Source organism: Drosophila mauritiana, chromosome 3L, assembly GCF_004382145.1.
Source record: "Drosophila mauritiana strain mau12 chromosome 3L, ASM438214v1, whole genome shotgun sequence".
NCBI lineage: Eukaryota > Metazoa > Arthropoda > Insecta > Diptera > Drosophilidae > Drosophila > Drosophila mauritiana.
The window spans coordinates 6,734,445-6,791,080 of NC_046669.1; the positions used below are offsets into that span (position 1 = coordinate 6,734,445).

The 56,636-nt window shown below is 44.1% G+C and overlaps 15 protein-coding genes across 26 annotated transcripts; 5 read left to right on the top strand and 10 right to left on the bottom strand.

The window, feature by feature from the left end:
• Positions 1 to 2,541: 2,541 nt before the first annotated feature.
• Positions 2,542 to 9,196, top strand: LOC117141316 (mediator of RNA polymerase II transcription subunit 15). 8 transcript variants are annotated; one of them, XM_033304703.1, is made up of 7 exons: positions 2,542 to 2,823; positions 4,076 to 4,416; positions 5,999 to 6,182; positions 6,236 to 6,293; positions 7,005 to 7,678; positions 7,730 to 7,868; positions 8,060 to 9,196. In XM_033304703.1, the coding sequence occupies exons 2-7, from the start codon at positions 4,338 to 4,340 to the stop codon at positions 8,285 to 8,287; spliced, it is 1,362 nt and encodes a 453-aa protein (XP_033160594.1). In that variant the 5' UTR covers positions 2,542 to 2,823; positions 4,076 to 4,337; the 3' UTR covers positions 8,288 to 9,196. The 8 variants fall into 8 exon arrangements, with proteins under 8 accessions (XP_033160594.1, XP_033160593.1, XP_033160600.1 ...); XM_033304702.1 differs by having other exon boundaries at positions 2,542 to 2,745; XM_033304709.1 differs by having other exon boundaries at positions 2,542 to 2,745; positions 6,251 to 6,293.
• A 43-nt stretch (positions 9,197 to 9,239) lies between these two features.
• Positions 9,240 to 15,548, bottom strand: LOC117141313 (ATP-dependent RNA helicase dbp2). Of its 2 annotated transcripts, none has more exons than XM_033304699.1 (5): positions 15,461 to 15,548; positions 15,096 to 15,211; positions 13,488 to 14,884; positions 11,010 to 11,188; positions 9,240 to 10,945 (listed from the first exon to the last, which is right to left on the bottom strand). In XM_033304699.1, the coding sequence occupies exons 2-5, from the start codon at positions 15,101 to 15,103 to the stop codon at positions 10,085 to 10,087; spliced, it is 2,445 nt and encodes an 814-aa protein (XP_033160590.1). In that variant the 5' UTR covers positions 15,104 to 15,211; positions 15,461 to 15,548; the 3' UTR covers positions 9,240 to 10,084. The 2 variants fall into 2 exon arrangements, with proteins under 2 accessions (XP_033160590.1, XP_033160591.1); XM_033304700.1 differs by lacking the exon at positions 15,461 to 15,548 and adding an exon at positions 15,430 to 15,445.
• Positions 15,549 to 15,793: 245 nt separating this feature from the next.
• LOC117141319 lies at positions 15,794 to 16,726 on the top strand. 2 transcript variants are annotated; one of them, XM_033304714.1, is made up of 3 exons: positions 15,794 to 15,858; positions 15,911 to 16,093; positions 16,151 to 16,726. In XM_033304714.1, exons 2-3 carry the CDS (start codon positions 15,931 to 15,933, stop codon positions 16,642 to 16,644), a joined length of 657 nt encoding a protein of 218 aa, XP_033160605.1. In that variant the 5' UTR covers positions 15,794 to 15,858; positions 15,911 to 15,930; the 3' UTR covers positions 16,645 to 16,726. The 2 variants fall into 2 exon arrangements, with proteins under 2 accessions (XP_033160605.1, XP_033160604.1); XM_033304713.1 differs by having other exon boundaries at positions 15,840 to 16,093.
• On the bottom strand, positions 16,646 to 17,807 carry LOC117141318 (ubiquinol-cytochrome-c reductase complex assembly factor 1). Its single transcript, XM_033304712.1, has 4 exons — positions 17,662 to 17,807; positions 17,360 to 17,548; positions 17,049 to 17,300; positions 16,646 to 16,981 (listed from the first exon to the last, which is right to left on the bottom strand). The coding sequence occupies exons 1-4, from the start codon at positions 17,716 to 17,718 to the stop codon at positions 16,700 to 16,702; spliced, it is 780 nt and encodes a 259-aa protein (XP_033160603.1). The 5' UTR covers positions 17,719 to 17,807; the 3' UTR covers positions 16,646 to 16,699.
• A 214-nt stretch (positions 17,808 to 18,021) lies between these two features.
• Positions 18,022 to 19,288, top strand: LOC117141317 (SURF1-like protein). Its single transcript, XM_033304711.1, has 4 exons — positions 18,022 to 18,332; positions 18,404 to 18,525; positions 18,586 to 18,780; positions 18,840 to 19,288. Exons 1-4 carry the CDS (start codon positions 18,129 to 18,131, stop codon positions 19,219 to 19,221), a joined length of 903 nt encoding a protein of 300 aa, XP_033160602.1. The 5' UTR covers positions 18,022 to 18,128; the 3' UTR covers positions 19,222 to 19,288.
• On the bottom strand, positions 19,254 to 24,436 carry LOC117141315 (UDP-glucose 6-dehydrogenase). The gene is made up of 3 exons (XM_033304701.1): positions 24,078 to 24,436; positions 21,487 to 21,625; positions 19,254 to 21,027 (listed from the first exon to the last, which is right to left on the bottom strand). Exons 1-3 carry the CDS (start codon positions 24,225 to 24,227, stop codon positions 19,886 to 19,888), a joined length of 1,431 nt encoding a protein of 476 aa, XP_033160592.1. The 5' UTR covers positions 24,228 to 24,436; the 3' UTR covers positions 19,254 to 19,885.
• Positions 24,437 to 24,913: 477 nt separating this feature from the next.
• LOC117140889 (cilia- and flagella-associated protein 52) lies at positions 24,914 to 27,642 on the bottom strand. The gene is made up of 5 exons (XM_033304041.1): positions 27,024 to 27,642; positions 26,259 to 26,963; positions 25,965 to 26,194; positions 25,690 to 25,906; positions 24,914 to 25,626 (listed from the first exon to the last, which is right to left on the bottom strand). The coding sequence occupies exons 1-5, from the start codon at positions 27,443 to 27,445 to the stop codon at positions 24,975 to 24,977; spliced, it is 2,226 nt and encodes a 741-aa protein (XP_033159932.1). The 5' UTR covers positions 27,446 to 27,642; the 3' UTR covers positions 24,914 to 24,974.
• Positions 27,643 to 27,665: 23 nt separating this feature from the next.
• LOC117140890 lies at positions 27,666 to 28,651 on the bottom strand. Its single transcript, XM_033304042.1, has 3 exons — positions 28,489 to 28,651; positions 28,133 to 28,425; positions 27,666 to 28,021 (listed from the first exon to the last, which is right to left on the bottom strand). The coding sequence occupies exons 1-3, from the start codon at positions 28,556 to 28,558 to the stop codon at positions 27,842 to 27,844; spliced, it is 543 nt and encodes a 180-aa protein (XP_033159933.1). The 5' UTR covers positions 28,559 to 28,651; the 3' UTR covers positions 27,666 to 27,841.
• A 603-nt stretch (positions 28,652 to 29,254) lies between these two features.
• Positions 29,255 to 31,284, top strand: LOC117140748 (putative serine protease K12H4.7). The gene is made up of 4 exons (XM_033303829.1): positions 29,255 to 30,240; positions 30,302 to 30,440; positions 30,502 to 30,973; positions 31,038 to 31,284. Exons 1-4 carry the CDS (start codon positions 29,453 to 29,455, stop codon positions 31,163 to 31,165), a joined length of 1,527 nt encoding a protein of 508 aa, XP_033159720.1. The 5' UTR covers positions 29,255 to 29,452; the 3' UTR covers positions 31,166 to 31,284.
• LOC117140749 lies at positions 31,189 to 32,103 on the bottom strand. The gene is made up of 2 exons (XM_033303830.1): positions 31,923 to 32,103; positions 31,189 to 31,847 (listed from the first exon to the last, which is right to left on the bottom strand). Exons 1-2 carry the CDS (start codon positions 31,987 to 31,989, stop codon positions 31,276 to 31,278), a joined length of 639 nt encoding a protein of 212 aa, XP_033159721.1. The 5' UTR covers positions 31,990 to 32,103; the 3' UTR covers positions 31,189 to 31,275.
• Positions 32,104 to 32,386: 283 nt separating this feature from the next.
• On the bottom strand, positions 32,387 to 39,739 carry LOC117139945 (G protein alpha i subunit). The gene is made up of 5 exons (XM_033302633.1): positions 39,197 to 39,739; positions 33,635 to 34,106; positions 33,476 to 33,570; positions 33,228 to 33,416; positions 32,387 to 33,171 (listed from the first exon to the last, which is right to left on the bottom strand). The coding sequence occupies exons 1-5, from the start codon at positions 39,315 to 39,317 to the stop codon at positions 32,981 to 32,983; spliced, it is 1,068 nt and encodes a 355-aa protein (XP_033158524.1). The 5' UTR covers positions 39,318 to 39,739; the 3' UTR covers positions 32,387 to 32,980.
• A 1,984-nt stretch (positions 39,740 to 41,723) lies between these two features.
• Positions 41,724 to 43,267, bottom strand: LOC117141719. 3 transcript variants are annotated; one of them, XM_033305337.1, is made up of 3 exons: positions 43,061 to 43,267; positions 42,941 to 42,990; positions 41,724 to 42,072 (listed from the first exon to the last, which is right to left on the bottom strand). In XM_033305337.1, the coding sequence occupies exons 1-3, from the start codon at positions 43,242 to 43,244 to the stop codon at positions 42,034 to 42,036; spliced, it is 273 nt and encodes a 90-aa protein (XP_033161228.1). In that variant the 5' UTR covers positions 43,245 to 43,267; the 3' UTR covers positions 41,724 to 42,033. The 3 variants fall into 3 exon arrangements, with proteins under 3 accessions (XP_033161228.1, XP_033161227.1, XP_033161226.1); XM_033305336.1 differs by having other exon boundaries at positions 42,937 to 42,990; XM_033305335.1 differs by having other exon boundaries at positions 42,775 to 42,990.
• LOC117141722 lies at positions 43,117 to 43,754 on the bottom strand. The gene is made up of 2 exons (XM_033305339.1): positions 43,558 to 43,754; positions 43,117 to 43,479 (listed from the first exon to the last, which is right to left on the bottom strand). Exon 1 carries the CDS (start codon positions 43,726 to 43,728, stop codon positions 43,558 to 43,560), a length of 171 nt encoding a protein of 56 aa, XP_033161230.1. The 5' UTR covers positions 43,729 to 43,754; the 3' UTR covers positions 43,117 to 43,479.
• A 53-nt stretch (positions 43,755 to 43,807) lies between these two features.
• Positions 43,808 to 44,239, bottom strand: LOC117141721. Its single transcript, XM_033305338.1, has 2 exons — positions 43,969 to 44,239; positions 43,808 to 43,906 (listed from the first exon to the last, which is right to left on the bottom strand). Exons 1-2 carry the CDS (start codon positions 44,126 to 44,128, stop codon positions 43,827 to 43,829), a joined length of 240 nt encoding a protein of 79 aa, XP_033161229.1. The 5' UTR covers positions 44,129 to 44,239; the 3' UTR covers positions 43,808 to 43,826.
• A 5,870-nt stretch (positions 44,240 to 50,109) lies between these two features.
• LOC117139981 (forkhead box protein biniou) lies at positions 50,110 to 53,812 on the top strand. Its single transcript, XM_033302684.1, has 4 exons — positions 50,110 to 51,321; positions 52,108 to 52,384; positions 52,457 to 52,844; positions 53,319 to 53,812. Exons 1-4 carry the CDS (start codon positions 50,279 to 50,281, stop codon positions 53,645 to 53,647), a joined length of 2,037 nt encoding a protein of 678 aa, XP_033158575.1. The 5' UTR covers positions 50,110 to 50,278; the 3' UTR covers positions 53,648 to 53,812.
• The last annotated feature ends 2,824 nt before the right edge of the window (positions 53,813 to 56,636 follow it).

Genomic DNA, 56,636 nt, shown 5'->3' on the forward strand with positions numbered 1-56,636 from the left:
CGGAAGTGATGAAGGACTTATTGGCTGCACGCGTCCTCCGTCGTTGTCCTTCGCCAGCGAAAAAAAAATGTTTAAAAAATATTTGGCTGGCTGACGGGCTGTGCGGGTCTATTGGCGCACCCCATTTGCATTGCACCCAAGTCTCCGGATCGGAACGACTACGTTCCGTGTTAAATTCAACACAACGCGTGCGGTCACGTGGCTAAAGGATACGCCCACTTTCATGATAGTCACAATCGACAGTCGAGATTTAAACAAAACGTTGCCCACCGCATCAAACGTCATTCAATGTGGCTCCCATTGAAAATCATCAACGCTGCCAAAAAAGACTGGGAAATCAGGAAAGAGCTGCGGAAAATCGCTGGAAATTATGTAAATTGTTTTCCCCGGCGAGGTCGCAGATCGAAAGGAGTGCGAAAATTTGCCTAAATGCTGGCAGGACACCCCAACAGGTTCAAACTGTTGCAGACAGCGGGAGAAATGCCAAACAATGTGAGAAATGCCAGAAACATATGTCGCCATTATCGGCAGTTAACCAACATGACAATCCTTTCATAGGGACTGATAATTTGGGAATGACTTTGGGGAGTAAAAGTCTAAGGATGGTTTGGGAAAATATTAAAAATATTTAATATACTGTTTTATTTATTCCTTTTTAATATTTTATGGAAGAAATTACAAAATTACATATTTAACAATAATAGCTTTCAGAATAAATGCGTAGAATTTTTTGATAAACCATCTTACCATTAGATTTAGTTGAATTTGACTTAAAAGGTTATATTAGAAATTGATTTAAGTAATTCACAATTTTTTGTTTTGTTTTTTTTTTTTGTTAACATTTCTCTACCCATCTTGTTTTAGTTACTTAGAGAAACCGTTACCAAACACCATTAATATAAGACTGAAAATGCCACCCTGCTTTGGCTCAATCCAATAGATCTAAATAGATCAATGGGAAGATATCATTTCGCATTTGTTGTATATTACTTCCTGTTCGGCATGGACAGATACATTTCATATTTTTCCCACCAGTCCGAAGTGTCCTAGATGTCCTAACTGTCCACCCCTTGAGAACGATATAGTCGCAATGCCAGCCCCCTGACGACGACACACGTCCGTGGCAATAAAAGCGCAAACGTTTCAATTCCGATGCGGCTGACAAATGCACGGAAAAAATGCCAGCGATTCTGCCCCAAAAATATATTATAATGATAAAAAAAAATCGAGTGAATGGAAACGGACTAAAGTTTATATCGATGCTGTCGAGTGTTTTGATTTGTAACGTTTCTCACTTCATTATTATGCAATAAATAATGCCATCTACATGTTCCATCTAATGTTATGCAGAAGGGCGAATCGCAGGGGTAGTTTATTTGTCCTGCCAGTTCTGTCCATCGGAAGTGGAGCGGAGCGATGGTCAGAAAATCATTGCTGTTGAAATTAATGAGGCCTAACATGACTGGGCGCTATTTTTTTTCATGCGAATATATTTTTGCGAAGTATAGGAAAAGTATTGAAATATTAAATATGCCGGAGTCCGTGGTGTCCCTATTGTCCGTGGTTTTTCGTGTTGTTCGAGCTGTCCGTGTGTCCGGTCTGTCCGCTGTTTCTGTGTTGTTTGCTGTTTTCATGGTCTATATAAGAGTAGCAAACAGTACAATATCCATAATATAAAAGTAAGACAAAATAGTTTAAATAAAAAATTCCAGCAATTACAATGAAATAGGGGTAAGTGTACCATTTCGAAACTTCAAGAATGGCAACAGACCTGACCTCTGCTGGAGCTTTTTGGCATTACTGGAGCAGTTGTCGCGTGGCCAACAATTTTCAAAAGTTCCTGGCACGAAGCTTAAAGCGTGCTCTACCAGCAAAAACAAAAAAAGACAAAATCCAAATTTTGCTTACTTCTTCTTCGCGGGTATTTTCCGATATCGATACCGATATCGATGTTTCGAAAAACAATGCATATGGTGCACCAACGCCAAATCAACGTGCCAAAATGGACTCGTGGCCTTCACGGAGGACCTGCTCATAACGAAACCGATCTACATAGAAATAGTGAGTACTACTAATTTTGGTTCCTCGATTAGGATTACTTTTTGTTTTAGATTCCTAAAAAAAGGGAATTTCCATGACATATGAAGGGTCTGTCGGCTGAACACATCAGGATCATTTTGAGAAGACTCCTGAGTCTTTTAAGGAACAAACACGTTTCTGATTTGATTTAAGCCCGGAAGAGCTTCCCGCTTCTGCGAGGCTGACCCTTCCTCTGTGTCTGTCGCTGATCCTGGACACGCCTCAACATCTTATGGCACCGCCTACGTCTACCCCATGCCGACGGAACCGACATGCGATCAGCTTCTGCAAACAAAAGCAGCAGCCACATCCCGTACCAGAACCGTTCGCCGAAAGCTCCAGCTCCGCGGTAGCATTGAACCCCTGTGCGAAAGCTCCGCCTGAAAACCCACCCCCATTGCAGTGGGCACTCACCTCCATCGTTGTGTGTGTGCTGGCATGCCGCTGAGAGCGGTTCTCGCTTTCTGTGACACAAAGAGGAGTGTCATGCAGCATAAATTTCATACGAATTCCGCACACTCGCAACGCGTCGCAGATACTTTTCGGCAAAGTTTTCCGCAGGAAAAAGCCAGTGTAAATAAATTGAAAAAAAAACCGAAAAATGGGCGACAGTTCCTCTTAGTTATTAACAAATCGGTGTAAATAAATGGGTGTGTTCGTTAAACGGTAAATGAAAGTGTATTTGGAACTGTGTTTTTATTTAACGGAATGAAATGGAATGGCCAAATGCGCCCAAGTGGTCAAGTGAGATAAATCAAACAAGTTTCTTTGGGGCGAAATAAAACGGCGGCCAGCCGAAAGTCACCATGGGAATGGAAATTAAATGAAAATCCGGCAATCATAAATAAAACATAAATTATGTTTCGCTGCCAGTTGGCGGCAACAAAAATAAAATAATCAAAAAACAAAAAAAGGGAAGATGTGAACCAAGCGGATATATTTTGATTTTTTTTTATAAATAGAAAAATCAATTTCTCTCTCTCCGAGGCGCGCTCTCTCTCTTTTTTGGCGCGCGCCTGTCTGTGTCCGTCTTCCCCCAAAACGGGCGCATGTGTGCGTGTGCTCCGTGTGCTTCGTGTGCGTGTGGTGGTGCGGTGTGTCTCCCGTGTCGGTGTCTATTATAATATCCAGTGAGCAAAAGCGAGTGGCCGAGTGCTCTCACACTCTCTCTCTCTGCGAATAATTGAATATAATTCAAGTGTTTTTGCTGCACACTATTTGTTGTGCTTATTATCGTTATTATTTGTTTAAATTACCAACGACAACATAAACAACAACAAGAGCACCACGCGCGCGATTAGCACAACGCAGTGGAGCCACCTTCGAAGGCATCGAAAACATCAACAACACACAAAAGGCTCTCAAGGAGAGCGATTTGCGTAGTGCTGCTGCAGCCCTGGTCAGAAAAACCCTTTTATGGGTTTGTCCTGTTTACAAATTGACGCTGCAAATTGAATTTATAGCACGGCTGAAACAAGTGGTTGAGTGCCAGCCAGGGACCCACTTAATTTCCGCTACGGTCCCCAAAATACAGAAGACAAATAAATGAGGAAAATGCCACTACAGTGAAGCATCGAGCAGTGGAAACTTGAAATTTTCATCAATTTCGAGCTGAAAGTTTAGTTCATGTCATATTTATACTGCTATTACCAAATCAAACTCGTTCTATAATTTTTAATTCAATACTAAACGAGCTCCAAAAGTATTACTAAAGAAATTTGTACTAATAACTTGGTTACAAGTTTTAAGTTTCCACTAACTTCACTTCACTTGAATTAGCCAAGTTGTCCTGTATTTGGTTTGAATTGGAAATAGGTGGCCGAGTGGCTGAGTGGGTGGCTTGGGTGGCATTTTCCCTGAGAAAAACTCACGCACAAATGTATTTCCCCCCGAGGAGCATTTGTTGCTGCTACCTCAATCTTTCGAAATTGACAACGGCGGCAGTCGCAGCAGCAACAACAACACCAAATCAAATAAATTAAATTTACACACATAGTTAAATTAGTGAAAATTGAATAAAACAGAAGAAAGAATAGACGACGAACGTAAATAAAAGACGTTGAGGTGACGGCGACGCGAAGAGTGAGGAGTGGCAGACAGAGCGAGAGAACAACGTGTCGAGCAACAAATTAATAATACAACAACAACAAAAAATCAGATAAATAAAAAAGCAACACAAATTGAAAACAAAAACAACAAGAGCAGCGGCAGCAGCAGCAGCGATTCTGGATTTCTAGAGGCAGCGGCACATTCAAAAGATGGGCTGTGGACAGAGCAAGATACATTTGTATCCCAGGAAATCGAAGAGTAAAGCGAACGGCAAGAAAGGAGGACATGGTGAGTAGGCGAAATGAGAGTAAATCCTTTGGGCAACTGACTCTATAAGTTGCACAAGACGAAAATGCGTTAAAGCTAGAAATCAATAGGTAATCTAAAGGGTTTTCCTACGCCCAAAATACACGGTTCAAATATTTTTAGTAGCCACTTATATACAGAGGTGGTCAAAAGTATTTACACAACGAGCTTTTTTTTCAATTAGTTGACAATTGAAAAAAAAGCTCGTTGTGTAAATACTTTTGACCACCTCTGTATATCATAAAGAATCAACAATACTTGATAAATTGATCTTCAAAAATTGGTCAGTTTCTCAGTCCATTTTACTTATAGATTTTATGTTTTATTTCTTTTTGCGTGCTAGAATTGATATTGTTTTGCCAATTTTGTATATGCCCGATCCATTTGGAATGATCCATCAAATCGTTTGGGCATTTTCCTCTGTGTAGAGCAAGGGAAATTGGGAAAACGGCGAGTAAAACGTATTGCCTCGCACAACAAAAGCTTACACGCATGACGACATCAATTTGCCTCCAGCTGTGTGTGCATGTGTGCGTCCGTGTTTCCCTGCATGTGTGTGTGTGTGTGTGTGAGCCACCTGTTTCCACACAATGAGGACATCATTGATTAATATGTCGCCAGCAGTGAAAAAAAGGGGAAGTTGAAAGGAGGAGCCCAGTTTTAAGGCCATGCATTCACCAAAGTAATAATAAAGGCCTACATTTTAAAGCCCACAGCATTGTCTATATATAAACACACACACACACACACACGCACACTAGCCTTAAGTTTATAAGAATGTAAAAACCTAGCCTACATGCCAAACTTTTGACTATGCCCAACCCCGCTCCTTTGTGGCTGTCAGTGTCTGTGTGTGCGTGTTTCTAGCTTTTTTTTATTCTATTTTGTGTGTGTATAATTAACTGCTAAAAAGGCAACTTGTTGTTGCAGTGGGCGCCGCTTCAAGGGGCGTGGCAAGCCCCCCCAGTTTGTATGTAGCTGTGTGTGTGTGGGCAAAAGGGTTAAAGCTAAAAAAGTATAGCATACACAAAGGCGCCATTGTGCCATAAACGACCCAAATATTTCGTAGGCGCCTAAGCTTTAGTCTCGTTCCTAGATTAATTATTCATAATACTCGGCTCTCGCTTTTCCGAATTTGCATTAAAATGCATAACGGCTTTTAATTAAATTTACGGCTGGCAAGGCCACTTCAAAGAAAGGCCCGAGGAAATATTAAGTATACGCAGGTTAAGCCGAAAGATGGATTAGCCAAACAGAAACGTGCAGGTACAAAAAGGATGCTGAAAACTAGGATTTCTTTATTATTATTTTTATAAATAATTGAATATTTGTAGGGTTCATAGTGTTTTTTTTTTGAGTGTCTACAGGGCACAAGGAGCTAACATAATTTCTACAAGTGTTTTCTAAGCATTTTTCTCGACTGCAAGTGCCCCCGTTTCGCATAGAAGTTTGCCACACTTGGCTTATTGCAAAACTTTTGCCACTCCACGGCACTCGCGAAATTGCCCACTCATCTTGACTAATGCTCGAAACTCTTCTTTGGCATTATCCATTTGTTTGGCAGCCGACTCAGATGCCGAAACGGACGAGGACGAAGGCCACATCGAGGATGCCGAGAAGGCACAGCAGCGCGACCGCGAGAAGCACGACGAGAGCGAGGAGCTAAGCAATAAGGACATCCAGGAAAGCGACGAGGACGTGGCCGTCTCACTGCTGCGCGCCAAGAACCTGTCGCTGCTGCAAAGCCAGTAAGTCAGCCCACGGACCACATAACCCGAAAATGAACACCTCACTTTTCCAGGGAAATATCATCTAGCCAGCAGAACTTCTTCCGCATGCTGGACAAGAAGATCGATGAGGTGAGAGTCTACTTAGTGATACATTATACCAGATGGGCGATTTAAATCTAGGGGGTTCCCAATAGTATCAGTCTATTAAAGTAGAAAAACTTGCCTGGGTTTACTTGCTATCACTTGCTAGCTATTAAGCACAGAAAACAATTGTTGTTTCTATAAACACAAATAGTTTAAAGTACGAAATTCTATAAATTCATTGACCCCAAATACGTAGTTTAATAGAATTTATTAATTTAAACATACATATATATTTGAAAAGCTTTACAATTTAAACTCAACCAAAGTAAATAAGTCATAATATTGATGTGTAATTGTAATGTGCTGTTCCGTGATAATAAACAAATGGCCCAAGATCAATATATATATATGTAAGTGCACTAAGTATTTGGCTATGCCAAATCGAAAGAGCAAAACAATTGGTTTTATGGCCCCCAATTTGTTTTCATTTCGAACAACATGTGAGGAGCCATTAAAATTCGCTTGTTACCTGAAAATTGGACTTCAAAGAGATTGGAGCAACTTATGCGCAGCAAGAAAATCTATATGCATGGGGATTAACTTGATTATTTTATTAAACATGTTGGACACAAAATATTTTATAAATGTCTATTATAAAGGTATTTTGATTTAATCTTTATATTCTGGCTGGTTAGAATAAGCTTTTGATAGCTAAGCTTTTATATAAATCTGGCTAAACAAACACGCTTATTTTAGGGTCCCGACTACGACTCGGCCAGCGAGACGGAGATCGCTTTGGAGGAGGCCCGACTAAACGCCCTGCGCCAACATTGGGAGTCCGCCAGCATCACGGCCTCCATCTGCTCCTCGGCCAGCCGCTCGCTGCAGACGACGCCCATCCGCCAGGTGCAGGTGCCATTGAAGCAGCCGCCGCGTGGCGCCGGCCTGCTGCTCCAGCCTTCCAGCGCCTCGGCGGTCACCGCCTCCTCCTCCTCCTCCTCCTCATCGACGATAGTCGCGCTGCCCACGACGGAGTATCTACCTCAGCATGTGTTGGCGGGACGGCAAGTGGTGCAGCAGCAGCAGCAACAGCAGCAACAAGCGGCAGTGCTCTACCAGCAGCAGCAGCAGCAACTAATCCTGCTGCCCCAGTTGGATCTTAATGTTGTCAACACGTCCACGGCAGCAGCAGCGGCACAGCTCGTCCAGTTGCAGCAGCAGCAACAGCAGCAGCTACAGCAACAGCAGCAGCAACAGCAAATGCAGCAGCAACAGCAGCTGCAACTCAATCAGCAGCAGCAGCAACTCTACCAGCAGCAGCAACAGCAATACCTGCTGACCCTTCCCGCCGGATCAAAGCCACAGAGCGTGAGTCCAAAGCGCCTGATCTATGGTGGACCCGCTGCAACCACTCTCCTCTGTGCAACTGGGTAGGTTCAGCTGTCTGGCATCATATATATATTATATCCATTTAAATATAGTGATGTGCATTTCAGCATCAAATGCAACGCCCCCGAAACTTACGAACCGCCAACCGCTCCACACAGCCAAATCCAGCAGCAACAGCCACCGCCTCCTCCGCCGGGCGCCTACTACGGCGAGATGATGCACGGCGTACAGGTGAGTGGTCCTATATGTACTATATCTATTGTAATAACTGAGGAGTAAGCACAGAAGCAGTAAGCAGTAGCAGCTTTGCTGAGTCTGCTGAAGAATTCTGCCAGAATCCACGCTCATGAGTAACTAGTTCTTAATGCCTATTATCTTGACTGCTAGGTAAATGACTAATATACTCACTTGACCATTTGCAGGCCGCTCCAGCGGCGGAATACAAGTTCCCGCCGGCCATCAGCGTGCAGCGACTGGCGCCGCAGGTGCAGCGGCAGCTGCGCGAGACGCAGGAACTCATAAAAGACTCGTGCCCGCAGCTGTATGCGGCGGGCTATGGCAGCCCAGGACCACCGATACGCAATCCCAGCAGGAACCCCACTAGAACTAGACCCACCCTGGAGACGCAGTTCTCGCAGGAACTCTCGTGATATCTATATATGTAAACAGCCGGCAGACGGAGGATGCACCCACGTTCAGACACACACACACACAACCACTCACAGTTGGAAAAACTGCAGCCAAAGAGGAAAGCTAAAATTAACCAAAATTATAAGAATACGAAACCCGTGACAAAACCACACAGTAAAAAAAAACCAAGAAAATGCCAAAAAAAACAACCAAAAAGAAACTTCAAAATGAATGAAAATCAATTAAGAAATTGTAAAACTGCACTTAATGTTTCAGACCCTCAGAATCCCCAAAATGCGTACTACTTGCAACAAACAAACAAGATGAGCAACTACTATACCTATGCGGAGCAACAAATAAAGCATTCAACTACAAGGATATTCAAGAGGCAGCCAAAGAAAGCTAGATACGTAGGGACATACCAAGTTGGATCCGAAAGCGCAAGGTACATAGACTTAGGAATCGAGTATAGCGTTATAAAGCGATATATACATATATGCAAATGCCACAAAGGAGATGCGGAAGCGGAAGCTGATGCTGAAGCGGAAACGGAAGCGGAGTAGGAGGTGTTAGAGCCCGAGTAAAAGCAAACACAAATCATACAAAGTAAATAATATAAAGTGTATCAAACAAATGACTTCTACATTCTCACGCAATTTTGTTAGTCATAAATCTCATGGTGTAATTTTTTAACAAATATTTTTCCGTCAAATTCTCGAAATGGTGTAACGTTGATGATGGCGGATGATGATGGAATGTTCGTTGGATATGCAATTAACGGATGAAGCTGTCTAGTAATATTTGTATACTTTAGTTCTATTTATTATTAATAATATAATTTTGGATGTACGATAGTTTTTCTTATATGGATATATATATATACATATATACTTAAAATGGAAAATAAAAGCAAATCAATTAAGTTTAAACGCAAAGGTTTCCTTCTCGGCGGTACTAATTAATAACGCACGGTTGAAATTCTAATTAATTCCTTTATTCATATCTTGTTATCAATTCATACTTATGGGCTGCTGACATAAAATGGAATTGCATTTCAATTTTTTGAACGTATTCTCATGTTTTATTGTTTTTTTTTTGTGTTATGTTTGAAGTTCTTGTTACGGTGTGAAAATTGTCCAGCTAAGCAATTCATTAGACTAGTCACATAATATGGTTTAAGATGACATAATAATACGCATTTGATTCCACGAAATTGACATTGTTTCTTATGTGTACATGTGTCCGATAGTGTGAAAGGATGTGTACCGGGAGCGTTCTTCTCCCATTTAGTGTTCCTTCGTTATCCGATTGTATCTAATCTCTTTTGGCTTGGGTTTGTTTGGAGCATTGCAAACATTTCTTTTGCAGTGTATGAATAGATACGTACAATATTCGAGAATTGTATAAAGAAATCAAATACGCCCAGGGCTCTGGAAAGATAAATGCCAACAACATCGATGATCGGCACTCGAATGCCCTAACAATTTGACTAAACCAAAAGCTTATCAACTAAATGTGGGGTTTATGTTTTGTTTTGTTTTGGGGTGAACAAAGAGATTAATCAAATTAAAAGCGTATTTGATTCCAGATTAAACCATATTATATAGCTATGATGTGGGCGGAGGAGATCTACACGATACGTACATCACCGACGCTCATCTAACATCTTCCCTATGAAGTCTCTGGACTTGTGATCGTGACTCGTGTACAATTAATACGGGTGGGTGTGCGGATGTGCGTGTAATGTTCGTGTGGGGAAAGGAAATTACAGTAGAGCTGGTCTACAATTTGGTAGCCTCTATCGAACCGCAGAGCCTCTAGTTCTGCACAGGCAGCGGAGGCGGCGGATAGGCAAAGATATCGCCGCCGTTCGCCATCATATAGGGTGCCGCCTGCGTGGGCACTGCGTACTGGGCGCGGTATGAGCTGGCCACCGTTGCAGCTCCTCCGTTCAGCGACACGGTTGCCATGCTGGAGGACATTGAAGAGTACTGGCCATAGGCCTGTGGCTGTTGCATTTGCTGCTGCTGCTGTGGAGTCTGCAACTGTTGTTGCTGCTGCTGCTGGGCCGCCGCCGCCTGCTGCTGGTTCATCGCTGGTGGTGGCATGTTGGCAAAGTTCATGTTGTAGGGCGAGAAACGGGAGCGCTTCTGATCGACTCCGTAGTTCGCAGCCGTCATCGCCGCCTGCACGGATGCATCGGGCAGTAGGTGTTGCTGCTGGGCAGCCTGAGCCTGTTGCTGCTGCTGGTGCTGCGCCTGTGGCGGTCCAGATCCCGGACCATTCTGCGGCTTGGTGGGCTCGAAGCAAGCGGCATTGGGATTGAAGCGAGAAAAGGGCACTCCGCCGTTCTGCTGCTGCTGCTGCTGTTGTCCCTGGTAGCCACCGCCTCCCTGGCCACGGTAGCCGCCCTGTACGCCCTGATTCGGCGGAGAAGTGCGCGGCTTCTGATCGAAGCGTGGTGGTCCGCCAGCGCTGCCGCCGTTGAAGGAATTGCGATTCATGCTGGCGCCGGGACCATTGTTGTTGCGGTAGTTGTTGCCGCCATTGTAACCGCCGCCCATCTGCGGATTGCGTCCCTGATAGCCATTGCCGCCACGGTAGCCGCCACCCATGCCGCCACCGCGCTTGTTGTAGCCACCGTTCATGGCCATGTTCATCAGTTTGGGATTGATGGTCTGCAAACGGAGGAGGTGAGTACATTTGCCATCGAGAGGATTGAAAGCTACAAGGAGCACTCACCTGGTTGGCCTCGCGCAGCACCTGGATCAAGTCGTTGGCCTTGTTGGCGTTGGAATGCGTGAACAGGGTGTAGGCGGTGCCGGTGTTATTGGATCGTCCGGTACGTCCAATGCGATGAACGTAGTCCTCCGAGTTCGAAGGATAATCGTAGTTGATCACAAACTTGACATCGTCAACGTCTGTTTGATTTCAATTATATTTTTCATTTCGAATTTGAAAATTGAAGAATGTGAAAAGAAGCGTTAAAATTATCAAATCGAACCAATGCGTCGAAAATAGGAATCTCAATACTCAAGAAACTATTCAACAAAAACGAAAACTTATTTGTGTGCTTGTGTGAGTGGTGTCCGTTTCTGTCATGGTGTGTGTATTCATGTCATGGTATTGGTGTTGGTGGTGTTTGTGTCGGTGCGATCATTTGTTTTTGTTTTGTAAAGTTTGTTAATAGAACTTAAAATACATTTTTGATCGAATTGTCGAATGGATTTTGTCGGTTGGTGTTAGATCGGTTTCGATTTCAATTTTTTTTGTATGTTTTGTACTTTGAACAAAAATTTCGCCATCAATACTATTAGCGTATATTAATAACAATACATCTTTGGCAATTAGACATATGTTCTTTTTATACTGCAGAAATGTGGACCTCGACCTTTTCTTCTCATCATACTTTCTTTTATATCATTTTTGAATACACAAATCGTAATATAAATGTTTAAGCTTAATGCATACAAGAGACGGCTTGATTAAAATTAACATTATAAATAAAGAGATGTAAATGTGAATGAATGATCAAAGCTTATGATAGAGGGTGCTGATTTTGGTTTAGAAGGAGGAACATACTTCGTCGGAAAGGAGGGAGGATCGAGGGTGCGGGCATATTGCTATGATTAGGAAGAAATAAATTAGCCTAGTTACTTACCCTGGCGATCTAGGGTTAGAATATGGGATTAGAATTAGGCTTACGAACAAGAGTCCCTGAAGATGCTGTCCTCGCAACGCGGCTGTGATGATGGAGATCCCATGGATCTCCGCAATGCTAGAAACTTATAACTCAACCCTCAACTTGTATATATAGCTTTTCTCTTTAACTGCTTTGTGTATATAACTTTTTAACTTTAAACTTTGAACGGGTTTTTTTCTCTTTTTTGTCTAGTTTTGCCATTTGAAAAATCGAAGTCCATTTCATAAAGTGCTGATGATATTTTTGTTCACACACAAATTTAGGTATTATACATAGAGTAAGGAGCGACGTAATATAGTATACTAGGTACTTTATGATACATAAATAAGCTACAGAAAATTATCATCAGTCAACAAATACTTGGGCCGCAAAATGTAGCAATTACTCAACACATTAGTTATACTTCACATTGTTCTAAAAACTAAAAAAAAAACTTAAGATATATATATATAGTTTTAAGGCACGGTTTAATCGCCTTGGATTAAAGGTTAATTTCTTTTGGGTGCACTGAGATTACTATTTAGTTGGGTTTTTTAAAGATTATTTTGCTGGCCATTGACTCCTTGACTGACAGTAAATCGCTTTTTACAATTAAGTTACTCAAAATGTGATTGACGAGACACAACTAAAAACTATGAGCAAGAGAGCAACAAACGAACTAAAAGTAACAACATCATATAACCAGCAATGCATGGAGAACAAACACATTCCCCTCATTATTTGAGCCCACACCTTTTCTTCGGATTCGTAGAATCATTCAGCAAACTAAAGGGTTCAATAAGTTAGACTTAATGGTCCACCCGGCATCGAACCACTCGAAAATGATTGAAAAATAATAAATGGCAATTTCTCGGCTGCCTAGAGATTTAAACATGCAATTTAAAAAATACAAGCGGTCCTTTCCGGTTTTCACGTTTACCAAATTACATTCTTTGATAGATGGTAACCAGTAATGAGCTCATCTAACTTCGCTTAGCTACCCAAACTTCAATTTCAATATAACATGAAATAAAAATATGTTTATAAATATTTAAGGAATATCTAACCCCAGTTAATTTCGAATACAGCTAGGCGAAGATTTGCGGTTGAGCTTCAAGATTAGGCTACTGTTCACCCAGCTTAATTAAATTAATATGAATACTAACAAAAAACTATGAGTATTTACACACTGAAGCGAGCGAAGATTCCAACAATGGACCCCAAATGGGAATCGTGCGCTTTCGGGCTTCAAATCGTGAATAGCTTGTGAAATCCGGAACAGACCCGAAACGAAAAACCTCCAAAGTTCTGGAAACAGAGCGGAAGGAAGAGCGAAGAGGCTGGGCGGTGTTGGCCGATTCATCGCTGACGGATCGCTGAGACCAGACGAACCAGGAAGGCGTCGACGACGAATCACAAAATAATGAATGAAACCCCACGGGATGCTGATTGATCCACAGGCAACAATTGCTTGGTTACGGAGAGAAAAAACGAAAGTTGGCCCCATTGAGGGCCCCACAAAGGCTACGTATACTCACCGAGTCCGCGGGCAGCCACATCGGTGGCCACCAGTATCGAGTGCCGGCCATTGCGGAAGCTCGAGAGCACAAAGTCGCGCTCCTGCTGCGACTTATCGCCGTGGATGGCGCATGCGCGCCAGCCCTGGCGGGAGATATTGCGCGTGATCTCGTCCACACGCTTCTTGGTCTCCACGAAAATGATGGTCTTGGTCTCGTTCTCCGCCGAGATGTCCGTTAGCAGCTTGATCAGCTTCATCAACTTCTCGTTCTCATCGCACACGTCCACGATCTGCAGGATGTTGTGGTTGGCGCTCAGCGAAAGCGAACCAATGTTAACCTGTATGTAGTTATTAAGGAACTCCTCGGCCAGCTGGCGCACCTCTTTCGGCCAGGTGGCTGACCACATGAGAACCTGACGGTCCGGGCGGATCTGCTGCATGATCTTTCTGATCTGGGGCTCGAAGCCCATGTCGAGCATACGATCGGCCTCGTCTAGCACCAGATAGGTGCATCTCTTCAAGGAGGTGGTGCCGCGCTCGAGGAAATCAATCAAGCGACCTGGTGTGGCAATCACAATCTCCACGCCGCGCTCCAAATCCCTAGCCTGCTGTCCCTTGGGCGCTCCACCAAAGATGCAAGTGTTGCGCACATGAGTGTTGCTGCCAAACTCAATGGCCACCTGCTGGATCTGCTGGGCCAGCTCTCTAGTCGGAGCCAGGACCAGGGCGATGGGTCCATCACCGCGCTCCAGGCGCGGCTGGTTATTGATGTGCACCACCGCTGGCAGAACATACGCCAAGGTCTTGCCCGATCCGGTCTGGGCCACGCCCACTAGATCCCGTCCACTCATAGCAATGGGCCAACCCTGGGCTTGAATGGCCGTTGGCTTGGCGAAACCCTGCTTACGGATCTCGTTCATCACGTAATCGGGAAAGCCGCCCTCCTCGAATTCAATACTGGGTGTGGGCACCTGATCGCCCTTGATGGTGATCTCATTGCTGGTGAGGAAGGTCTCTGTTTCACCGGCAGTTCTGGCCAGCACCGAATCGCACGGCTTGTAAAAGTTCTTGCGGAATGGCGTAAGATTCACCTCTGACCAAACGATCTTGGGCAAGTGAGCGCCGTGATTGGAAGAGCGCTGGCCACCGTTCTGACCACCGAATCCATCCTGGTTGCGTGGTCCGCCGGGTCCCATGCTAGGACCACCACCGTTCATGCGTCGCTGTCCACCGTTGGCGGGTCCATGGCCATTGAATCCTGGGTATGGGGCCGAGCGATTGCGCTGGAACATGCCCGCTCCACCGGGTCCGCCGCCGGGAGCACCACCGCCCATGCGATTGGGCACCATACCGCCGGCTAGGCCACCAGCTCCTCCGACGCCACCGCCTCCGAAGGCGTTCATCTGTCCGTTATACCTGCGACGAGCGTTTTGTGCCATGAAATAAGAATTTTGAGCCTTTTAATGATTTGCCAAAATGTTGAAATTTACACGAAGCGACCTTTTTTTATGTAATTTTCATTTTTTACTGCCATTTTGAATTTATTGATTTTCGACACTCGGCCCCTGGCCGCATGTTAGACCGAAATTTGGGCTTAAAAAATGTGTGCTTGTGTTTCTATACTTACATGTTCATTGCTGGTGTGATGTAAGTGGAAATATAGCTGGCCAAAGTATAGTTTTTTCGGTCACTTTTACAATTTTTCACTCCACAATTTTTTCAGCTTCTACGTCGTCAATAGAGCTGTGGAAAAAATCGGTGTTAGTATCGATTGGTTCGATAGGTTGGGTCTTCTGGAAACATCGATTGAGTTTTCTAGAAACGATCACAATAAATGGAGCAAAATGCCAAAATATTTGTAAGTAGGAGACAATTAATATATAAAAATAAATATTTAAACGTATCTAACACTTTTAAGAACTGAAAAGAATATGAGACACTATTTAGATTGAGCACTATACTTGTTAGTTTGTAGTTAGTTCGTTGTCTAACCAGTATTTTGTTAATGCGGCACCGGTATTTAGCAAAAAGAACTATTAATTTTTTAAGCAAAACAAATCCGTTTAATTTTGCTTGTCTGAAGCTATCGAGTAAAACAACTTCGATAACAACGGTCAGCAAAAAAATGTGACCAGCCTATAGACCTGCCCAAACATCAAAGTGTGGACATAAATTGGAATGTTACAGTGATCACTCAATGTAGTTAACCTGTAAATTTCTATCTGTAATGTTACTGTAACTAATGAACAAGGTTTTATAAATGCAGTTAAATAATAACTTATTATTATGTAATATTCCTTTATTTGTTAATTAACTTATGCCCGCAATTATGCCATACAAAAGGTGTCGAATGGTTTTTGCTTAATCGTAGCTCTGCTGTACTTCATAAGGTAAACAAACATGGCTTAAACAAGAGATTCCTAATTATCAAGTTCAAGATAGATTAGTTCAATTTGGTAGCCATGCGCACCAGTTACAAGAAAAACAGACCTTTCGACTTCAAGCTAATTGATCTGGTGGAACCCAATCCTGTGCTCTATAAGAGATCTGGACTCTCGAACTACGATGCCATGAAGGCGAAAACCGATATCTGGGCTCGGATAGCCGAGATGATGGGCTGTGATGGTGAGTCAGCTAATAAAAGCAAAAGGTTTTTTATATTTAAACTTATAATCCTCGTAGTGGACTTCTGCCTGATGCGCTGGAACAATCTGCACTATCAGTTTCGCAAGGAATTTCGCCGCGCGGACACCAGTGGATCCACCTGGCCGTACTTGGAACGCTTGCGATTTCTGGCCGAGATCCAGCCGCCCTCCAAAGTGAAAACCAAACCCAAAACAAACAAACAGGAGGCGACCATCCAGACGGAAACTCCTGTGCAGTTTCTGTGGGAGACCTTTGAGGATGGGGATGTTCCACAGCAGTCGAGTACGTTCATTATCGAGGAGGTCATCGAGGAGCCCAGCGAACAGATCATCCACGAGGAAATAATCTACGAGGAGCAAGAGCCCGCTGAGATACTCTCGCCCAGAAGCAGCTTCCTCCAGATGGACCAGGTACTGGCCCAACTAAAGGAACCGCAGCGGAGAAGAGCAGAGCGAAGGATTACTGCATTTCTGCTCAAGTGCCAGCTGCGTGCCTTGAGTAATCAGTCCGTGGAGGACCTTAGCATCTAGCTTCCAGTTCACATACTCTCAAACTTTATTTTTAAAAAACAGAATATAACTAAGATTAAACCTTGCACTTGTCCAATTCGAACCATGCCACTTTCGGCTTGACAATGAATTGATCGCGCGGCAAACTGTCCAGCATGCTGGCCTGCTGTCGGACGTACTTCACCAGTCGCTCGATCTGCGCGTAATCATCGCAGTTCATCTCGAAGAAGCGGCGCCACAAGGCGCAGGCCAAAACCCGATCGTCGGACATGATGCCCTCGTCGTAGGCGATTAGGGCCGCTTGGAACTGCTCGGATAAGGTCTCGATTTGCTGACGGGTGCGTGAAGGATTGTGAGCCTGTTGGGAAACACACATGAAGAGTATAAAGATTATATATACAATGGTGAACTCGAGTAAAACCTACTCCCAATTTCTTGGCGCGTGTGTTGACATCTCCCCACATGGCCTCCACAATGCAGTTGCGCAGGAAGCGTCCATCCTCGCCCGTTTCGGAGCCCTCGGCCATGGAGCGCATCAGGAGTAGCCAAACATGCAGTTCGGTGACCAAAAACCAGGAGTTGAAGGTATTGGGCAGATTGAAGTCGCGGAAAAAGGTCACATAGTTGATCTTGTCGGCGACGCTTTCGTACAGCAGGTGACTGGTTACCTTGAGGCGCTGAAAAGGAATCACTACGATGAATATTAATCAAATAGGCAAAGTAATCCCAGTCTTACCGCCTTTGTGTTCGGTGTGAAGCCCACTTTGTTGAGCACTCTCTTCAGGATTCCGCCTTCTGCGGCTTCCGCTGCGCCGGGTTTCGTTTTATTGGGATTATCCACAACGCCGGTGGACGAACACAAGCGGCAAGGTTGCTCCAGCAGACCCAGTATCGCTGGCCTGTGCTTATACGTATGTTGTGTTGCCTATAATATGTTTAATTTAAAAATTTTACATTCGTTTATATAAGAGTTGAAGGCGGTGCATTCGGATGACCGTGTTCTTAGTAAATAGAGTGCAACCATAGCATTAAACATACCCATGTGGTTCTCGCTATGCCGCCGGACAGTCTTGCAACTGCACGAGTGCACTGCATTCTTAAATATTTCCTAAATTTACTAAAACAAAATCGTTAAAAAAAATCTAATTGCACGCGACAACAGACCAAAACAGCTGATCGTAACAGTGCTGCCAACTTGGGTATAACGACAAGTTAACAGTGACTTACTAACATATGATTAACAGAAATAGTTTCAAATCGTTTTAAAGAAAAATACATGTTTTCTTGCATTGGAAAAGGTAAGAAGTATTACTTTATTTTCTTATATACCTTAGACTTTTGTAGTTTTAATTCATAAAATCAAGAAAAGCTAACATTCGCAAATGGTGTGACCGCATGATGTTAGTATACGCTCACAACGGTACAAAACGGTCCTACTATCAACTTCCAATTGGAAATGTAAATAAATAAATAAATAGAATATTTAGAACAAAATAAAAGAAAGTATGATGCGTTTGGGGAGCCAGATGTGCCGGCAAGTGGCGTTTAATATCCACACTGTATCCAGATATCCGGGCAGCATAAACATCCCGAGATTAATCACCAGAAAGATGACACAACAACGACCACCGGTGAATTGGACAACCAGTATTCCCAATAAGGCGGCGAAAGACAAGGAAAAGATTGCTCCTTTGGGATGGTTCCTTCTGGTGGGTAAACACTCCGAACTCATCTACCTACACAAACAACTAATCCTTGTTGCCCATTAACCATTCTCCAGCTCATACCGGCCACCACTTTTGGCTTGGGCTGCTGGCAAGTGAAGCGCAAGATTTGGAAGGAGCAGTTGATCAAGGATCTTGACAAGCAGCTGAGCGCGGCGCCTGTGGCTCTACCAGAGGAGTAGGTTTGCCCACATATTCTCCACTATATACTCCCATTACTGTGTGTTCCATCCTGCAGTCTCAGTGACTTAGCCCAAATGGAGTACCGACTGGTGAAGATCCGTGGACGTTTCCTTCACGACAAGGAGATGCGCATGGGTCCGAGATCGCTGATACGTCCCGATGGCGTGGAAACCCAAGGAGGACTCTTCTCGCAGCGCGATTCGGGCAATGGCTATCTAATAGTAACCCCTTTTCAGCTGGCAGATAGAGAGTAAGTTATGCTCGAGGAAATCCCATAGAATCATCTTAATATCCATCGATTCCCCCCAGCGACATAGTGCTCGTCAATCGGGGTTGGGTGTCCCGCAAGCAAGTGGAGCCGGAAACCAGGCCGTTGGGCCAACAGCAGGCGGAAGTGGAGCTTACCGCCGTCGTGCGCAAAGGAGAGGCGCGTCCGCAATTCACACCTGACCACAAGGGCAATGTCTATCTCTATCGCGACCTGGCGCGCATGTGCGCCGCCACGGGAGCGGTACCTGTGTTCCTGGACGCCGTCTACGATCCGCAAACGGCTGCACATGCTCCAATCGGTGGACAGACACGCGTTACCCTGCGCAACGACCATCTGTCGTACCTGGTGACCTGGTTCAGCCTATCGGCGGCCACCTCCTTCTTGTGGTACCGCCAAATAGTCAAGAGGATTCCCTTCTGAAAAGGGAACTCAAATCAAACGCACTGTTGTTATTTTTATTATAAAAATTTACATGCTCTCGTGTAAATGCTGGTTTTTATTGGCCCGCCGCAGGACGGGATTCGTCCTGCTGGGACTTAATATTGCAACTACCGATCCTCGAGTGGCGGATCGACAGGGGAATAGGAATATGAATACAAATACGGTTCGAGGGTTTCCCTTGCGGGTGTGCCTAGTTGAATACTTTAACTATTTAGAAACACACTCGTTAGTTTGGGTCGACATGGGGAAAGCTAAATAATATATTGTCTGATCATAAAAAGTTACGCTACGTTTTATAACTTTGTGGTTAATCATTGCCTTATGTTGTTCAAATAAGTGTTTCGCTTTCTAGTTATATACAGAAATGTTTTAAAAGCTCATATCCTTTAGAAACTAATGTACAAAATGCAAGAATTCAACTTTACTTTTCACTTAAAATCGACTGAGTCCGGTGATGATTTGAATTGATTTCTTGGAAACGATTCTACTCTCCAAAAAATGCTTCAACTTAAACTTAATCGACCCAATCTAACACACACTCAGCTACAGAAAAGAATACGGATATTTACAATTTAGTCTCGCAAATACTGGAAATTTCGCCAACTTTAAGTGTAAATGCCACCACCTCCGCCGCCCGACGCGCCTAAAGCTGCGGCACAATGCCCCACGAGCGGAGCAGGCCAGTACGCTGGTACTTCTTGCCGATGGTCTGGACGTGGAAGCCGATCTGCTGCAGTCGCTCGTGGTCGAGAATCTTGCGGCCGTCGAAGATATAAGCCGGCTTCATCATTGATTGGTATATACGCTTAAAGTCCAGATCGACGAACTCATCCCACTCCGTGCAGATGACCAACGCATGTGTGGCACGCACTGCACTATACGGATCACTGTGGATCTGCACCGCCTTCTTCACCTTCTCCGGCGATTCCGTGACACTGGGATGCGTGAGGTCGTCGATGATCTGCTCGGGTTCCACCTTCGGATCGTAGATATCCAGCGCGGCGCCCTCCTCCAGCAGCGTTTGGCACACGGTTATGGCGGCCGTTTCGCGCGTATCGCCCGTATTCTTCTTGAAGGCAAAGCCCAGGATCGCTATCCGCTTGTCCGACACCGTGTTGAACAGACTCTCGATGATCTTCTGCGAGAAGCGACGCTTCTGGTACTCGTTCATGTCGATCACCTGCTGCCAGTAGGCGGCCACCTCGGGCAGATTGAGGTTCTCGCAGATGTAGATCAGATTGAGGATGTCCTTCTGAAAGCAGCTGCCGCCGAAGCCCACCGACGCCTGCAGGAACTTGGAACCGATGCGAGAGTCCAGACCCACGGCCCGCGCCACCTCGGAGACATCAGCGCCCGTGGCCTCGCACACCGCCGACAGCGAATTGATGCTGGAGATTCGCTGGGCGAGGAATGCGTTGGCCGCCAGCTTGGACAGCTCGCTGCTCCACGTGTTGGTCGTGAGTATGTTCTGCTTGGGTATCCAGTGCTCGTAGATCCACGACAGCTTCTCCACCGCCTGGTGGCCCTCGGGCGTCTCCTCGCCGCCGATCAGCACGCGATCCGCATTCAGCAGGTCATTGATGGCGGTGCCCTCGGCGAGGAACTCGGGATTGGACAGTATGTCGTAGTGGATGCCCGGCTTCTGGTTCGCCCGCAGTATGTGCATGATGCTCTCCGCCGCCCGCACGGGCACCGTGCTCTTCTCCACCACAATCTTGTTGGACTGCGCGATCTCGGCGATCATCCGCGCTGCGCTCTCCACGTACTTGAGGTCCGCCGCACGGCCTGCAGATTGGAAAATTGGATTACTAAGTGATCTTAAGTATGGCAATGTTTACTTTCGATCTAATTTGAAGTATTTTTCCACCAGCAAAGATAAACTTGTGTATGAAATAATAAAAAGTTAAACATTGCGATGACTAAAAGCTTTAATTACTTTTTCAATTAATTTGATTTTAGTGGCGTGTGATTATCAAACGATTTCTGATTAAACTCGCACTATGCTTTGTTTATTTTTAGAACTAATATTTTCAAGTGCCAGCTCATGCTGTAATTACTTATGCTAACTTAGCTATTTTATGGCTATTTAACTAACAAATCTATGCTTTAATAGGCAGTTATTTATAAGCTATGACATGATATTAGCCATAATTCAAGCTTATGAAGCTTTATGATTGGAATAATGCTATATTATATGATAACTTCTCTATTGATTTCGTTTATATTGGCTTATTTCGTACTTACCCTTGCCATTGCCGCAGGTTTTTGTGGGCGTGTTGACCGAGATGAAGATGAGGTCCGCCTCCTTGATGGCCGTCTCGATGTCCGTGGAGAAGAATAGGTTCACATTGCGGCACTTCTTCACCACCTCATCCAAACCGGGCTGTCAGAAAGAAGAAACAAAGTGCCTCATTAATATAATTTAGAAGTTATTCCACAAGTTGTTGGCCTAGTTTTGAGTTCCTTCTTTAAAATGCCAATCACGACGACCCGCGCCCAAAGCTGAGCACTTGGTGACGTTCCCACTTCGTCGCCCGATAAGATTATAACCCTTCTGTATGGATATACATATGTACATATATATAGTTTGTACGTCGGTCTTATCCGATTGGGTTTCCCAAGAAAGCTATCTTACAATTAACTCTGCTTTACTTCTGTTTACGTGCTGCCATCGCACTTGGAGTGGTCCACTTGTGATTAATTTAGAAGCTATGGAATAGGGTCTTCCCATGACCATGCCGCTTATGCAATACGTGTTTTCACACGAACCCCTGATTCACCCACCATTCACCACTCTCATTCAACGCATTCAGTTTCAGCCAGACATGTTTCCGTTTCAGATACGATTTGAATGTTCATTGAACTCGTTTTGCCAAATTTGCATACGTATTTATACGAATTTCTCCGTGGGGGCAGGTGTTAATAACTGTCTTTTTACATCGCATTTCATTCAAGAGATACGACTAAGCTATAAACAATCTATCAGTCTAAATACATCTAGCTGGAAACTCAGTTACAAGAGCAAATCAAACAGATACAATATGTTATTGTGGAATGTACGTTTGGTATGCTATCAACTGTTTGCCCGATAAGTTTTCGCGATGTGCAAAAAAGCTAATGGAACATTAATGAGTACAGCGAGTAGGAAACGTTGAAAATATGTAGGTGTCAATGGAAAGTACGCCAATTGTGCAAATTCCAAAAACAAGAGGATGTTGTTGACATGCTCGCCCTGACATCGCCATCGCCATCGCCAGCAAATTGCATTGGAGTACTCCAAGTGCTGGCCATGATTGTTTGCTGGTGGTTCTGCAATCTTGGTAAGTGAGTAGCGATAATGGGAAACTGGCTAGACAGCCTCCAATGGGTACAAGTGCACCACCAAACAGCATCTTTTTTTTTGCATATCATTGGTATTGATTACAATCGAACTTCATTGGTGGAATTTATCTTGAAAAGTGTATTTTTGAATTTTTGTGTCTAGGTAAGAACATTTACGGTCTAGACTGCAGTTAATCGTGTATTTTCTTAATGGGTTTTTAACTATTTTTAGGGATACAATAGGAGGGCGATAAGAATGAGCTAAATATATGTAATATACCATCTTCTAAGGCTCGTGACAAATTGTGTGGGTTTTAACTGATAATTGCTACTAATACTTAAGGATACCAATACCAATTGTCTAATAGGAAACAAAGCATATATATATATAACCCAAACTGAGTGTTTGGCTGATTGTACCTACTTCTATTCGTGCTTTTTTTCCCCCAGAGATACTGGCTGTTTGTCGGGAACGTGGGTAATTGGACAATTTCCAACTAATGTGCGCTCGCTAAACCAAAAATTATAAGAAAAAAAAACGCCATGCCCAGCGAGCTTATCTCGACCCGAGACTTTGTTTTGGCGCAGAACCGATAAGAAGAGTGGGTAGCTCGACATATGTACACACATAGATGAAGAGTCTACTACAGTGGGGAATGAGGGCGAACGGAAGCCAGGACGGAAATGCGCCAGTGGTGTGGTGGAGGAAGGCAATCCGCTTGCACCTTATGGCTTCGCCTTGTAGTATCTGGAATTTGGGCCTGATGGAGCGACGACGATGGTCACGCAGTCTGGAAAGCAAAATCGATTCCCACGCTGCTTTTCCGTTCCGAATCATATTTCAGCAATCAAACGGCTCTGCGCGCTTTTCATGGTTTATTTCGAGTGACTAATGGACTGACCATTGACCTTGTTGTGGGCCAAGTGCGTTAAGCACCTGAAGTCTAGTAGAATGCCGGACACGCAGCGTTGTTCAAGTGAAGACGGACTACACTGCGCGAAAACTCAATGGAGTTTCGTAAGTCTGGCTAAATATCAAATGATTTCTAGTAAAACAAGCTGCATAGCAAAATAAGTAATGGCTAAATTACAAATAGTATTTTTAAGCTTTTTATACTGAATGATAATTATATCTAGGCACCATGTAATCTATCTCATAGGTTGGAATTATTCAAGAAATCTCCAAATAGATCTGGCATTTTCTGTGTGCAGGGAACTGGTTTACTAAGTGGACATAAGGAGTGCGGGGGGTATTCACCGACTTGGACATGAGCGGTCATCGACGTTTTGGTTTCTGCTCGATGGTTCGGGTCGGGAATTGATTAATGTCTTGTTTGTTTATGATTAGTGGAAACCCCGAAAAGCGGAAAAAACACACAAATTGCAAGGCTAAGGCGTGAGCACACACACACCAGTGCAGCTATGGTGCCCTCACTCTCTCTCTCTCTGTCTAGCACACACAGTGGCACTTCCTATGTACATACAAACGGTGAGGAAGAGGAAAGCGAACGTACCTCGTAAATGGGCAACTTATCCGAATTCCACTGGGCAATCCGCTCGGAGCTCTTGTCCACCAGGGTTATCACGATATCGGGGCATTTGAGCGCCATAACCGCGCAGGTCGGACCGCCGACATAACCAGCGCCAATGCAGCAGACCTTCATTTCGTTGCACACCGCTATTCGTCGCTCGATTTGTTTTGCTTCGCCGTTCGTCCCTTTCGTCTGCTGCTGCTTCTTCTTCCTTGTGCGAATTTCCCACTACTTATTGTACTTGGTTTTTTTTTCCGACGAGTGTCGCGTGCTATTCGTTCTAGCGCTCGGAGGAATCTGACTTCACGCGGCGGCGGAGCGACAGTAACTACTACAAATGCCGCTGAGAATCCATGCACACGAACTCTTAGTTTACGAACACGATTAACAACAACAAGGCTGGCCAATAGTAATTCAGTGTGAACGCAGGGCGAGCCGCCCGTTACGCCACACGCCAGCAGGGTCATACTGGGAATCTAAAATTTAAAACTTTCGTTTCTTAACAAACTAATAACTCATATACATATTTACTACCAAATTCTTTGTTTCATTGACTTGATTTTAATTTTAAAATATTTTGCTTGCTCATTTGAAATTTTTGAAAATTGGTTCGACGAACATGTTTGATTCGAACAAATCGTTCGATTGCTTGAACGGATCACAGTTAAGTGTGACCAAACACGCATTTAATCAAATTAAATTGAATTTGAAAATGGTTTTTGTTAGCAAAGACATAATCTATTTAATCAATAAGATTTATAAAAGAGACAGCCAATCTATCCTAAAAAATCAAGCTCCCATAAATAATCTCAGTTAAATCAAGCTAATGAAGGACAACTGCCTTTATTTCACGACAAAAAGAAACTGGAAAGGAAAAGCTCAGCACTTGCGGACATCCGGAACGATTCCGCACTCGGCATAGGGATCGACGCCCTTGGTATCCTTTTTGGCGCACGGCGGGCACTCCACGCAGCAGAGATCGTCCTTGGGAGTGGCCTTCAGCAGGCCATCGATGTTCTCGCCCTTGGGCGTCTTTAGATTGGTGCCCGAGTTGACCCGCGACGGCACGTCACTCATCCTGGTCTTGGACGATGTCTTGGGCAGCGAGTACTTTGTGACATCCGGCGGATTGGGCCTGCCCCAGAAGTCACGCGGCACATCCCAGATGATCAGCGATCCGTCCGTGCTGCCGGTGACAAACATGGTCATGCAGGGACTATATGCACAACTAATCACGGAGGAGGCATGCTCCGATCCGATGCCCACCACAGCACCACTGTTGTAGTCCCACAGCTTCACCTGCAGATCGCTGCCCACGGTGATGAAGTAGTCACCCGTTTCGTTGATGGCCAAGCAGTTGACCGACGACTTCTTGGACGCAGTTAGTTCCCTGATCAAGGCACCATTGTACACCATCCAGTAGATGATTCTGCCGTCCGAGCCGCAGGTGATCACTTGCACTCCAGTTGGGAAGTAGGATGCGGACATGAACTGCGTGTTGGCGGTCACCACTTGCTTGCGGGTCATGCGTCTGGCGGGGATTAGTTGCTCTATGAGGAATACATGCTATACATTGCCACTGAGATTAACTCACTTAATGTCCCAGATCACACAAGAGCCATCGGTGCAGGCCGAGATCACTTCGGTGTCGAGATAGTTGATGTCCAGCGAGGTTATGGGCCCCGAGTGATCTTTCAGCACGCCCACGAGATCCTGGCGATACGGATCGATCTTCCACACCCTCACCTGTCCCTCGATGCCGCCAGTGACGATTAGGCGACCCGACGAGGCCACGGCCAACGCACTGCATCCTGTGTTGAAGGAGAGGATTTCAGTAAGAAGGCTAGAATGGGTATTCCCAGAGTTCACCCTTGTTGTGTGCGTTGGGTATGGCGTAGATGAGTCTGCCGGTGATGGGAGTGAAGGCGCGAATGATGCCATCGTTCCAAACGGAGACTATGCTAGTGCCATCGTGGGTAAAGCGCACGCAGGCGCAGTTGAAGTTGTAAACCATGATGCGCAGCAGCTCCTGCTTGCGACCAGACGACCAGATGCGGATGCACTCCTTGCCCGAGGTGGCAAAGACACCAGAGTAGTTCCTTAAATATATTATAAGTTGTAGGTTATATATTGCATGTAGAAGCGTTAGCTCTATCCACTCACTTGGGAAACGTGATGCAGTAGACGGACTTGGTGTGGCACGTTCGCAGCAGCTTGAGCACCCAAGTCTTGATATTTAGCCCATAGATCTCGTTGGTGTCTGTGCAGATGTAAAACATGTCCGTTTTCGAGCGCACAAAAGACGAGATCCTGCCCGAAACGTGCGTCTTCTTCAGGGTGCGTAAATATGGCCATGTGGGTCCGGGATAATCGCGAAAGTTTATGAGCGGCACATCGGTGCGCTCCTCCACCAGCTCTATATCACCATTTCCCGCTCCAATCAGCAGACGTCCGCCTTCCAGGACATACAGAGCACGCACACCATTCACATAGCGATTACAGTCCCTGCCCGTTGGCTTCCTGGGATTGTGGGTGCCGAAGGCTCCGAGGATGCAGCTGGTGGAGCCTTGCTTGCTCACATGATCGCGGTCGCAGCAGTTGAGCACGATCTTCACAATGTCACCGGTTCCGGTGCCCAGATAGGCAAACTCATCCGTCTTGTTGATGCGCGCACAGTAGAAAACCCGCGTCTTGCTGGCCATCAGCACATCCTGCACGTACAGCTTCTTCTCCTCACGCAGGATGCTCCACAGGCGCAGATGGCGATCGCCGGCGGTCACAAAGAAGTACGGATTGTTGTGCAACGGCCGGACAGTCAAGGCATTTCCAGAGATGGCCCTCGACGCGGGTGTTTGGCAAATGGGAGAGCTGTAATGGCGAACTTAGTCATTGGAGTTACAAGCATGAGTTTTGATATGAATAACTTACAATGCCTCCATGTCGAAGACGATCACGGAACCATCATCCACGCCACCGATGGACACCACGCATCTATCCTGGGCAGTAAAGCAGATGGCCTGCACGGAGACCTTGTGCAGATCGTGGCGAGCGATCTCCTTGCGCTGATCGTAGTCCCAGATGATCACATAGCCGCGGAAGCCCATGTGATTGATCTGACCGGAGGCCATGTACTTGCCGCTCTTGCTGAGATCCAGGCACGATATGGTGTTCGTGTGTCCGGCCACAAACTCCTGCGTATTCTTCTTGTAGTCGGCGATGCCGATTTTGTTGCCCAGCGCAAAGATGATGGATCCCGTGACCGGATGCTGGCGCACTCCATTCTCCACCTTGCCATTGATGCCGAAGATCGCGCGCGGCAGCAGCTGCCTGCAGACATCTTGGTCGCCCATTTTTCCAGGATTATAGCTAAATATACGATTCGAAATGTAACATATAAGGGGGTTTTTGTGTCTGTTCTGAGCTTGAAGCTTTTTAACCGGCTTGTTTTTTGTTTGAAAACAAGGCAGTTGGAATTTCAAACAGCGACCGTTGCTTGGTTGCCGCTGTTGCCAAAGGAACTCATATGATGCTAAGGTAAATTGGTTCAAAACTAGTAAGTAATCTAGGTAGTTCAATTTCAAAATAATTTTAATGTTAAGTTTAAAACTAAGTTAACGACAGAATAAAAGTTTAAGTGGAATATCAAAAGGTCTTAAGTGATTATAACTTTTTCAGGGTTAAAACTGGTTTTGAAGTTAAATAATGGAAATCTAAATTAAAAAATTAGTTTTGGTTAATTTAATTAATCAAGTCTCCTTCTTTAGCTGCAAGGGCACTTGATTGCAGAACTGCTTTAGCTTGGTGATGTTGAGGGAGGAGCAGCTTCGCTGCACGCGATCCTGCATTTCGATCTCCTTCTGGATGAGATCCTCAATGGCGGCGTACTTCTCCTCCTCGATCTTCAAATGCGCCAGCATAGCCATGTTCTGAAATTGATGTGATTTAGCATTGTTAAAATCTAATATAAAGCATCCTTTTCCCATTATAATGATTGAAATGAGGCGTATAAGATAGTTTCCTTTGGTTCTACAAGTTACCTCTCTATATTTGGCCTTCAGCTCCTCCAACCTAGCTGTCTTCTGTTCCTCCTCCTCGCTGGTATACTGATTCTCGAAGAACATGTGCTCCGGATGCAACACATGCGGTGGAACGTGGAACACTTTGGTGTCCAGTTGCCTGAGGGCTTTTAGGCCCTTGGAGGCGGATGCCTGGAAACGACGCTCCACGGTCTCCTTCTCGGCTTCCAGTAATTCCGCTGTGGCGGGTGTCTTGATCTTGTCGATGATCTGATCAATGCCCTTCTTAATTATGTCCTGCACAATATGTTCGCCTATTTAAAAGGAATTAATGGTTAAAGGACGCTGATCCAGAGATATGAAAATGTGGCACTTACGCTCTGCCGACAGCTGTGCCGCTGTGAAATTGAAGAACTTCTGATCGTAGGTTAGGCTATTGAAGTCCATTATGACAGTTAACAACAATATTTTTTAGATATATTACAATTAAACTGGACAAAAACGTAAACAATCCAAATTGTCGCGCAATTAGTGTTACCGTTTTCAGAATGCAAATAGATGCTACCACAGCAACAGTGCTGCCATGCTTAGCTACAAAATCTAGCTACTAAATTTGGCTACTTCCCAATAACTGACTATATAGAGGAACTTATGAAAAAAACATAACTATGCAAACCTTTTTTTTAAAATTTGTGATAAATACATTTATTGAGCTTCAACATTGAGAGCGCTGTGAAACTCCGCAATAATATCTAGCTAATGTATAGATATTTAAAAAAGCTCTATGGCGTTTCCTGAATTCTTTATTAAAGCATTTAAAATTAAGGAATCTATTACATAAGTTGAGTGAGAATTTTAAATTACAAAGGGGTGGAAATTATAAGAAGCATGTACATATGTATACTTTTCTTAATTACTTGACAAATACCTCCAAAACACGTTCATATTTACGACGCTGTTAAGCTCGTCGATAAAATGTAGCTAAAAAATAATATGAATAAAAAAAGCTAAATTGACTTCTGTAAAGTCACCAGAACACTTACAACATATAGAAATCTCTTTCTCTGCTTGATATTACATTATTTAAATTAATGATTGAAATCAATAACCATGAATGCCCCTAATGTTTTGGTTTTGTCTTGCCGGCTTTGCGAATATAGATAATACAGCGAGAACTGAATAATCAGGAGAGTGCGACACACATAACGGTGCCTATATAAATAGAACACACCACTCTCCTTCAGTCGCTATTTACAGTTAGGCACTGTGCGAGGTTCCAACTAATTAAATACTTCAATTACTGCGATTTCTACTTGACCTGAACAAACAAAGGAGGCAAATATGCTTTTCATTGGGGGCGTTTTGAGGCCCTTGGGAGTGGGTCTTCTGCTCCTGGGACTGCTTGTGCCCATTTCTGGATTGGGATTTCGACGCGGAAGGCTGACCAAGGGATTCCTCGGGGAGCCCAGCAAGATTCCAACCCTGCAAAGGAACCTGCACTCGGAGGATTTGTGGTTCGAGCAGCGATTGGATCACTTCAAGTCGAGCGATAAGCGCACCTGGCAGCAGCGATACTTTGTGAATGCCGACTTCTATCGGAATGACAGCTTCGCACCCGTATTCCTGATGATCGGCGGCGAGGGCGAGGCGTCGGCCAAGTGGATGCGCGAAGGCGCCTGGGTGCACTATGCCGAGCACTTTGGAGCGCTGTGTCTGCAGCTGGAGCACCGTTTCTATGGCAAGAGCCATCCCACCGCTGATCTGTCCACCGAAAATCTGCACTATCTCAGCTCGGAGCAGGCTCTGGAGGATTTGGCCAGCTTTGTGACCGCCATGAAGGTTAAGTTCAATCTGGGCGATGGCCAGAAATGGATCGCTTTCGGTGGCTCCTATCCGGGATCGCTGGCTGCCTGGGCACGCGAGAAGTATCCCCAGCTCATTTACGGTTCAATCAGCTCCAGTGGTCCTCTGCTGGCTGAGGTTGACTTCAAGGAGTATTTCGAGGTGGTCAAAGCCTCTCTAGCTTCCTACAAGCCCGAATGCCTGGATGCCGTGACCCGCAGCTTTGCGCAAGTTGAGATTCTACTCAAGCACATGATTGGCCAACGCAGCCTGGACGAGAAGTTTAAGTGAGTGGATTAAGTTATCATCTTGCGCAAATGTAAATTTTGTAAACCATTTTATGCTCAGAACCTGCACTCCCATCAAGGACTCCATTGAAAACGAACTGGACATGGCCAACTTCTTTGAGAATCTGGCCGGCAACTTTGCTGGAGTGGTGCAATACAACAAGGACAACAGTCCCCATGCCAGCATCACCATTGACGATGTGTGTTTCCCCTCACTTTGATCCCTACCAAGTCCATGCTAACAATGCTTAAACTCCCTAGATCTGCGATGTCATGCTAAACACCACGGCGGGTCCACCTGTAACCCGTTTGGGCCTGGTCAACGACATGCTATTGAAGGAATCGAACACCACCTGTCTGGACTACAAGTACGACAAGATGGTGGCGGACATGAAGAACGTTTCGTGGGACTCGGAGACGGCCAAGGGAATGCGCCAGTGGACATATCAGACCTGCCACGAATTCGGCTTCTATCAGACCTCGGATAAACCGGCTGACACATTTGGTGATCGCTTCGGGGTCGACTTCTTCATACGCCAGTGCATGGATGTGTTCTCCAAGAATATGAACGCCAAGTTCCTCAAGCTGGTGGTGTCCGCCACCAATGATAACTATGGTGCCCTTAAGCCAAAGACCACAAATGTGCTGTACGTGCACGGTTCCATCGATCCCTGGCATGCTTTGGGCTTGGTCAAGTCCACTAGCCCAGCACTTCCTACCATATACATAGAAGGTATGTGCTTACCAACTCATTTTCCACTTGTAACTTTGGTAAGCAATTATTGTGTTTTTTGTAGGAACTGCTCACTGCGCCAATATGTATGAGCCGGTGAAAACCGATCCGCCCCAACTGGTGGCCGCTCGCAACAAGATACTCAAATTCTTGGCCAACCTACTGGATGGCTACACCTCGGCTTTAATCTGATGGAAATGTGGACAAGTCAAGTGTAATTTTGGACTCGTCAGCGAGTTGTTTTATTTTTTTGCTTTCGCATGATGAGTTGTATAATATATATTTTTCTGCTCCGCTGGGAGTTAATCCTTCTTGGCCTGCTCCATTTTTTCGTGGAATCGCTTCCAGTAGTGCTGCACCGTGGCATTTCGAACGATATTGTGCTCGACAAAGTTGAGCAGCCAGGTGCCGGTTAGGTAGGTCAGGTCATAGAAGAAGGCAACCACGCGAAAGAAGTACTTCTCGGTCTGCTCCTTGCTGGGCAAGTTGGCCATGACATCCTGCAACTGCTTGGCGGCCGCCTCCTTGGCCTCCGATGCCTTCTTCTGCGCCTCGGTCTTCTTCTCCTCGTTCGAAGTGCCCTTGCTGCGCACGATGCCGCTGGCGTCCAGTGGCTCGGCTCTGCCCAGTTTACCGCCTGCGTTGACTATGGAAATGGCTGGCGCCTGCACCTCGCCAATGGGCACATCCTTACGCGTAGTGTTCTCTGGGTTGTTGCCCAAGGTGGATGGAAACCCTGGAGCCGCAAAGCCGGGCGGCACGTTCTTGGGCTTCTCATCGCTGCCACCTTCGGCGGAGAACTTGCGATCGAGATTCTGGAACAGAGCTCGCGGGCGCACAGTGTTCCCATTGAGGCGATTCAATGTGGAGTAGTCTTTATGGTGGAGAAAGGCGTAAGTATATGTAGTTTCTAAAGAAAAGAAAATACACGTGCGCTCGCTTCACTTACTCCACGCTGTGGCCAGTGGTCCCGCCACCGACTTACTCCATTTGGTTATCACCATGGCGCGAATCATCTTGCAAGTTTAAGCGGCGATTGTAGATTTAAAATTCCTCACTGAAGCGATTGAAAATTTCAACAAACGAATTAATCCAAAATGCCTGACAAAAAGCAGAATGCGGAAAGGCCAACTTGACAATCATCAGCCAGAGTTGCAACTCTTTCCGAAGAAAATCCCTTTTTTAGGGAAAGAACGCTAAGTTATAAAAAAGCTAACCCTAAAACAAAAAGAATATTTTTAAGATATTTGAGCAAACAGAAACAAGCTAAAGCTCTAAATTGGTATATAAACTAAACAAACTTAGAAATGCTCAACATAATTTAAGGATCCAAATATTCATTTAACTAAGTTGTCAGCTCTGTAAGCACGCATGGAATAATGGGCAGCATTGGCAGCATTCAAGTACGAATTGTTATTTTGTATAAATTGTCTTTTATTTCGGCTATTACTAAACATATTAGTAAGTTTACTAGTTACATTTTAGGGCTTACAACTCCAGGCCTTAGGTTCACCTTAAATAACGCTGTCAAGCTCTTGGCAAAAAATAAACGTCCGGAAAATGGCTTGCGTCCAAGGAGACACCTCTGGGGATTCCTGGATGGGGTGCTCCCCTTGGTCACCGCCATTAGCCCGCGAAACTTAACTAAATTCCAAAGGGAGCCGATCGGGTTGAGGGTTTAGGATGTACAAAACCCACCGGCTGTCCTTTGTCGAACTTTACATTTGTGTGTTAGGCTAATGTTTAAATTAGTTAGCTTATGGGTGCAATTTAATGGACACGGTTAACTAAATTGCAGTTGGTTATGGTATTTGTTCCGCGACTACTGGCAACCAAATCGGTTATTAAAATTACGTGTGTCAAGCATGTAACGCATTTAAAACATATATGGATCATAAGAGCGTAAATGTATCGAGTTCTTAGCGTTTAATGGAAATGTTTATGCGCGTTTTCCTTTAATACTACGACGCCAGCTAAATAATGAAGATCTTGTGCTCCGCCGCCCTCTCAGAATAAGCCAATTTGTTTCAGATTGTTCTTGATGATCACATCGGTGACGGCATCGAAGACGAACTTCACGTTGTTCGTATCCGTGGCGCAGGTGAGATGCGTGTAGATCTCCTTTTGGTCTTTTCGCTTGTTCAGGTTTTCGAACTTCATGCGAATGTAGCTGGCCGCCTCCTCGAAGGTGTTGGTTCCTAAAAGGATATCAAGTTAAGCCAAAATGTAATTGTTTCCCACACTCTTATCTTACCTGTGTACTCTGGGAAGCATATCGTCAGCGGAGATCTCTTGATCTTCTCCTCAAACAGATCCTTCTTGTTGAGGAACAGTATTATGGATGTTTCCACAAACCACTTGGAGTTGCAGATGGAATCGAACAGCTTCAGGGACTCAATCATGCGATTCATCTCTTCGTCCTCGGCCAAAACTAGATCGTAACCTAACGAAGTATATAACAATTGCATTAGATTCCTAAGATTCTTGGAATATTTATCTTACCCGATAGCGCGACGCAGAAGATTATGGCCGTAACGCCCTCGAAGCAATGAATCCACTTTTTGCGCTCCGATCGCTGGCCGCCCACGTCGAAAAGTCTAAAGCAAAAACATAACCATTAGAATCGAATCAACCGGAAGTGGGCAAGTAATGACAACTCACTTGAAGTGCAGCTGCTTGCAGGAGAAGTGTGTCTCGATGATGCCAGTGGTCTTCACCCGCGTGCGTAGCACATCCTGCTGCGTGGGTATGTAGTTCGGTTGCGCGATCCTATCCAGCGAATTCAGATAGTATCCCGCCGAATCATTCAGCTGATATTCGCGCGATCGGGCGAAGCTCTGCTGCACGCCGCCGTCTGCCCAGAGTTTCTTCATCAGGAGCACGATCTCGGGCAGCAGGATGCCCTCGTCGGCGGCAGAGGCGTGTGTGAAGAACTGGCGGGCAATGTCCGTCCGGCCCGGATCGGCAAACTCGATCTTCAGGCGTCCCATGGCGCGGATGATCACCATCAGACTCTGCACCGTGTTGCTGAAGACCACGCGACGGTACTCCTCGCATTCCTCCTGCGAGTAGCCCGTGTCATGGATGATCTTCATCTGTTTCACAATCGTTGACTTGCCCGACTCTCCGGCTCCTACAAAATGAATTCAACAGAGTTTATCAGCTAAGTGGTACTATTGAAGTTTATAAAGAATCATTCGAAGGAAGTGAGTAAATACCTAGTTCAGGGCGTAAAACCGAATGAATGAATCGATGATTTCGGAGTCGGGGAGGGGCTTTTAAGTTGCCCAAGAGGAACGGAAGTGAAATTTATGAATGAGACGATCGAGAAAAGTTGCTCAATTGCGCGGCTCAAAAGGTCACGCTCAATTGCGCTGGTCAAGTTGGGAAATGAATGAACATCGTATATTGCATATGGTCATATAAAACGAATGAAACAGCATCCAAATAAGGGGTCAATAATATGTGATAACAGATCAAATTATATGCACATTATTATGCTATAGATAATCCCAATAGTTATAGTATAATTTATGAACTTCCCAGTTTCCATTCCCTTACATTAAAATGCATGGCCAAGCCCTGGAGTTCGTTGAACCACCCATCAGTTCTCCTCAAAAGATATCAAAGGCGGAGAAAATTAACTGGGCATAATTTTATTCGCCGAGTGCCTTCAATTGTTAAATGAGACCTGACCCGCCAGCGTTGATAAACAACAAACACACGGGCTTGTCTGGGCAGTTTATTATGTATGTACTATGTATGTATATTATCTGCTGCGCCGAATGATAAAAAATATGAAACATAATCGCATTACGTGCTCGCCAGTTTCCCTTTTCGCTGAAAGCTGAAGAAGCTGAAATCGTAGAGAAAATGGGTAAATACAAAAATTGGCAAATCTGCCGGTCCAAGTAATATGTCTATTTCGAATATCTATAGCTATATATAAACATATATACGCGATGTTGGGGCATTGCAACAATGGCGCATTAAGCCGACTTTTTGCTGCAGTTGGTAGTTGGGTCCATTCCCAGCCACCGGATGATTAGGTAATTGCCAAACGCCAAAACTGCGACTTTACTTTCACTTTTCTCAACTTTCAGGGCTTCGGTACTTGCACTGAAACTATAATTGTTTTTACTATTCGTACGTAGGTACATCAATCACCCATGGTTGAAGTTCCCTTGGGCGGATGGAGCTCATTTAATGAAGATTGGTAAGTTTAACATATGTTACATACATTTATGAAGATTAAGAAATTCAGACTCTAGTTTTAGGTACCATAAAGAGTTATAATAAGGTCCACTCTAATTGTAATGTGCTGGTCACTGTTACATCTACTGTTAATATACATTACACTAAATGGCCACTGTTACATTTACTGCTAATATATATTAGATTAAATTTGTTTTATAAATATTTTTGAGTTATTGTTAACACTTCAATTTCAACCAATCCCGAACAATGCTAACTAATTTTGCCATAAAAAAGCGTCGGAGCGAAAGAGACGGCTGCTCAATGCAGATAATGGGCAAACAACGGTCGCCGCATAATGATGAAATTGACAGATTTGAATACGAATATGGACATTAGGCGATGTTCAAACTTGCCACCGTGTGGAAAAAAGCAGCGAACAAAGCAATCCACAAATGAGCGGCTGGAAAAAGGTCAATTTAATAATAATAATACTAACAAAATGCGAAAGAGTGTGTGCGTGTGTTGGTGTGGCTGGGCCTTCATTTATCAATGCACCGTTAGCTGTGCCATAACAAGCGCCCAGCGACAGCGCGTGCGAGCGAGAGGCCAACAATAGGGCGAGAGCGAGACGGGCTCAGAACAACGGCGGTACGCACAAAGCCGCGTTTACAAGCTCATCAAACGGTATTATAATTAACATCATTAAACAGTGAATATCGGCGAAAAGAGAATCGGCGTAGAATGTTGCGGATTTCTAGCTCCTATTGATATATTTTATAGTTGTTAGAAGTTACTAAACATTTTTTTTATTATGTTTATTAGAAATTGATATGGTAAACCCTCAAATATTTTTTCCATGTGTCAGAGAACGTACTAAAACTACTAAAAAATTATTATTATTAACTATTATATTACATAAATATATAACTACTATATTTATATATAAATTAAGCGGGGTAGGAAATATAAAACCAATTCAAAGACATGCAGTTTGCACTCTATAACTTATTAACTTTCCAAGCTGTGTGCAACGTAGTGCACCAACTAATTCGTTAGACTAATTACTGATCGACGTTAGAATATTCATTTGAAACACGGTGACTAAGGAGAAGAAAGAACAATAGCTGTAGACAGCGAGAGCAGGAGAATCATAAGAAAGTGTTTGCGCCATGAGTAATCAAGTTAAATGGCGCCTGGCCTCAGTTATCGAAGTGGGAAATGTGTTAATCAGCGGGGAGTGTGAAATTGAGCGGACCCACCGAAAAAGTAAACAATTAAATCAGATGAAAACGGAAGCACCCACCCAGTGACTTTCACGCAGATCTCTCGATTATCGTGAAATTTCCTATATGTGATGTACACATGTACATCAATTATTTAACCACATTCAGTATATAAGTAGTAACTAAGCTGATCGAAATTGACGTATGTATAAGGTCGCTCGCTTGGCGATAATTTTGATAAGCCCAATGATACTTTCAGTTCAAATGTGTTGGTAAGTGAGTTCTTAAATAATTGTAGATTATTAAGTTGCTGTGTGTTGACAGTCTGGGTGCCGATTTTGATATTGGTGCGCCAGCAGCATGACACTATTTTGTTTATATATTATTTTCTTCGCCTTTCATTTTGTATTTTTTTTTACAGATATCCGAGCTGCTTACTCATGCCCCCCAATGGAATTCTGTTTCTCTCCCTGGTTTGCTGTTCTCTCTCTCTGCAAATATCATGAAAATAATGCAGTAATTTACTATCGTTTTGGTTGAAAAACGGGTGAAAAAGTTGTGCTTTTCAATTGAAAGACGTGTGGAAAGAGGGAGGGGGGTGTAAGGAAAAGGGGAGGCAGCAGAGTGTAATATAAATTGAGTGTCAGCTGAGCAGCTTTATTAAATCTACACAATAAGCGCAGCGTTGGGGGCTGGCAATTCCGATTCCAATTCGAGCAAGTAGTCGCGGTACACTGGGAGAAATTACTACAAAATTCAATGAAGAATATATATTGTAAATAAGAACAATTGTAAGCAATGTCTTTACTTTTTGATAAGACATTGCTTTTTTTTTTTACTTTTACAAAATAAAAACACAATTCTTATTAATGAAAATGTTTATGAACGAAATCTATCACATTTAAGATTAATTTTCTGAGAATAAACACTTCGTTCGCTGTTTTTTCTTTCCGTGTAGCCGCGCCAGCTGCATTTGGTGGCGGGCCCATTTATTTGCGCTAATATCGTTCACCCCACTTGAAATGTCAGCGAACAAACAACGAAGCAGCAACAAAAACAGCCAATTACTCAGCTGGAAGTCGGAGGAGAGCTGCAGCAGCAGCAGAGATCGGAGATCAGAGATCGGTTTTCATCATGATCCAGAAATTACAGAACACACGCCGCCCCACAAGGTGCAAACAATTGAATCATGTGTAAAATGTTGGGCTAAATTCCAAAATGCAACTCGTGCAAGCTGTTTTCTTGGCTAAGTAAACCAGAAGCATTTACACTGGTCAACCTGGGGTTTGGACGAAAACAGCTGGAATACTGAGAGATAATAGGGGATATCTTCTAATGGGGATGAAAATGGTAGAACTTTCCCGCACCTTTCAGCGGACATATTCCAAACCGGTTTACAGGGTTTTTCGTTGAGGCAAACAGTTTTCCTCATTATCTTTCAGCCTGCAAATACAGTGGTGACTCGGAAACAAACATTGTGCAAGGTGCAAATGGGTTCTGAATGAAATGTAAATAAAAACTGCACTTTGCATAGGTTCCTAAAATATCATTTACTAATTTTCAACATTCTTCTTGAAAAATCCATTTCATATGATAACATTTGACATTATGAATCAATTTAGTACAGTAAACCCTATATATCAGTTAACTTAAATTAGATGTAGTGTTGCACAGCCAGTCCTGGCTGTACTTTCCAGCCTGCCTGCCACTTGCTGCCTTAGTCATCTTGGCCCGCTTCATTGGCCACTCAGCCGCGCTGGAGGAAAAGCTCCACGGCATTGTTTTTCGCAAATGAATGGCAATGAAATGAAAAGTACACACGCAGACGGTGAAATATATTATCGTTCCCATATGCCGTGCATATAAATCGGCGAGTGGAAATTTAATTGCAGAAGGTTGCAACGCGGCGCGGCATTCAGTTTCACTGCATTTGCCGCAGAGGTCGGGTCACCATAAACCATATATGTATACATATGTATGTTTGTATATGCGATACGATGGCGCCTCGCCGCTTGAATGGTTTTTCCTGCAAAGTGGAAACCGCTGCACTATCAACAAACATGTTTCCATTGCGGCAATGCGATCCGATCCGATCCACTTGTTGCATCGATCCAAAAGATCTGAAAAGTGCGTGCCAGCAGACGAGAAGCGAGAACTGGGTACCGAGAATATAGAATCGAGTGTATCCGCACAGCCAAACCGACATTTGTTTCAATTTACGTTCAATTCCCTTATCGCCAACGAATTATTGGACACAGACATTGCATAATGCACGATCTACGAACAGACGGATTTGTTTAGCCCCAAGCAGCCACATAAACATTGGTTTTCCCAGATAAACAGAGCTGTGTGGAGTCTACTTACTCCATTCCATGCATCTTTATAGTCGAAATATGGGATAGTTGGGGACTTTAGACTTTTATGTTTAGTTTTAAATTTAAGGTATACTGTTACTTAGAATAACTAGAATTAGAATAATAAGAAAAAAAAATTTAATTTTTTCTGATTTTAGTCTGACTAATTCGTTATACTGTGGCTCTACTGTATTGTTTCTTGCCATGCCTTCCAGCCTTTTCCAGACCCTTTCGCACTGGAAAAGCCGGCAAAAATCCTTGCCCCAACTCACCACAGCCGAAAGCGGAAAGCAACGGCACCCAGCGGAAACCCACCCCGCCCAAGCAAAGCAAGCGAACGAAAAAAAATAATGAGGTCACAACGCGAATTTCAGCAAAGAATTCGCAAAGGGGGGAAATACCGGAATAATGCTAGAGAGGTGAAAAGGTGAAATGGAAGGCGGACGCACCCAGCAGCAGCAGTTTCACCTCCGAGGCGGCCCGCTCGCCCTCCGCCCGCAGGGCTCGATCGATGTTCTTCGACCGCTCGATGGCCTCCTTATCGCGTGCTGTACTCACGGCACAACCCATCTTCGAATTATGTCTGTCTAGCGCGTATGTGATCGCAATTTGTTGCTCCTTTCTCACGCCGCGCACTCTTCTCACTCGCGATTTCTTCCAACAATTTCGAGATGCGTCTGCGCGTCGTCGGCTGTACACTTTTTTTCTTTTCGTTTTTTGTGTGCGTTTCCACCTCTCTTCCTTTTCACACAAACACACCACACATGCGCAGCGTACGCAGGCACACACAAACACACGCACACACACTGGTTGGAAACGATTTTGAGATATTTTGATATTAGCCCGATTGCATTGCTGTTGTTAACGCTTGTTGCTGCAGCGGCAGAGCCGATTTAATATTCTTTTGTCGCTTAAATTCGCTTATCCGCTGATTTTGCTGTGTGCAATATGATTCACTTCGCGTCGGATTGGTGTGACCGTTTGCTGATGTTCACAGATCGCTTGCCGCTGGCGTTAGTGCATTACACGCGATCGTTTGTGTGGCAACGCTGCTGGGTGTGATACTCTGCTAGCAGCAGTCTGGCAGTACTGGCGGGGTGTGTGACTTGGCTAGCCTCTTCTTGAAGGCAACTGTGACGTCACACTTGGGCGGCAAATTTTAAATTATTTTAATTGGTACACACGCAATTTAATTATAGCAACTTTGTATGTTTAAGTGCTTAAATGCCACTTATTTGATCTTGTTTCCTCTGGTCACTTGTGAGCCATGCATGCATTATGCCCAACTTGCCCTTTGCATTTCAGTTTGTTGTTATAGCGCTTTAAGTGTAAATAAACATAGCCGAAAATATGATGTTTTTCTGAAATGCACGCCCCGCCACTCCCCCTCATCTTCACCAACGCAATATGCACGCAGCCCGTTGGATGAAAAAGTTCTCAGGGCCCTGGCATAAATAATATTTGCCTTTATTTTGGGACAATTCCATTCCATTCTCGATTTGAATCCCAAATGTCTGCAGTTGCATGCGGCGCAGGTACAGTGGAGCTCCTTTCTAACAAACTGGCAATATTTAGAATTATTTAAAGTGCCATTAATATGTAAGTGCTTAAACAAGTAAACAGCGAAAAACTAAATAAATTACTTTCGTTATTAAATTGAATTGATTTTCTATTTATTTTTATATTTAATATCGGATTTTAAAATTTATTTTCTTACAATTATATGTAACAAGGTATACGTAATGTTCTTATAATAATAATAACTTTATTAATGCACTAATTTTAATATTTCAAAATTCACTTATAGAAGCTCCTCTGTTTTTTTCCAAATCGATGATATTAAAAAGAAATATTTTGTGATATCGTGGAGTGTGAGGAGGGGGAGGGGTTGGAGGGGGTGTTCTTTCCGCAGCTAATTTATCTAAACAAAGCGATGCGAAGGCAGGAAGACGAGGATGCGGATAAAGATGAGAATGAGGATGGGGATGGGGTCGCAGTGCAAAAGTTTCGCCGCCGCCGGAGGACGTCACATGTGGCCCCATCCCCCTAAAGAAACACCCCCTCCCCCTTACATGCACCCCTTCCTCCCCCCGCCGTCCCCTGAAAATAAAGGCCATCAACGGGTCATGATTTACACATGTTTACACGAAACGTGCGGCATTTGCAGAGGGGAGTAGAATGAGGGGGGAGGGGGTGGAATTGGGGGGTATCTGCTGTCTTGTGAATGAATGATCATTTGTGCTACCAAACACCCTGCAACCTCTGTAATTAATCGTAAAAAGCACAAGCTAGAGAAATATGGATTTATGCGGTTTTCGACGCGCGAGCGAGCGAGAGGGAGAGCGAGAGAGGGAGACAGTGATGCTGCACTGTGGGTGGTCCCTCTACCCGTCTCTGTTGCACTCACTGCCTGAAAATGCGGCGCACGCTGCCACATTGCTGCTCTTGTTGTTCTCGTTGGTGTTGTTGTAGCACGCTGTGTTGTTGTTGCAGTCGGATTCGGAATCGGAATTGGAATCCCAAACTGTTTGCTGATGCCAACAAATTTGACGAATGTCGGCATCATTTCATCCAAAACTTCAATCGCCATCGGGAAAACGAAGAAGAAGAGGAAGGAGAACCAAAAACAACAAGCTGCCAGGAAAACAGCGGCTAGAAGGAGACAGAAGATGATGGAGGAGCAATTACAAGGATGGGCCTTGAAATAGATATACCGTTAGCCAGGCCACACATACCATGCACTGCGAGAAAATACCACAAGCATAAGTTGATTTCTGTCGAGATTGATATGAAATTTGGTATGTGGCTGGCAAATTAATAATAACATATGGATATTGCCAAATAATTTATAACAATATATAGATTTAATAACAAGAATAAGTAACTTTATCCAATTGGAAAAGGCTTGCATCTTGCATCTTTTATAACCAATGTTAATAGTTTTATTTACATTTATTTAGTATAACATTTTGAGGATCCTTACGCAAGTAGTTCCTATTTCTCTCAGTGTCTGCGTGCTGAGTTCGGCACATGTGTTGTGTTGTGGCACTGGGCAAACTCAAGATTGAAAAGATTAATTTCCCCGATAATTCGGCAGGCTGGAAAATGTAGTTTCGGACGAAATCTCTCGCCGGCCGTTGAAAGGTGGAACAGACAGGCGGGAAAAGCGCCCATTTTCCACCAAAAATCAGCCCCTTCAATCTGCAGTCTGCAGCCAAGTGAAGTTGCAGTCTGGAGTCTGGAGTTTAAAGAGTACTGATGGATTCCTTGGGCGTCGATCGTCGGATTATCCAATTGATTTTCGGCACTTTTTCAAAAACGACGTCTGGAAACCGACAAGTGGTGAAAATTAATCGACGGGAAAAGTGGAATGGAGTCTAAATTGCTAGTTACATTGAATTGATTGGAAATATATATGTTAGTAATTATGGTTTATCTAACTAACTATTAAAAAGTATATAGGGTAAACATGTTTTTCTTAAATTTGTTGCTGTGGAAAATGCCTAATTTATAAATTAATCAGCATGGAAATCTTCCGTCCGGTTTCTTTCCGCCAAAAGTTTCTTTCCGATCCATCAATTGTCTTGTAAAGAATTGACTAATAAAAGTGATTTATGTTTAAAACATATATGTATTTACTTAGTCCAGCTAACATGAAAGATACCTCGGACCCCGAGTAACCCCAATTATTGAATAAATTCCGAAGATTTGCCAGCGAAATGAGGCCGCAGAATCGTAAAATCCGAGCGAATAATCTCTTCGACTAAAATAAGCCGCAGCGCATTTGTTTACACTGCGATAAAGTAATAATTACCCAAAAAAAAAGGAACATATATTACACCGATTCATTCGATCAATTCAAACGCAGCCCAAGGCAACAAAAAATATAAAAATAAATGAATGGAGCTGGGGAAAATCGTATTTCAACTATTGAACCGACAAGTGTGACTATGTCGGTATATGCATATAAATATATCTCACTTTTGTTTACATTCCGCAAAGGAAAAGCCGAAAATATAGATCTTACATGGCCATACGGTTGCAACCTGCAGTGTGGCGGAGAAAGGGGCGGGGGGAGGAACGCTTCGCGGCAGGAAACAAAAGTCGCTGGCGGTGCAATTGAATTGCCATAAAAATGGGAAGAACCGAGAAATAGTGCCACATCCCCCCCATATCCCCATACACCCACTCACGGATGTTGGGCTTCTGGATTCCGGCTCATCTTTGTCATGTATCTGAGTATCTGCAAGATTGGAAATTTTCACTTCGTGGATTGCAACTAAGGTTGCTGCTACGTGGGAGCTTTTAAGCACCTGCCAGCTGAGATTGTGCAGTTTTCCCCTTGGGAAAATAATGGTAGTTCACATAGTTCAATGAGAAACGGCTGCTTTTATCTAACAATTTGGTTCGCTTAAAATTTAGATACATCTCGCTGCTGGTCATTCCTGTCCTTTCCCCCCTCGCCGTCGAATTTCGATGCCTGGCATTTTCAGACATCGTAAACCGACCAGGGAAATGGATGTTGTATCACTTGTCTAAGTCTGGCCATCGCCTGTGCTCCTCCAAAGCTATTTTTGCCCGATTTTAGTTGATGCTTTATGGCTTTATAATGTTCCGTTTTATGAGCTGCCCGTAAAATGGACCCGATTCATCTGGGGCTCCCGGCAACAATATGGTAATTTGCTGCCCATTATATGATCTTCAATGGGAAGGGGCTAGCTTCTGCTGCGGACTGTAAGGATTTGTAAAGAAAAAATGGTAAATATCTTAGAAAATTGCATGCATATAGCTAACCATTTGAATTTCCTACCTAAGACCTCTTTGATTCCTCCTCCTCCTGCTGGCAAAGATCCTTTTCCTCCTTGCCGAAGGACTGGCACTTTCCCAGCAGCTTGCCAAAGAGTCCTTTCTCATTTTCCACCGCCGTTTGATGGCGCAGGATCAGCAAAGTTCTGCGGCACTGCAGCAAAAGTCGGGACATGTTCTGTTTTTTTTTTTAACTTTAATTTAGACTTGGGCCAAAGCAGCTTGAAGTTTTTTTAAGGGCCTGCTGTGATTTTGTTAAAGGGTCTAAGTGATTTACTTTTTCTTGCACTCATCTTTGGATTTGTCTGCGCCGCCGGGTTTGTTTTTGCAACGTGGTGAAGTGGGAACAACAGCTTTGCAAAAAAGAAAAACTCAAAGATTAGCAGGGTTCTTTTTATAGTAATATCCTACCCACTTCTGCCACACATATCCTTCTTCTTCTTGTCTTTCTTCTTTTTGGAATCGGCACCCTTGCAGGAATCCTTGCCCGAATCCTTCGACGATTTGGCCATTAGTCTTGGACCGAAAACGCCTTCACTCAGTTTCATGAGCGCTAAACTGCGTATTTTAAACATACTTTAACTGAATAACTTTTTAACAAATAATTATAACAGAAATTTTGGTAATATAAGTGTCCAAATTGTGTGCTGAACTGAGTTTTTGGTGCTTTTGATTTGAAAGCTGCTGCTATTTGACACAGAAAAAAAGGGAGACCTGATTTTCGATTTAAAAACTTTCTTTCCTCCTGCCAAATTTGACTGGTCAAAACTATCTTTAAGCCATAATTTTGTGCTGAATTGTGTGGAATAATCGATTAGTAATGTGACACATGGCCGATCCGCTTCTCAATTGCTTGGCTTGCATTTTTTTTTGTTTTGGGTTTCGGTTGCAATTACAAGCCGAGAGTTTTCAGTATCCCGTGGCTACCGCTTCCAAAATCGAACTCAAGTGTCGACCACACATTTGCCACGAACCTCTGGATTTTTTTTATGGGCAAAGGGAGCTGGAAAAGCGGGGAAAATCGGGGAAATCGTCGTGGCGGCGCCACGTCAAAATATTTGTCGTCAGCGCCTCAATTGCCTCGATTTATGGTGCGGATAATTAGGCGACTGCCTCGTCAGGATGTCGCCGTTGATTAAAATGAAAAGAAAAGGGAATTTTCGAACGCTAAAACCACTTGAACATGATCTTAGTTGGGGGTTTCGAACTTGTTCAACTGTCTACTAATGATGTGCTGATGATGGCTTGTCAAGAAAATTGGGTTTGATTTATTGCTGCATGGTTAAATCCATCAAAGGGTAGAGAAAGTGAAAGAGAAATCCTTCAACTGCTCTGTACCGATCACAAGAATTCATTTGGCTGGTTTTACCTTCGGAACGTGAAAAACATTTAAGCAAATAGTTTCGGCATTCGACTGTCAAGCGCTGGAAAACACAACCCCCCATGACATTTCAATGTTGAGCAAGTGAACTTTATTTTCCCGCGTATCCGTACTCGTATATTTTTAACCCCACAGGTGCGCTGCCCTCGAAGGCCACAGACTGAGATTCGTAAAAAAACGCGTCTACAAAAGCCCTGGAAGAACAAAGCGAACGACACGGAAGAATTGGTGGGCGGAGAAGACTGCAGAAGAGCGGAGGACCATTGACGACAATGGGCGTCAATTGAAACGAAACAGATGCCATCGCAGATACAAGATACAAAATCCCAGATCGAGATCATCGATTGGGGATTGGGGGGACTCACAAGAATCGAGCTGAAGACCGAAGACTGTAGAACAGCCATTTTGGCAATGGGTGCTTAAGCGGGAAGATTAATTACTGCCAACGTTGCGGAATCGATGGGTCGATGAAAAGCGAGTAAATCGCCGCGATCAGATGCTCAATTTCAAATTCAATTCAATTTCGGTTTCCTGTTCTGTGAGTCAACGCGTTTTTAAGTACCGGCCATTAAACTAAAAGCCAAACAACAGCAGTCCAAGTGTAGAATCGGATGCGATCTCGATTTTCGGGCATCCGAAGTGCTTTTCTTTTTTTCCACAGTAATTCTTTTTCTCTCTCTCTTTGTCTTAATTTTTGTACATTTGGCGCAATTATTGCGCACCAAATGGATCGCCAGTCTATAAATTGTTCGATTTTATTGCGCCAGCCTCGACAGTTGAATGGCGCAAAAGCGCCAAATGTGAGCTGGTGAGTTGGAGGCGTCTCTGGACTTTTACTGCCTCTGTCCATGGTTCGCATAGTTTGGCAATGGCAACGCGAATGAGATTGGAAGGCGGGCGATTCTTGGCCATCTTGCGCAAGGCGCCCATCTTGAATTCAAACTCGCACACACACACACGTTTCCACAGCGGCCAAGGTGTTTATGGCCAACTGAAGTGCCAAAGTGTGGCAATCGTTGGTCACAACAGGAGGCGGGAGCCGAAAATGCAATTAGCCGAATTTGTACATTTAGTATTTGTAGCGTTCGGTTGAAAGAACAAAGGAATTTTTTCAATTTCGTACAGCAAAATAAATTAAATATAGAAATGTATTATTTATTTCTAATATTTCTGCGGTATTGTAATTATAAACATTATTATTTCATATTTTATGCTTTCTTAGCCACATCGCACTATTGCTCCTCTCTTCTGCATATCATTTCAAAAACATATTAAGCCATTTCCGTTTCCGCTTACTTCTGTTTAGCTTCTCGTGCCAATTTCCCTTCCTATTTATACTAGCCAATCCTTTGAGTTTACCTTTTTGAACTGTGGGCCATCGTGCCAGTGTTTATGCCACTCAAGTTTGTCAACCGCATTGGGCCCAAACAAGATCGAATCCACTTAAGGCGAACTGCTCGCATTTAATGGGAAATAAAACGTGGAAATTCATAAATATTTACAAACACATAATCACAGTCGTGGGAAAGAACAATAACAACTTAAACGGTGGCTGGTTAAAAGAAAAAAAAAAAAATAGAGCAAAGTTTGTGTATTTGATTTTGGTTTTTGGCCACAACACGTGATCCTAATCAAGATGGTGATAAACAAAAAGCGTATCGAATCGCATTCACCAGTCGTTGTGAGTGAGATCTAGGCAACAAATTGCACACAGCCAAATGTAAATATTTAAACAAAGTCTTGGCCAACTGGGAATTGTGGGGGCGCGGGGCAGCGGAGTTTAACTAGACGGCATAATTTTCGGTTCGAAAACTCTATGTAAATATTTTGAAAATTCATTCGACTTCCACCTCGATCCTCGCTATCAGCCCGATTTTCCATTTGATTATTTATTAGTGGACTGTTTAATAGGGCGGGGGGCGTGGTCGCTGGACTTGGCTGGATTTGGCTTAGTTGCAATTGTTTGCTTTCACCAGTTGTTGTAGGTCAGTGTGCAAAAACAAAAATCCGAATGCGGCTTCTTCTTGTATACAAAAGTTGGGATGGTGCTGGTGGTGGTTCGATTGTGTTGTGTTTAGAGTACAGCGTTTAATTGTTAAATGTTTATTAAAACTACAGTTTAAACAATGCCTGAGATGCGCTGCCCATCCAGGAGCAGCATCAATGGGATCGCCCGGGATAGAAGATCGCTGATCAGGCGGCTCAACGCGTCGTATACATAATTTTGTTTACAAACACCCATAATAGTAAACAATTTTCGGCCATTTAATAACATTAACATTAAAATTAAAAGCAAAACAAGAAGCACGCCTCTCGTCTATGCCAACTTATCTTTATTATGATTATCTGAACTTGAAAACTGGCACAACAATGTGCCACGGACTGATGACGACTTTTGTTTGGGAATTCCCTTGCCAGTGTTTATGAATCCGTCTTATGACCACAAGAAGAGCTCGCTCTCACAGCGAGTAGTAGGTGTATGGAAAGTCCATTGACCAAGTCAAGATGGCCAAGAGAAGCTGTTGACCCAGTTAGGATGCGCCTGACGCATCTGCTCACTGGGTGGGTGGCCAATGCATTGCATTTCTGGCTCGGACACTGGCTATTAATAATCTGGTATAAAGACAAGATGTCGTACCGGGAAATGCAAAGTAAAATCATCGCAGCGAAAATCATTTTCGAAATTTCTTGGCAAACATTTTTCTGAAACGGAAACTGTCAAATGTGGTGTCCGAATCTTTGATCAGTTTTTCGGTAAATATTCTGTGGGCAGTAAATGTAGGATCAAATTGTGTAGGAAAATTTTTGTAAATTTTAAAATATATTTTTAAAAAGTCCGAATATCCAACAAATGAAATAAAAGCACATTTCATTAACGCCATACAACCAATGCGAAGACCATAAATCATTAAGGATTTCTGGATTTCTGTAATTTACCGACATGCATAGTCGCACATAACTTTTCCGATTCTGGGAATCCATCGCCAAACAGAGCAATTAATTAATTTGCCGCCATTTCAGGGTCTGTGAGCTATTGCTGGGGCCTGCTTAATTTATTCCTCACTCGCCGAGAAATTCCTGAGTCGGCACAAAACAAAAACAGCGTGCAAAACGAAAAAAAAAAATAAGAAAAAAATCGATTAAGGAGAAGTAATAATAATCAAAAGTAAAATTAATTTATGGCCTCCAAACCGCAGAAGCCGCGGGAAAAATGGCCAAAAGTGAAAAATATCTGTATGCCCGATTGGAATTACTAAAGACGGCGGAATTCGGAAAACCCGAATGGGCCGTTCTGGGAAATTCGCAGAAAATGGCGAGTGGCTAAGAAAAGTGGCGGATGGAATTAAAATATCTTTCAGGCCGCGTCCGCAAGACAGCCAGAAAATAAAAGCCAAAAACGAAAAAGAAAATGGTAACCTAGCGAGCGGAATTTTCTCTCCTTCGATTTTCTCAATCAATGCCCGAATGCCGTCGACAAATAGAATTTCGTGAAATGTAAACAAAACTCCGCCCCCGTGTGTCCCCGCCACAGAATGTATCTGTATCTTTGTGCGCGCCCCTGTGCATCTCGTATCTTGTTTTGGGGCACCGAGCACCGAATTGAATCGTTGCCACGACGACAGCGAGGGCGAGAGCGAGCAGGCGATACGGCGAGAGCGAGAGGGAGCGAAGCAGAGCGGCGTCGCCATCGTCTCCGTTCAGTGGCGCAGTGAGGGGGGATCTTGTTAGGATTAGTTACTAGTGATTAAGTAAGAGAGATTAGTGATTGTATTTGGAGATATTAGAACGACTTCAACAAATAGTTTAAAATCATTAAACATAGAACTTAAAAAGAGGAAATGAGATATATTATGAGCTCCAAAAAGAAACATATTCTAGTTTTGCATGCATTAGTACTCAAGTAAAGCATCTTTGTTTATAGAACATTATCATTTTGAAACTCAGTTTTACATAGTATGTATGTACAACAAATTGGCTTGAAATGGCATTTATAATTCTAGCTTTAGCTTTATTTATGTATTTATTTAAATTAATAACCCCCCCCGTTCTACGCCCATGTTTCCATCACCGTCACTGACAGCACTGACACCGTGCTGACAGCAATGGCGGCACTCAGCGGTGCTGCTAAACGGTCCGCTCTCCGGCGGCGTTCCGCTCCAGCCACCCAGCCATCTCCCCTGGACCCACATGGCCATACCCGTACCCATTCCCATTCCCATGCCCGATCTTGGTCCGGATCCGTGCCAGGCAACGACTAAATCAATTAACAGCTCGTTTCGAAATCCGAATGCCGCCTCCAGCAGCAACGGCAGCTTCCTTTTTTCCGCCGAATACGTTAATTCATCTGTGCCTAATTGTGCGGGCTACGATCTTCGAGGATCTTTCTCTGTTCTTCGACTATTTATTAACTGTTGACTGGCTGAAGGTAGACACTCCCAGCGGGGAGAAGCATCCAAACTCAATCCGAATTCGCATCGGAAACAATAACGATAATGAGTCAGTAATGTGTGTGGGTTCCGTTCGCGATCTTTGGGGTCAGAATAGATTTAAATACGCTATAAACCAATTTTGCGACTAAACACAGATGCCATGTTTATGAAATTAGCAGATCAGTTAACTAAATTTGGGCTGAAATGATTTAGTGCCAAATAAATCGCAAGCCTCTTAATTTATGGTATTATTAATATAATTATTTTAAACTTTTATACTTTCCTTCATTATTTATTAATTATTAATTAGAACAAACTCAAAGCATGCATTTCATTTTATTTTCTTTGATACCAACTTATAGATCTCGACTTTCCCTTGATTCCCGTTTAGGTTTCCCAAATACCTGGCATACCTAAGTTCCGCCATGCAAATGTACTCCAATAACCGCAGTCCCCAAGTCACAGACCTGAATTCTATATATTTTGCGTTTGCTCCGAGAGGAAAACCCCGGGAAAACGAGCCAATTGGCGGCATGGCCCAAACACATACAAATGTACATATGGGGAATCCGAGAGAGAAATAGGGAGAGAACCGAGCGATTTGCGTAAGGCGTGGGCGTACTAAAAAAAGAACTCCGGCCGATGGCAACTCAAGTGGATCGCATCGAATGGGATCGTGGTGCCAGGAGCGGGAGCGATCTGCCATCCGTTTCAGTCGAGTGAGAATAGCCAAGCGGTGCGGTACTTGCAGTGGTTAAAGAAAATCCCAATCCGCCGGAAAGAATTGCGCGTACTTTCGATTCGAAATAATAGTGAAAATTATTTCAAGCAGAAATATTGATACAAAAAAAAGAAATATTTTGAAAATATTTTTGAAACAACACACGTTGTTGAAACCGAAAAGCCCAGTGAAAATGATTAAAAGTGAAGAGGTCTCGGATCGTTCGGTTATGACCATGGATCAGCTGGGTGGCTACTACCACGATCCCCGCGCCCATCCCCCTTTCAGCCACCCACATGCGCACACCCACACGCACACCCACCCGCACCAACATAGCCACACTGGACATCTATATAGAGCAGGGAATCTGTTAGCCAGTGGCAATTACCAGACAATGGGTGGCGGAGAATCACCCACGGAGCTGATCGATGAGAAACCGAACATCGGGTATATGGAGCTGAAGCACTACATGGAGGTAACGCCCACTGCCACGCCCGTTTCGTCCGCACAGCATTATAGCCTGAGTGCCCTGCACAGCATGGGCACACCGCCGGCATCCTCCAGTCCCATACCCCCTTATGGCGTACTGATGACCGCCCATTCGGCCGGATCCGCGTCCCCGCAATCGAATTCGAAGACGCCCACGGATCTGCCGCAGGATCTGCAGTACGTTAGCTCCAGCACATCATCCGCCAAGGTGCAGCCGTTGCAGGTGCAGCTGCAGCCGCTGAACCATCAGTACGCGTCCACCATTAAGTACTGCTCCAACAACACCATACTCAGTGCGAACGACTACCAATTGCTGACCAGCCAGGAGCAGGCGGGGCAACAGCAGCCGCAGCAGTTGCCATCCCAGCAGCTCCAGCACTCACCAAGCGGCGCCTACCTGCCGCGGATCTCCACATCGCCGTCGCAGGTGATCAGCAATGCGCACGGCATGCCCGTGCTGAACTACTCCAGCTCGAGTTCCTCGCCTGCCAAGTCGCTCAACGGATCCGAATCCTCGCCGCCCAGTCAGAATCATCTGGAGAACAAGGTTTCGGGCTCAGCGGTAGTTGGTACAGGTGGTTCCAGCCAGCAGGATGCGCCGAGCACTCCGGATACCACCAAGAAGTCAGGTACACGGCGTCCAGAGAAACCAGCACTCAGCTATATCAATATGATTGGACATGCGATCAAGGAATCACCAACTGGAAAGCTTACGCTCTCCGAGATTTACGCCTACTTGCAGAAGAGGTAACTATTGCAAGGCAGTGATGGGGAAAAGTAATAGTTCTAAATTGAGTCTATAAAATATCTGAAATAGTGGAAAGGTAACTTGCAGCTTAATTAATATCTAATAGGTACAAGGAGCGAATTCCTTTCAAAGTTCTGTACCAGTGAAGTTTCACCATCGTTAATGTTTGTAGTTGCACATTTTTAAAAAGTAATAGTTTCTTTAAAATGGAGTTGCTTCGCCTCGATTAACCCGATCTGCAGAGTGCTGGTGGCGGCATCTCAGACGGAGCCAATTGGCGATATCGACACTCCGGCCCATACGGTTATTAATACCAGTAATACCGATCCGTGTCGGTCGCTACAACTGCAAAAATGTGTCGCTGGCCCTTTTTTTATGGGCATCCGATTCTATTTGGCCAACTCGACTTGCCGCATGCGCATCCTTCAGAATATCTCATATTTCGCGACGCTTGTTTGGATTTCGATTTCGGCGACGAGACGGAGATCCAATCCACTTGAGCGTCGAAGGGGCAGAGCCGGGTGTGGTGGGGATTCCAAATGCGTGAGAGGCTTTTAAGCTGACATCGTTTGTTTGTTTGACACCACACTCTGATCCCATCGAAATAAAAAAAAAGAAATTTTAATTGAGCCTCAAAGGCTGAGTAAAATAAATAAACGCTTGATTATCAATTTTCGCTGGGTTTTAAGCTCCAATGCCAAAGGCAAACATAATAAGACCATCTTGAATTCATGATATTAAGTATACGCAGTTATCCGTTGTTAAACTCATTTTTATCATTGCAGCTACGAATTCTTTCGAGGACCCTACGTGGGCTGGAAGAACTCGGTGCGGCACAATCTCAGTCTGAACGAGTGCTTCAAGAAGCTGCCGAAGGGCATGGGCGTGGGCAAGCCGGGCAAGGGCAACTACTGGACCATCGACGAGAACTCGGCGCATCTCTTCGAGGACGAGGGCAGCCTGAGGCGCAGGCCGCGTGGCTATCGCTCCAAGATCAAGGTGAAGCCATATGCTGGCCATGCCAATGGATACTACGCCAGCAGCTATGGCGATGCGGGAATGGTAAGCTTCAACGTTTTTTTTAACAACTTAAGATCATATAATATCTATACTACGCCTCTCTTTTTTCAACAGGACAATGGCAACTATTACGCCTCGCCCGCCTTCGCTAGCTACGATTATAGTGCAGCTGGAGCCAGTGGCGTCTCGCCGGCTGGTGGTCAAGGCTTCTCCGATCCCTGGAACGCCCATGCCGCTCACAGTGGTTCCTCGTCGGTGGGCGTGGGTATGGGCGTGGGCGCTCTGCCCCAGTATACGAACATATCCTGCCTGGCAGCCGGCGGCAATGGCTCGGCCACCACGCCCCCGCTGGCCCACTCCGCCCTGGGAATGGCCCCATCGGCATCATCCTCAAGTTCGCCACTGGGAACGGCGGCGACGCTTCAAAGCGATTATGCGCCAACCGCGAGTCTCGTGGCCGCTGGCTATTCCTATGCAACAAGTGCCGGCAGCCTGGACAACGGTAAGTGAGCAGCCCCAGAGAGCGACGAGGGTTGAGCTACACGGCGAGAAATTGTGGGTGGGGTGTATGGATTCACAGAAATCAAAAGAAAAAATGCAGTTCATAGGGGAAGATCCATTTCTATATTTTGAAAATTCCAAGGAGTACTCCTAGATAGATGGCCTAGTATTTCTCGCAGTGCAGCCACTTGAAGGGTGCCGGGCGGCTCTGTGAAGGGGGATCGCACTGTTCCTGGGTGTTCGCGTCAATCAGGCTAATTTAATTGCTGACGTTTCACATCTCGAATTACGAAGGACGGTGGGCGGGGGGTGTAGCACCAACATATGGTAATCTATGCCGCACTCGATCGACTCCGTTTTTTCCCTTTCTTTTAATAGTTGCCGCCGACGTCGCGGCGCAGTGTGAATTTTAGCGCTTGTCCATAAAACGCGAACAGCCAGTTTAATCGCTTTTCCTCTCAATTTGAATCCGTAGGCCTACGTTCGATTTCGCTGCAGCAGCTGCCCGGATTGTCCAGCATCCAGCACGCCCAGGCTCAGGCCCAGGCCCAGGCGCACCACCATCACCATCAGCACCATGCGAGCCACCCCAGCCACAGTCATCAGGGCCACGGATCCATGCACCAGAACCACGGCACATCCTCCACGACGCCGCCACCATCGCAATCCGGTGGCAGCCATGTGATCGATCATTCGCCCATTGATCGCAAGCCGGTTTACCTGCCGCCCATCAGCCCGCCCCCCATGATGGTGGCTCTGAATGGGGGCGGTGGATACTACGAGGGACTCAAGTACGCCAACTAGCCATCCCCCACTGGGATGGCGTGCATCAATATTACCTCAAAGGACACAATAATCACGTTTAATTAGGCTCTAAGTAGTGGCACAGTAAAAGTAGTTGCATAGCGCATAGAAGGGAAACTATAATATACATGAATATATATAAATATATACATACAAATAGAAATAAACACAAATTATTTATAAAAAGACAAAAAATGTGAGAAATTTCAATTCATTTATCTTGGGTTACTAAAATACATCAAAATACATAATACAAAGAATTAACTTTGTTACTTCTTGTGATAATTAACTACATAAATATTAATTAATCATACAACTAATTTTAAGTAACAATTTAAACAAAACGTATTTTCGGCGCCAATTAGCGCAGCTGCCACCCCGATGTTTAATCATTTCGGGAGCTGCCATCCTATTTTCTAAGGATATTGGGCGTTGCCATTTTGATTTTAAGGGAGAATAACAAAATATTTCATTTTGAGGGTAACTGGGAATTACAACTCAAAAATAAATAAATTAGGCTGCATACAAAATTTCTCCTTCAAGATGTAAAGCTCATTAGCTAATTCTCGAACCAGTTATGGGCGCCATCTGTTGTGGGCTCAAGTCAAATTATACTTTTTGATTGTTTTCGAACACAATTTATTTGTTGCATACTTTTATATACGTTGTATAAGGTGAGAATATTCACTAAAACCCATATTAATTCCCCCAACTTAAAACGCCATCTATGTCTTAGAAAGTATATATTCGAAAGTGAAAAGGTACAAAAAGCGAATTCGAAGGACGAAAATCGAATTTTAACAGTGAGAACACTTTTTCTTTGCCGTGTTTTTTCAGAAATTAAATTGCCTAGCTGTTTGTGTCTCAGTGACATTCATATACAGATTTGCATACATACACATATTGAATATAAACAACGAAACTAAACGCAATAAAATTATTTTGATATATAAACTCAAAATGCAAATTCTCATTTGACTTAATAGGGTAAATGGATTATCTCAATTGATGCGAATCCAGTCTGATGCTAATCAGCAGCATCAAAATTTTAGCACATATTAGGCGCTTTTATATGGGGTCTATAAACGGTCAAAAAATAATAAACTGGGTTATTAAAAGAGTCCAGCAGGTTTAGAAATACCCAGAAAAATAAAGCGAAATTTTATTGGTGATTATCTGTTAAGAATGCTTTTAGTTAACATCAAGTATATGTGCATAGCAGACTTCTTTTGTTAACAAACATCGAATTTGAGCGCCACACTATAAAATTTGCTTGATCAGGACTTAAAGCGGAAATGTGGGTTTCATATAATCAAACTTATATGCAATCGGATTCTTATCTATTTGTTTAAATGCAAATAAGCTTCAACTTTCGATGATTAAAGTCAAGGCAAATCAGGTCGTTATTTATGTAAATTTAGCATGTTTTGGTTCGAATATGGAATTTTCGGGTCATTTACTCTAGAATTGTGGACATCTATAAATGGTGTCTGAAACGAGTAAAAAGTGCTAATCAAAAGACCCGATAAGAATGTTGTAAGCCAGGTTTCGCCAGTATAATAAAATACTAAAAAAGATCGGATATTTAGATTAAGGGTTTTAAGAAGTCGTTCGATTCCGAGACTAATTGAAAAATCAGCTACGGTAGTACTAAATGCAATGATTCTATTTATTGTTGTTTACTAAGAAATGCGCTTAATGTTTATTTGTTTCAGCTTCAGTTTTAGCGGTTTATGCAAATCAGCAGCTGAACAAGTTTACGTTCGCTTTCAGACTAACTTGGTTTTTTGTGGCGGTTATTTTGTTTAACGATTACTCACGTTTTGTGTTTGGCTCAAAATGTTCAAATGGCATTTGTTTCGTTATTGTTTTTTTTTTGTTTCTGCTTCGCTGTGCCGTATTCAACAGGTGGGCATTTACAAGAGCCGCCGCACAAAAAAAGGCCCAAGTATTTGGCGAAAGATCTATGCAAATTCCAATGCTCTGTCTGGCTCACAGTGCGTATACGCGACAGGCTGAAATGCTACAGGGGCGTAAAGGACCAGTTGGTCCGATGCACGGTCAGTTGGCCATTAAACAGATTACATGTTTGGCCACTGATTCACTGCCACTAAGAGGCGCTTAAACCCGGCGACAACAACAAACTGCCGCGATAACAACTGCAATCAGCGCGTATTACACAGAGAAAAACATATGGCCAACATTCAAATGATTTTTTATCTTTAAATGTGATATTTACTTATTTTTCACATTTCATATTCATATATTCATATTTCTATAATAACTTGTCAGTTAATCCAACGAAAAAAATGTATTTTGACATCATTGCGCTATTGAGTGAAATTGCTGAACTACTAACTACTAAAAGATTACCTTTTTTTCTCAGTGTCTGAGGCGGAGGACGGCTTCGGAGCCGGGAAAAAAATGGCCAGACAAACACATCGCCGGCCAAATGGATGCACAGGCATGCCGGCGAAGGCAGTTCAAGTGCACATGGCCAACATGAGCTGCGATGCTGCGATGCTGTGATGCTGCTTGAATAAACAATTGGCGGGCTTTGGGCAGTCGGCGTGCAAACAACGCGACTCTTGTGGCAGAAAGGGCTGAGGGGGGAGGGGTGTTTGGGGAATACCCCCATTTAAAGGGGGAGGGGCGGTAGTAGACAACACGTTGCAAGTTCGATAAATGGCCCGGCTCTTTAAAATAAAGTTTGCTTGCAATGGCTTTCTGATAAGGCTGACAAAATTACGCATACGCCGCATGTGCCCGCGTCGCAGTCGACGTCGCCAGCGCTCTCTTCCTCTGCCAACACAAACACACACACACTCGCTCTCTCTCTCTCTCTGTGGCACTTTTCCGCTCTCAATTTTTTTTTGCCCAACAACTTGTATGAATGTGTTTTCAGTTTTTCCGGCTTTTTGGTTTTGAGCCTTTCGAGCCTTTTGCCATCCAACTATATCAACTGCTTTCCAATTTATTTATAGAATTT

Excerpts from the sequence above, each read along its gene's own strand:
- LOC117141319 (XM_033304714.1), top strand. The coding sequence starts at position 15,931 with ATGCGCACCAGTTACAAGAAAAACAGACCTTTCGACTTCAAGCTAATT. Across the intron at positions 16,094-16,150 it reads CGAGATGATGGGCTGTGATG|TGGACTTCTGCCTGATGCGC; the intron begins GTGAGTCAGCTA and ends TAATCCTCGTAG.
- LOC117141318 (XM_033304712.1), bottom strand. The coding sequence starts at position 17,718 with ATGCAGTGCACTCGTGCAGTTGCAAGACTGTCCGGCGGCATAGCGAGA. Across the intron at positions 17,301-17,359 it reads TCACACCGAACACAAAGGCG|CGCCTCAAGGTAACCAGTCA; the intron begins GTAAGACTGGGA and ends ATTCCTTTTCAG. Across the intron at positions 16,982-17,048 it reads CACGCGCCAAGAAATTGGGA|GCTCACAATCCTTCACGCAC; the intron begins GTAGGTTTTACT and ends GTTTCCCAACAG.
- LOC117141719 (XM_033305335.1), bottom strand. The coding sequence starts at position 43,244 with ATGTCTGAAAATGCCAGGCATCGAAATTCGACGGCGAGGGGGGAAAGG. Across the intron at positions 42,991-43,060 it reads TGCACAATCTCAGCTGGCAG|ATACTCAGATACATGACAAA; the intron begins GTGCTTAAAAGC and ends CCAATCTTGCAG. Across the intron at positions 42,073-42,774 it reads GGTTGCAACCGTATGGCCAT|ACGTCGTTTTTGAAAAAGTG; the intron begins GTAAGATCTATA and ends GTCGGTTTCCAG.
- LOC117139945 (XM_033302633.1), bottom strand. The coding sequence starts at position 39,317 with ATGGGTTGTGCCGTGAGTACAGCACGCGATAAGGAGGCCATCGAGCGG. Across the intron at positions 34,107-39,196 it reads GGTGAAACTGCTGCTGCTGG|GAGCCGGAGAGTCGGGCAAG; the intron begins GTGCGTCCGCCT and ends TTCATTTTGTAG. Across the intron at positions 33,571-33,634 it reads TGCAAGCAGCTGCACTTCAA|ACTTTTCGACGTGGGCGGCC; the intron begins GTGAGTTGTCAT and ends TTTTTGCTTTAG.
- LOC117140749 (XM_033303830.1), bottom strand. The coding sequence starts at position 31,989 with ATGATTCGCGCCATGGTGATAACCAAATGGAGTAAGTCGGTGGCGGGA. Across the intron at positions 31,848-31,922 it reads ACCACTGGCCACAGCGTGGA|ACTACTCCACATTGAATCGC; the intron begins GTAAGTGAAGCG and ends TCCACCATAAAG.
- LOC117140889 (XM_033304041.1), bottom strand. The coding sequence starts at position 27,445 with ATGGGCGACCAAGATGTCTGCAGGCAGCTGCTGCCGCGCGCGATCTTC. Across the intron at positions 26,964-27,023 it reads GTCTTCGACATGGAGGCATT|CTCTCCCATTTGCCAAACAC; the intron begins GTAAGTTATTCA and ends TCGCCATTACAG. Across the intron at positions 25,627-25,689 it reads TGTGTGATCTGGGACATTAA|ACGCATGACCCGCAAGCAAG; the intron begins GTGAGTTAATCT and ends AATCCCCGCCAG.
- LOC117141313 (XM_033304699.1), bottom strand. Across the intron at positions 11,189-13,487 it reads TGTGGCTGCCCGCGGACTCG|ACGTTGACGATGTCAAGTTT; the intron begins GTGAGTATACGT and ends GAAATCAAACAG. Across the intron at positions 10,946-11,009 it reads TGCTGCGCGAGGCCAACCAG|ACCATCAATCCCAAACTGAT; the intron begins GTGAGTGCTCCT and ends CTCCGTTTGCAG.
- LOC117141315 (XM_033304701.1), bottom strand. The coding sequence starts at position 24,227 with ATGAAGGTCTGCTGCATTGGCGCTGGTTATGTCGGCGGTCCGACCTGC. Across the intron at positions 21,626-24,077 it reads ATAAGTTGCCCATTTACGAG|CCCGGTTTGGATGAGGTGGT; the intron begins GTACGTTCGCTT and ends TCTTTCTGACAG. Across the intron at positions 21,028-21,486 it reads AACCTGCGGCAATGGCAAGG|GCCGTGCGGCGGACCTCAAG; the intron begins GTAAGTACGAAA and ends TCCAATCTGCAG.
- LOC117139981 (XM_033302684.1), top strand. The coding sequence starts at position 50,279 with ATGATTAAAAGTGAAGAGGTCTCGGATCGTTCGGTTATGACCATGGAT. Across the intron at positions 52,385-52,456 it reads GCTATGGCGATGCGGGAATG|GACAATGGCAACTATTACGC; the intron begins GTAAGCTTCAAC and ends TTTTTTCAACAG. Across the intron at positions 52,845-53,318 it reads TGCCGGCAGCCTGGACAACG|GCCTACGTTCGATTTCGCTG; the intron begins GTAAGTGAGCAG and ends TTGAATCCGTAG.
- LOC117141317 (XM_033304711.1), top strand. The coding sequence starts at position 18,129 with ATGATGCGTTTGGGGAGCCAGATGTGCCGGCAAGTGGCGTTTAATATC. Across the intron at positions 18,526-18,585 it reads CCTGTGGCTCTACCAGAGGA|TCTCAGTGACTTAGCCCAAA; the intron begins GTAGGTTTGCCC and ends TCCATCCTGCAG. Across the intron at positions 18,781-18,839 it reads TTTCAGCTGGCAGATAGAGA|CGACATAGTGCTCGTCAATC; the intron begins GTAAGTTATGCT and ends GATTCCCCCCAG.
- LOC117141722 (XM_033305339.1), bottom strand. The coding sequence starts at position 43,728 with ATGTCCCGACTTTTGCTGCAGTGCCGCAGAACTTTGCTGATCCTGCGC.
- LOC117141721 (XM_033305338.1), bottom strand. The coding sequence starts at position 44,128 with ATGTTTAAAATACGCAGTTTAGCGCTCATGAAACTGAGTGAAGGCGTT. Across the intron at positions 43,907-43,968 it reads GAAGGATATGTGTGGCAGAA|CTGTTGTTCCCACTTCACCA; the intron begins GTGGGTAGGATA and ends TTTTTTGCAAAG.
- LOC117141316 (XM_033304703.1), top strand. The coding sequence starts at position 4,338 with ATGGGCTGTGGACAGAGCAAGATACATTTGTATCCCAGGAAATCGAAG. Across the intron at positions 6,294-7,004 it reads TGGACAAGAAGATCGATGAG|GGTCCCGACTACGACTCGGC; the intron begins GTGAGAGTCTAC and ends CGCTTATTTTAG. Across the intron at positions 7,679-7,729 it reads ACTCTCCTCTGTGCAACTGG|TGATGTGCATTTCAGCATCA; the intron begins GTAGGTTCAGCT and ends ATTTAAATATAG.
- LOC117140748 (XM_033303829.1), top strand. The coding sequence starts at position 29,453 with ATGCTTTTCATTGGGGGCGTTTTGAGGCCCTTGGGAGTGGGTCTTCTG. Across the intron at positions 30,241-30,301 it reads AGCCTGGACGAGAAGTTTAA|AACCTGCACTCCCATCAAGG; the intron begins GTGAGTGGATTA and ends TTTTATGCTCAG. Across the intron at positions 30,441-30,501 it reads CCAGCATCACCATTGACGAT|ATCTGCGATGTCATGCTAAA; the intron begins GTGTGTTTCCCC and ends TAAACTCCCTAG.
- LOC117140890 (XM_033304042.1), bottom strand. The coding sequence starts at position 28,558 with ATGGACTTCAATAGCCTAACCTACGATCAGAAGTTCTTCAATTTCACA. Across the intron at positions 28,426-28,488 it reads GGCACAGCTGTCGGCAGAGC|GCGAACATATTGTGCAGGAC; the intron begins GTAAGTGCCACA and ends CCTTTTAAATAG. Across the intron at positions 28,022-28,132 it reads TGAAGGCCAAATATAGAGAG|AACATGGCTATGCTGGCGCA; the intron begins GTAACTTGTAGA and ends CATCAATTTCAG.